The following is a 72,089-nucleotide window of genomic DNA, read 5'->3' as shown; positions in this document are numbered from 1 at the left end:
TAACAGCACCATTGATTGTTGTTGATATGGAAGACGATGCATTCCATGAATCTATTACAGACTGACCATTATTTGCACAGGCAAGAAAGACTGTTGTCCATGCTGAAATAAAATAAAACCATCAATAAAATGTGTCGACAACATTGCTATTCAGATATAGAAGCTCTTTCATAAATTAAGTTCAAAACGGAAAAAAAAAATGTAAAATGTGTTTTCCAATGGAAACATAATACAGAACAGAAAAGGTACCATGCACAATTAAGGCATTGTTATAACCAAGATTCCAGAGAAAATTATATTAGATGGAACAAATATGCGTTGGTTGCTAATGCCCTCTTACACTTAAATCATCCGTCGTATAAATATTTGCTATGATATAGTTATATATGGAATAGGTAAACTTAGCTGTATTGGCAAAACTTTCAGAATTTGGTTGGTTTTTATTATTCGAGCGTTGCACTGATGAGTCTTTTCTAGACGAAACGTGCGTCTGGCGCAAATACAAAATTTCAATCCTGGTATCTTTAATGAGTTTTTATTCATTTACAATCGTAAACTGATTCATAAAAATATTTTCTGGCACTATAGTAATTTAATTGATTTAATAGATGTGACACGTACAGGTTGTATCACCGCGTGAACTGTGATTGAGACGATTGGGCGTCCACTACCATGTTAAATCCTGCCATAGTATGCATAAAATTGAGAATGGAAATGGGGAATGTGCCAAAGAGACAACAACCCGACCATAGAAAAAAAAACAACAGCAGAAGGTCACCAACAGGTCTTCAATGTAGCGAGAAATTCCCGCACCCGGAGGCGTCCTTCAACTGGCCCCTAAACAAATATATACTAGTTCAGTGATAATGAACGCCATACTAATTTCCAAATTGTACACAAGAAACTAAAATTAAAATTATACAAGACTAACAAAGGCCAGAGGCTCCTGACTTGGGACAGGCGCAAAAATGCGGCGGGGTTAAACATGTTTGTGAGATCTCAACCATCCCCCTATACCTCTAGCCAATGTAGAAAAGTAAACGCATAACAATACGCACATTAAAATTCAGTTCAAGAGAAGTCCGAGTCTGATGTCATGCATGTGCCTGTCCCGAGTAAGAGGTCTGTAATTCAGTGGTTGTAGTTTACTACTGCATTATATATTTTCGTTTATTGTTTTGTGCATAAATTATATGGCTTTTGTTTTCTCATCTGAACTGTTTTGCATTTAGTTATAGGTCGCGTCTTTTACAGCTTGCAATGCGGTATAGATTTTGCTAGCTCATTGTTGGCGGTTTATTGTTACATCTACGTCATTATGATTCTGATAAATGATATATGATTCAATCTTTTTTATAGTCTCACCACATACAAATATATACTAGTAATAAGATTCAAAGGATAACAGATATATATATTGATGACTAAATATTCCTTAAAGTTTTGACAAGTCTTGTGTTAGTCATTTTTTTCTTTGGCCGGTGTCTTTATTTAATTAAAATAATATACACCTAGTGACTGGGTGTGAGGGTAATAGCAACTTGTTGTCCCTGCGATACCAACTATTGCCTCGAGATACCAACTATTGCTCGAGGCAATAGTTGGTATGCGAAGGGACTACCAACTTGTTATTACCCGCACAACCAGTCATTAGGTGTTTTATTATACTGAACAATACATAAATCATCTGAAAGAAAAGAAAAATGTTACATAAACATGCACATGATGAACTATATTTTTTTTTATAGTTTTAGTTTTAATCAAGGGTCAAGACTAGGAAAAACTCACATGCATAAAATAAATTCTACTAGACCAACTAAAGTACTGTACACAGACACATATAATACAATTTACTATATTTAGATCTTTTAATCTAAATATTGATGACCTCAAAGCTAAACCACCTGATTGTGCCTGTTCACTTTCCCATTTCGTGTATAATCCTGCTGACCATGTAAATCTGGAGACCTAAACGTAGTGAATAACTACAAGTTGAGACAACTTTTGTCCAAGGGTCCGAAATACAGAGCCACAGCCAATCAATTCGAAGCAGAACTTCGAACTACTAATGGATTCTGTTGAGGGTTATGCAAAAGACTGGGCAAAAAGAGAAAAGGTTGAGGTTGACACTCTTTCAGAGTGGGTTAAATCAGTAAGATCATTGATTCAGAAGGGGTAAGTAAGCTTAAAAGGTCGCACCAAAGCTCCTTCCATCTTTAAAGAACCTCATGTAATAGAGGAGTTATCTTGCCTCCATGACAAATATGTTGTCGTTCCAGCTGACAAAGCCTCGAACAATATTGTTTTTGTTTGCAAGAACACTACATTGACTGCCTGATTAAGGAACTGGGGATAACACACTTGGAAATCCTACAAATACACTAAGTACGCTTACGAAGCAGGAGATCCTGGAAATCCACAAATCGGTTATAATCTCCTTTGGTGTTAATCCAAAGGATGAAGACCAGGATCTACCATCCTTATATTGGATTCCTAAGCTTCACAAGAATCCTTATAAGGAAAGGTATATTGCAGGTTCTTCCAAGTGTTCCACTTAACCCCTTTCTAAAGTTCTTACTGCCATACTCACTGCAGTCAAAGAAGGACTTCAGAAATATTCCGAAATGGCATATTCAAGAAGTGGTGTTAATCAGATGTGGATACTGAAAAATTCAAAAGAGTTATTGGTGAATTTACAATCTCAATCATTAAAACATTGTACCAACATTTTAAAAAAACCTTTGATTTTTCAACTCTTTATACCACTATTCCACATACTAAACTTAAAGCTCGACTGAAAGAACTCGTCAGCTTATGTTTCTTTAACAAAAAGGGCACTAGACGTTTTAAATATCTGGTTTTGGGCTGGAATTCAGCTTACGTTGTGAAAAATTATACAGAATCAAGGAAAAAATATACCGACGAGGATATAACTGCCATGCTGGACTTTTTAATTGACAACATATTTGTTGAATTTGGAGGTTAAGTCTTCCAACAGACTATTAAAATCACAATTGGTACCAATTGCGCTCCTCTACTTGCAGATTTGCTTTTATATTCCTATGAAGCAGAATTTATCCAAGGGCTTGTACAGAAAGGAGAAAAGAAATTAGCCCAGTCTTTTAATTTAACCTTTCGGTATATTGATGATGTACTGTCTCTTAATAATAATAGATTCAGTGATCACTTACATTTAATATATCCAAGTGAACTTGAAATTAAAGATACTACTGACACAGATAAATCTGCTTCATATTTAGACCTTTTTCTCGAAATGACTACTGATGGTAGGTTGAATACCAAAATTTATGACAAGCGCGATGATTTTAATTTTCCTATAGTTAACTTTCCATTTCTGTGTAGCAACATCCCAGTGACACCAGCATATGGAGTATGTGTATCTCAATTGATACGTTACTCTATAGCTAGCTCAAAGTACGTTGATTTTGTTGAACGAGGAATACTGCTTTCTCAAAAGTTGCTAAGACAGGGCTATGAATCAATCAATCATCACTCAAGAAATTTACAGTCGCCATCATGAGCTGATTGGCCATTATGGCAAAAGTGTGTCAGAAATCATATCTGATATTCTTCCTCAGTCATAATAACCTTCCATCATTACCGAACTGAACAAAGAAATCACATGACGGGTGCCGTATACGGTGCAGGAAATGCTTACCCTTCCGGAGCACCTGATATCACTCCCGATTTTTAGTGGAGTTCGTGTTGTTTCTTAATTATTATTTATAACTGTTGATGTAAATGTCCTTTGGTTTTGTGAGTCTTTGTTTACTCCTTGGTTTTGATTTTTATTGTCTTCGTCCAAAGATTTTCTTATTCTTCTTTTTTTAATGTGTGTGTCTTTATTTGATTAAAATAAATTGTAACTATTTACTTTAGACTAATTCTAAAACAAAAGGCTGAGTCTAAATATGAATCACTTGATATTCATAATTCCAATTAGGAAAAGAAGAATACATATTGATAAATAGTATTTATTATGTAGTTCAATCCTGTAATAAAAATGTTAACTTTTTCAAATAACCTCTTTATATGGGCAAGATCACCTCTGTCTTTCTCTAATTGTCCTTTACATAATGTTGTTCCTTTTCAATCTGTTTACCTTATATCGACCAATAAGCTATGAAACTTAGTAAATTTCACTTACTTGAGGAGCTAATTTGGCATTTTGTGTCTTCCATATCTGAAAAGCAGATTGTATGTGGATAAAAAGTAATTATCTTATACGAAAGCAATGTTGATCTCATTGTTTTGCATGTTTCTAGAAGGCCACTTAATCAATAGTAGTAAAATTGTATTCGCTTCTTCGAAAACTCTACGTGTGTTACTGAATATCGGATATCAATATGTTCCGGTCCTTATGAGTAATTGGACCATATACGTTTATACTGGTATGGTATGACCATACACCAATGGTCCGGGTAATTAAAATGTTGAACAGTGAAACGTTGCTTATATCATTGTAAATTGCCTCAGGTATGAATGACCCTTGGACCCAAGAGACACTTTTGGAAAGGTCTCAATCCTGTTTCTTTTTCATCTTGATTCAAACGAATTAATGGAAACACAATAATATCTTTGATATTATTTAATTCGGCTCAAATGTCAGTGCCTAATCTCGAAACTTCGCATTTGTGTTCTATTGCAGATGGTTTAACTATTGAGCTGTGTCGGATAGATTGAGTTGATATATATAAGAACCCTGCAAAACAGACAAAAATCTAATCTTTTACTTCGTATTTGAATGTTTCATAATCAATCATTAAAGTCATACACATGTACAAGAATACGTGCACTTGCAAGAGGTCGATTTCTATCTGATACTGCTCGGATGTTGTTCTTCTCTAGTTAATCTACATTAATAGACATTAATCTTACCTGTAATTGACTGAGTCAATAATCCATCTATATTGTCTTGAATCGTTAATACATTATTTATTAGATATTGTGTTTCAATACAGCATTGGTTAGCATTGCTCTCGTCGGTCAACTTAGCCGAATTGCACCCCGACATATTTTTCCAATCTGAGAGTAAAAAGATTCGAACAATCACAAAAAGACTTAAAACAAATCCAAGAATATGGCATTCAAAGCTATAGAATCTATTTTTGGTAAAATAAAATGAATGATTTTTCCTTATAATGCCAGCATGATTATTCTTATCATTATTTTTGTTTCAAAAATTTATAAAGACTATGAAATTGTACAAAGTTGTCCAATGTCCAATCTGAAAAGAACATTACTGTCGTGCATATCAGATCAAGAGCAATTCAAAGATTTGATTTTAATTAGAGCTGCCTAAAGTAGTTCTATATATTATTTGAAGAAAATTGCATATGGCGCACATTTTCCAGTAATACATTTTAATTTCCTTTATAAGAAATATGTTTACCGGTCTGTAAAGCTTTCTTTAAACTCTGGTACTCTTTTGTAAGGTTCGATGCCATTTGTTTTGTCATAGATAATTCATGGTACAGTTCTGCTACATAGCTTTCTAAGCGTTGTCTAGATTGTCTCTCCTCCGTTAACAGTGCATTGATATCCCTTTGGGTCCCTCTGTTTCCTGTTGAATGACCATTATCCAAAAGAAATCCATTTGAAACTAAAATACTTAATAAGAATAAAAGCAGTGGTAACATGGTTTGAAATGATTGTTCTGACTTACTTTCTACTGATGATTATCAATATGTTTCCTTAGATAAGATAGCCCACACAGTTTTAATCTCTGTTCACGTCATGTGAATTTGAAACAATTCTCCGTCTCCTTGTACTCCAGATTTCATGACATAATTAGTTATCAAAGGTATCAGGCTTATATTATGTAATACGCCAGACGCGCGTCTCGTCTACATAAAACTCATCAGTAACGCTCAGATCAAAATAGGTATAAATTAAGTCAGACAAAGTACAATTAAAGTTGAAGAGCATTGAGGACCGAAAATTCCTAAAAAAAAATATACTAAATATGCTGAGGTTATCTATACCTGACAAGAAAATCCTTATTATTTCGAAAAATTCATAATTTTGTAAAAGGAAATTTATAAAATGACCATATGATTGATATTCATGTCAACACCGAAGTGCTGACTACTGAGCTGGTGATACCATCGGGGACGTAATGTTCCACTAACAGTGGCATCAACCCAGTGATGTAAATAGTTACCAAAGGTACCGGGCTTATAATATTATACGCTTGACGCAGACGGGATTTACACATATATGGTTAACTTATGTGAATAAAGTTTATATTAATAGAAATAATGAAGAAAATATTAAGTTAACAGACATTTTTATGTGAAATACTAGTATTCGTTAAGGTGAAAGTTGGAATGAAGTTCCTTTCAATTTAGCTTCCAGTTGCCTTAGTTATATTTGTTTGATTGTCAATCGATATTTTATAGTGTGTCTTTCTATATCAGATTAGAGTGAATGTTGGCGACTGTTAAAACGTTTAAACCAGCTGCATTGTCCTAATGCAGGAACATGATGTTTTGTGTTTGTCGTTTGTTGATATGATTTATAAGTGTTTCTCTTTTCTCGTTTTATATATATAAATTAGTTCGTTGGTTTTCCTGATCAAATTGTTTTACACTAGTCCTTTTCTGACATTCTACTACACTAACAGTGCATGCGTATTGAAGGCAGTACTTTGACCTATTATTGTTTACCCTTTTACACATTGTGACCTGGATGGAAAATTGTTAAATTGGCACTCATACCACATGCATCTTCTGATTATTTCTATATAAGAATGAAATTAGTAAAAATAAAAATTATTATCATGATCATGTAAGAATAAACGTTTACCCAGTGTATAAAAATTTTAATGACATTTTCCAAAGTCAATTTGTCAAGAATTTAGTTAAAGACCATGCGACTTTAAAAATGTCTTTTCAAAATAGGAAACATAGAATGAAGAAAACAGGAAATAACAGAACACTTTCTACTAAATTGTCCGAGATACCATCAGGAAAGAGAAGAAATGGAAAGACAGCTGCAGATTCAAAACATCCAAATAGACTGACTGCAATCCCATTAGCACCACCAAGTGAAGAGACATACAAAAGAAAAGCAGATAATTTATAAAGAGTTCGGGGCGATTTCAAGATTCATTTTAATAGCCCTGACGTGGCTCGATATGAGAAACCCGGGCTGAGTTCAATATCGTAACGGCTACGTAGTGTTACGTAGCTTTTGACTAATGAACGTGTAGCTATATATATATACACATGCAATAGTCAGAAGCTACGTAGCTGCTACGATATTGAACTCAGCCCTTATCATGGAGACCTGCGCCTAACAAATTAACATTAAACATATATAGTGTGACAATACTAAATCGAAATAGGGGAAATTCAAGTTGCCTTTAGACTGAATTGCTGATGGCGCCGATATGCGGACTGAAACCGCATATCTCACTTTTCAATAAAATTGTGAATAATTGAAACAAAATAGATCAAAATAGTTATATTTTAAAAGAAATAAGGTGTTTCGTTTTCTTTTTGAGTAAATTGCACAAAATATGTACAGATATAAAAATCCAAGCTCATATTTGTTCTGTATCTGTATCTGTATCTGTATAATACTGGAAATGAACTCAAAATACTGAGTAAAACTTATCCAGGAAGTGTACGCCACTGATGTAACTAAAAGCGCGATATAACTGCCTCAAAACTTTCCACAGTTTTACAGTTCACGGCAGTATTTGGTAGTAAGTTCCAGTCGATGATAGTTTGTGGAAAAAATGAATGTTTATATATGTCAGTATTTGCTGATAAGAGTTTTATTTGTTTGACGTTTGAAGTTCTGGCTGGTCTAGTATTAAATACTTAAATTTGAAATACTATATTTAAAACCAGGGACTTTCTATACTAATAGTTTAGTATCGAAAGTCCCTGTTTAAACTAATTTTAAGTTTATTGAATACATAAATAAAATTGAGAATGGAAATGGGGAATGTGCCAAAGAGACAACAACCCGACCATAGAAAAAAACAACAGCAGAAGGTCACCAACAGGTCTTCAATGTAGCGAGAAATTCCCGCACCCGGAGGCGTCCTTCAACTGGCCCCTAAACAAATACTAGTTCAGTGATAATGAACGCCATACTAATTTCCAAATTGTACACAAGAAACTAAAATTAAAATAATACAAGACTAACAAAGGCCAGAGGCTCCTGACTTGGGACAGGCGCAAAAATGCGGCGGGGTTAAACATGTTTGTGAGATCTCAACCCCCCCCCCCCCCCCCCCCCATACCTCTAGCCAATGTAGATCAATGTAGAAAAGTAAACGCATAACAATACGCACAAATGTGAGCCAAAATTTGTTCCTGTGAAAAAAGTTCCAGTGGAACTAATTTCACATGAAATTTGTTCTGGGCGAACTTTTTTCACAGACAATTTCCATATAATTTGTTCCATCTCTATGAAATAAGTTCCACAGTCTACCTGGTGGAATAAGTTCTGGGTTGGTGAAATTTGTTCCTTACCTAGTGAAATAAGTTCCATGTTTGTGAGATTTGTTCCTTACCTGGTGGAATAAGTTCTGGATTTGTGAAACTTGTTCCTTACCTGGTGAAATAAGTTCCTCGTCTATGTAATATGTTCCACTGGTTAAACAAGTTATCTTATATACTGAGCACTTGTCATCAGTGAGTCATTATAAAAACATGTATTATATTGATAATGTAATAAATAATAAGTGTAAACATTCAATTTGGATCCTGTTGAGTAAATCAAAAGTCTAATAACATTCTCAATTAATAATACTAAAAATGACACTTATGAACCAGGAAAGAGTAGAATAAGAAATAATAATAAAAGTAATTTTGAAAAAAAAGTATTATAGTTAAAGTTGAACATTTGTACTAATTTGAAAAGGACAATGTAACTGATCAATTATTTTAAAGGCATAAAGAAACAAAAGACACACTCTTTTAAAACTGTGCAATGACCACAGCTAGGTACATGTATGATTAGAACACCCATGACAGATCAACAGGAAACAAGGAGGTGGAATACTACATAAATGATAAAATATACATTGAAGATACACATAATGATACATTATCATCGCTTTTATTTCTTATCTTCATCCTACAGTCATGCCATAATTGCAACTGTACCCCCATGCAAGCATAGTCAAAATGATAGTACAGCATCCAGCTTGCATTTATATAATTTTTAAGTGTAACAAGAACATATTTCGCTGTGTAATAGGTTAAAGGTACTTATTTTCTGTGAAATAGTTTCCAGCAGAACATTTTCATTGATTCCTGAAAAATAATTTCATGAAATGCAAATATCACAGGAACTTTATATTTCACTTTTTTTCAAATTTTAATATTGGAACAAAACTCATGGAGCTGTGATTTTTGTTCCGGAACTTATTTTACATTAAGTTAAAAAATTAGTTCCGGAACAAATTTTATAGTGATGGAACAAATTTTCTGTGATATAAGTTCCGATGGAACATATTTCCTATGAAATTTGTTCCAACGGAACAAATGTCACGCCGGAACAATTTTTTTGTTACACATGCACATTAATATACCCCATCATGTGATGTGATATATATATATCTAACCTATGTTTATTATTCCTTAATCTGATAGTGAAGCTTTCAAGAATAAATTTTTGTTTAAACTTTGTCTAAACATGCTAAAGTTAATTTCTCGTATATATATATCTGAAAGAGACTTTCTTTTTTACCAAGTTCTTTATTTTCCCTTATGCAGTCTAAGGGAGATAAAAAAAATTAGCGCTGTTTGTGTACAAGGGGAAATAATCAGTTCCGCGCCTTTTAAATTAAAGTCATGAAGATTGAAGACAAAGTAGAGTAACAACAGAAAAACAGAATCAATAGAATATTAGCCCATAAGTCAAATAACATTACATCCCCAGGCATAAGGCATGACAGATTATCTACGTATTTAAAAAAAGAAAGAAATACATTGATTTTACACAAAATTGAAAAAAGATAAACAAATTTTTTTTTGGCAGACACATCTGCAAGACTGGTTTAATAAGTCCGGGATTTTTCTGACGTTCAACAGGTTGGACTACTCACCAAATGAGTAACAATCCCTCTATGGAGTAATTATTTGGTAGTGCTATAAACAACAAATTTCTTTAATAAATGGCACATGATTAAAAAAAATAAAGTGTTTAATATTTGGTCTGTCTCACTTCAGGCCTGTAGCCAGGAATTTCCAAGTGTGGGGTTATTTGGACCCACGAACTCGACTTTAACAGTCACAATTCGAACAGAACGTTGACTTTAACAGTGCTTATTAGTTTTCAAGGGGGGGGGGGGGTTTGTCCGAACCCCTCGAATCCCCCCTGGCTACGGGTATGCACTGTACTTGAAGTAGAGGCGAAAAGTACCCAACTGTTATCCTTGTGTCATTGGGGGTTCAGATCCTGGATCCTGCTTACTGTTTTGTCAGATTCCCATATCCGGCTTACACTATGTACGTAAGCAATTCTCATTTTTTTGAAGTTTCCTGTGTCTTGCTAGACTTCATTTCCCATTTTCACGTCACAATAATTAACTTTCACGTGTTGCGCTAACAAAAAAAACAACAAACCAGTGTCACCCTTAGACCCCAATGAGACCCACTTCAGTATCCTCGACAGGCTAGGGAAACCCCTTAGAACTACAGGGCAATTACACAACAAAATGCAGCAAATTTGTCAACATTTTATTTATCCCTTTAAACACAATTTTTATTTGATTTGGCCGATAAAATGAATACAAAAAAATAGGGTACTAAGGTAGGTAGGCAATATCATTTTGTTTGATGAACATTTTTTAGGTGATTAGTACTAGGGAATCTGTCTGACTTTAACTGTGCTTGTTCAATAATGGCATAAAAAGTGTTAAGGTATGCACTAAAAATAGGGTAGGTTAGCGGAAACACATGCATTTTTTGGTGGCATTTTTACTACATTTGCAATTTTATGGACACAAAAACTGGCCCTTTATCTTATCATCCTTCCTCAGTTTTGGATAAGATACCAGATTATAAAAGCTTTATTTTTATTTTTAGGCAAAGCTAATTAAAACGTAATATTTTTTACACCTGAATTCCATGTTCATGATGTTAGCAATGTAATTATATTTTGACGTTTTGCTCCACCCTATGTTGTCACTTGTCAACTGAGGATTTTTTCACCTGTAAACATGTCAATATATCACTTGCTGTCTACCTGCAATTAATTATGACACTTAATGTGTTTTTGACCAAAAATAGCATTAGAAATAAGAATGTAGTGTCATAACGACCAAGCATTTGGTTTTTTTTGGGCTTATTTTGAGATATGACCTTAAGTTGACCTGGCAATATTCTTCTGAAGTGAAACACCATGTACAGGGCATTAATCTTCAGGTCTGTTTACCAGTTATTAAATCATTTCAGGTTATTTCTGAATAGATTTATATGCTGAAATAGTGTATAACGTAAATGTAGGCTCAAAACATATTAACAAAATAAAAAAAGATGAACAGTTTTTATCTGTTTTGACAAGTGAAAGTTAAGTGTACTTTTCTCACATTTGCAAAATTTTTGAAAGATGTTTCCAGATCTAGTTTTGCAACTGCTGGAATTGAACCAGTGGTGCATCAAGAAATTTTCTTAAGGGGTTTTGGAAGGGGGAGGGCTCTCCAGTCATGCTTCAGTGATTCCCAATATAATCGAACCAAAATGACACCATCACCCTAAGGGAGGAAAACTGACAATCCTAGTCAATTAAGATTGGAGTTGACTGCACCAACCACATGCAGGTTTCAAAATCACAACCTCGGTGTTGACAGGCTGGTGATTCAGTGGTTCAACTTCTTATAGACCCCTCATATTGTAATGTTTTCACTTAAATTTTGCAATTATTAATATGAAAAATCAAGAGTGAAAAGTTAGTGCTAGGTTCAGAAAGCAGATTATAATGTCTAAATGTATCTGAAGCTTTTTGAAAAATTTCAAGAACACAACTTTTGTTCTTGCTTCAAGCTAATTTTTTGGGGTATATTGTAATCATATGTTTGTGTGCATAATTTGTAAGCTCAACTCCTCCTTACAGTCTGAAAGGATACATTTTAATTCTCAAAAAAGGAATAGAATTAATTTTTTTATAGGTCTCAGTCTGCACCAAAATCTTTTCCATCGACTAGTCCACAGACTGATATTTCACAATTTTCTTACCTCTCTAAACAAATATTTGGAAATAGTTACTAGTCTAGTCAGAAAAAAATGTTACTAATCTGAGGAATTGGACTAGTTGCTAAAGGTGCAGACTCAGCGATCTTCCTAATTTAATCACCTAACTCTAGTTACTTTATCCCTGAAAACATTTAATAAAAGGTGCAGAAAAGAGGAAGGTTAAAATGTCACTGAAACTTAATTTGGAAAGTTTAAAAGGACACTCTTTTTGAATTTATATATACCAATTTTATTGTACTTAGATGACCTTGATTGCACCATATCAAAAATAAAGTTTGCAAATTAAATTCAAGCTAAAACTTGATCGGTAATATAATCCTAAACACTTTCAATTGTGAACAAAAAGTAGTAATTTAAATGTATATTACACATCGAGTCCTATCAAACAGTGCTAAAATTGTCAATTAAATGTCAGTCAGACAGTTAAACGACTGTAATCAAGCTATTTTGTTTTACATGTATTGGTACAAGTTGTCATAATTGTCCAACCACAAAAATCTGACAATTAGATGTGGGCTGAAACCTGAATCATTATCTTGTACATCTTCTGTGTATTCAGTCGTGATTAAATTATCGGTTCACCTGGAATTTTATCTCAAAAACAAGACAAAATACTACAGGTGAGCCTTTTTAAATCTTGTTAAAAATAATAAGAAAATTTGTTTTTTTCTGTTTTTTTTTAATATTTTATAATGTTTTGCCATGTTCGTAATTTGTTTTTTGAAGGAATGATTAGAAAGAAAAAAGCCTATGTATTGCAATATTGCATTATTTTAATAAGTCGATTGAATGATTAATTGAATCTAAAGGAAGTCATTAAAATTTTGTCTTTGATGTCAAACGTTTGAAATCCGATAAAAGATTAACCTGATGTTATAATGATGAAGTTTTGGATATGTACATGTATACTATGTTTACTATACAGCAAGCAGGGTTTTGCTCACCATTGCTTACTGATACTGTTAAAAGATAAATGGTTGTGAAGCACTTTTCTAAAAAAAAAAAAAAAAAAAAAGAATACATTGCATTTGATTGTTAAAATATAGAACTTCAATTAGGCATTTGATAGGTAATAGTCATTTGAACTTATTTCCCTAGAACTTTAAAAATTGACAAAAACAGACAATAAAAAATGTATGCTTAACAGGAAGATACCATTGCCAGCTATAATTGTTATATTAATTCATGGCAAAGTACGAAGTAGTTTTAAGACAATATGATCATGATGATGATTTTTATAAAATTATTGCAAAAAGACGTGAAAGTTTAAGTGGATATATATGCTTTATCTAAAATGCTCAGTGTTATACAAGTTTTTGATGCCTCTTTAAATCAAAGCCTACACTATCACAATTACCCTGATATTCCTTTTGATTCAATCAAGTCTGGTATCGTTTCACAAAAAGTATTACAACTTATATATTAAAAAGAAGATGTGGTATGATTGCCAATATGACAACTCTCCACAAGAGACCAAAATGACACAGAAATTAACAACTATAGGTCACTGTACAGCCTTCAACAATGAGCAAAGCCCATACTGCATAGTCAGCTATAAAGGCCCCAAAATGACGATGTAAAACAATTCAAACAAGAAACCAACGGCCTTATTTTAAATGTTAACATCTTTCAATAATTTTTGTGGAAGCAGGCCTGGAAGAATTGTAAGTGCTATTTCTGTCTGTGGTGCACAAATTCACATGTTTGTGTTATCAATAAGGTTACACATGGTTAGACACTTTTAAAAAAAACTTGTTGGCTTAAATCTCTTAATTTGATTGGTCACAGTAAAGAAATCGAGGATGATGTTAAATCAGGACACTCCAGTATAATATAGTTGTAATTCTGGATCTTCATAGGGGACATGGGCTCATAATGTCAGTCAGTGGTCTCAGTTCTGTATCCCCTTTGCATAACAGTTCAGGAGATATAAAACATAAATGGGGTGAATATGAGCTCATATTTCCCTTGTGAAGATTTTCAATAACATATATTATTACCTACAATTAATATGTATGCACTTTTTTCTATATTGACCTTTAAAGTCCCATGTAACATCATGTTCTATTATTTTAGTTTTTGCTTGGACTACATGCTTTCCAAATTAGGTATAACAAGTGTAAAACATGTTACATAACAGTATGTAAACTTAATGGTGAAAGGTTTTAATGCATATAGACAATGATAGACTTGTTAGTAATACGTTTGTGTAGATCTCAAAGTGTCCTTTTTATTAGCCTGGATCTTCGAATGCACCAGCTAACTTTCTTTTAAATTTAAGTACGTAATTCATGTAATTATGATTTTAAGATTTTTGGTTACACAGTTTATAGTTATCAAAGGTACCAGGATTATAATTTAGTACGCCAGACACGCGTTTCCTCTACATTAGACTCATCAGTGACGCTCATATGCAGACGCGCGTTTCCTCTACATTAGACTCATCAGTGACGCTCATATCAAAATATTTATAAAGCCAAACAAGAACAAAGTTGAAATAGAGGGGCAAAAGATACCAGATGAAAATTAAAAATCACAGATCAAAAATAAACTGACAATGCCATGGCTAAAAAAGAAAAAGACAAACAGACAAACAATAGTACACAATTCATAACAGAAAAGTAAGACTAAGCAACAAGACCCCACCAAAAACTGGTAATGATCTCACATTTTTCTCATCTCTGATAAAGGGTAAATTATTGCAAGGTTTTTATTAATGCAAATAATGTGGCTTCTTGAGTGTCACAATAAAAAGAACTTGCATTCTGATATCAATTACATGTATAGATCTGTATGTTGCTTTTCTTAAAATTGCAACAATAAATACATGCAATGATTTCTGAAGATTACAGGAATTTTTGATAGTTTTAGGTATTCATAAGTATCTCTTATATAGCTTATTATGTCACAAAATAATCCTTTTCAGAAATTTGTGTATTAAGCTTTAAAGTTGAATTGAAGATTTGAAAAGAGCTCATCTTTAATATTTATCCTTGATCTGTGATAAAGTTAACTTCCTTTTGTAAGCAACTCTTTTCAAATGCACTCAAGTGTTGAGAAAAAAAGATGTAATTTTGAAGTATTTTGCAAAACAAGTTACATGTAGATAACTTTATGCAGAATGTTTAAAAAGCCTCAGGAAGAAATTTTGAAAAGAAGATTATTTTTTGTACATAAGTATTCATTATAATAACATGACAAGATAACACCTGATATGCACATATTTAGAATTTGACGGAGATTTCTGTAGACTGTACAGACTTCTTGACAAGGTGTACTTTATAGGAGATAAGTCACAAGCGTTTGTTGGTAATATACTAGCGTGTTTTATAAACAATCTAATCAGAGGATAATTGTTGGCTCTTGTCTGAAAATGTTTCCGTGTCCAAGCGATGTTAACATATTTCTAATGTTATAGGATTGTAGTAGGGATATTATCAATCCTAACAATAGTTCATTACATACTTACATGGTATCAACAAATCTTTTGACAATATTAGGAGAAAAAACTAAAAAAAACTGATAAAACTAGTTAGTCACCAGAAATGATTCACTTTTTTGTTTAATGAAAAGTAGTGTTGCATAGAATGGTAAGGAAACTTAGAACTTTTGAATTCTGATAAAATCCGATGTCAGCCAAAACAAGTTGTTTTATCATCTGGCCTGGGAAAAAAATACAACACTTTAATACAGATTATGCTAGATGAAAAAAATTGTTTCTATGTCAAATGCATGTGTAGCAAATCAATAAACAAAAAGCAAGTGAGAGGTCTGATTTTAATAAGCTATCATTTATAAGCAAGTTCCACACAAAAAAAAATCCTTGGTTAGTTTAAACATATTTAATTATAGTGGATTGGGAAACAAGTTTTGCAACTTATATTAATCCCTTTCCACTTTGCAGGTGCGAGTGCTGCCTTGTAGCGGCATTAGCCTGCTCTTTTTCGAAATCTACAAGGGTGTCTTTAACGTGCAAGAGATATGGCTCTCTCTTAACACGGGTCAGCCATTTATCTCCCCTACCGACGGACTATCATCCTTTCCTCAAGACCATACTCGCAAATGGTGTCAAGGTAGCGCTGAAAATTCAGTCCCTGAAATTTTCATCCCAGACAGGAATCGAACCAGAAACCTTTGTGTTAGTAGTCTCATGCACTAACCACTACACCACGGCGGCTCAAATCCTTGGTTGTCTTGAAAATGTTTGGCTCAGTAAAAGGTTGAACAGAAACTTAAGTTCTAACATTATCATGCTGGTTGCATTGGGTTGAGTTTTACCAGACGTACAAGGTAAAAGCTGCTTTTACTCTGCATGGGAGAAAAAAGCTGATGTTATTTGCTTCTCCCCAATTTTTAAAATATTTGCCTTTATACATGTTACATGTATTGATTAATAACATATTTTGACTAAGTAAACTTTTGGTCTCCACCATCATGATCCCACTTTAGATTATAAAGGTTATTCGAAAACTTTGGTTTTGAACACTGAAACTATTACCAATACCATATTGCCATACATTCATAAATATCAAACTTAATTTGCTTTGTGACTCATGGACTTTTGAAATATTGCTTTTTTTTTATTGTCATGGCAACATGACTAAGTAAACTCTAATAAAATGGTCAAATTTGCCCTTTGTTTTGAGCTTCCGGTAATTTATCAAAATTTGTTTAAGAAACCTAAAGCAAAAAATGTGTTAAAAATTTACAACTTTGCATTATTCTGTAAATTGCCTTCAGAAAGGAAAGTAAAAGGGATAGTATTAAAAAATCAATTTTATGTGTGTTTTATTGAAATGAACTGCTTAGATTTCATGACTTAAATATAAAACTTGACAATAAAATAATCTTTTACGTTCAATAAATTAACACTGAGACAGTACCTGTGAAACTGTTTAACAGTTCACTAAACCTTTTTGTTTTATATGTTAGTATTGTACATGCATAATTCATTTAAGATATTTAAATGTTAAAGTAAGAGTGAGCGATAGGACCAGTTTTTACACAAAATTATTAAATGATATTTTGAACAAGTAAGGGACCAAATTAATGCTTTTGTAACATATTTGTTGTATAAACTTAGGCCAAGAAAAAACACTATGTTTCTTAATATGAACTTAACATACAGGAGGCATGAGAAAAATCAGTTAAATTGGGTTGGGTTTTTTTTACAAATTATTATTTTTTATCTAACTCTAAGGGTAAGGCATCATAGGTATGTACTTACAAAACATTATCATACACCATTGAGTTTCGCTTGTTTTTCTGAAGGTTTTCTCTTTTTTTATTATAAATAAAAAGATGTATTATGACATTCTCCATCCAAGTCACAATGTATAAAAGTTAACGATTATAGGTCAAAGTACGGAACAGCAAGCTATTAAAGGGCTCAAAATGACTAGTGCTGTATTAAAAACCATTCATACAACACAACCAACATTCTAATCTTTATAAAAATGAGAAACTTCTAACTATGAGAAACACTTAGGAACCAACAAAAACCAACCAGAACAACATGCTCTTGATTTATTTGACTTTTTGATAAAATAGGTTTTGTAAGGGGACATATAAAACTTTTTAATTTCACCTTTATGGGGTGATCACATCTTAGTACAACTCAATGGATGATATTCACCAATTTCTTTAAGGGCATACGATACAGTTACAGGGGAGGTAATGACATTGCTAACATAAAATGTTATTTTCTCGACGTCAAACTATGATATATCTGGAAAAAACGATTTTTGACTGATTTTTATCATTCAAACTGATTTGATTTGAAAATGAGTGCATGGACCCCTATTTTTTAAAACTACATTTTGTTTCATTTTGCAGGGAGATTATGTGGACCAAATTTTATAAAACTGTAAATAGTGCAATTTTTTTAATTTTGATAAATATACAGCCAAAAATTACGTTTTTTTCTGTCAGAATAAAAAATGCATAAATTTTTAGGATACTTATAAAATACAGAAATTACAAATTATTTAATAAAAAAACAGTTTGTGTTTATCTTTTAAAACAAAAAAGTTAAAGTGTTCTTTTGAAAGGGAAAATACGGCCACAAATCAGAATTTTGAGCAAATATACAAAATTTTGACCTCATTTAAGTCAAAAAGTAGCACATGAAGGTACATTTTTTATTGCATATTTGATTTAATCAGGCAAAAAATAGCCTATATATATGGAAATTTTCATCAAACTGTAAATATGGGATCGTATGGTATGCCCTTAAAGACCTTGTACAGACCACAAATTTACAAAAACTTTATTTCAATCCGCCCTTTGAAAGTGCTGTCATATTCATAGGACAAAAGTGTGTTGGCGAACTATTTAGTAATTCAGACTTTAATGTAGGTGTCAAAATGTGGAATTTATCTCTATTAAAAAGAAAATTATTTATCTTTGTACTTCAAATTAATCTCTTTTGACTAGCAGTTATATCTTGATTTTTGTTTGTGTAGTTGTACAGTCTTCTACTTTTTCTTGTCCCTTTCTGAATAACTTGTTATTTTTAAATTTCTCATGGATTTATTGAAATAAATTTCTAACATAGCAACATTAGTAGTAAAAAAGAAGAAAGACAGCTTTAAGCTGTATATAAATACATGTATATGACAGATATTTATATATATTATGAATTGTCTGTGTTTGAGATATTAGATGATTTTGAAACTTTTAATTATGATAACAATTTATGTTTTGAAGCTCCTTAAGAAAAAGCTAAAATGGCCATTGATAAAAAGCATGAATGTCCATTAAAAAAACACAAAAGCACAAAAATCATGGGATGAGTTGATGTGACCGAATTTAAATGGTAGTTTTGAGGATATAGGGAAAAAAAATAATTATAAAACATTAACTTATTAATGAAGACAAACAAATTTAAGAAAAGATGATTTTGAATGTAGGAAGTAAAAGTATTGTGCTGTTAAGTTGCTGTGTTGTAAAAAAAAGAAATCAGAATGTTTAAGTGTGTATATTACATCATGATAAAAATTCAATACAGTAGATTTCCCTTTAAGCTGTATGATATTGCTACCGTGTGTACATAATGGTGTATACTTAATAACAAGGAAGTCTGCATGAAAAGAAAACGATAAAAAGGATAGAGGTTTTATTCAAAATCAGTCAAATGGTTCAAATGTGAAAATATTTTATTAATTTTAGAAATAAGCATTATTGTGATCACATAATTTTTCAGTACCAAGGTAAGGACTTGTAAAATTTTAAAGAATTGAAAGTTAGAATAGTTGTTTAAGTGATTAGCATTATGAATTTATAATAAATTTCATATTTGAATCTGCTTGAGGGAAAGATTTTGCAGATAGATCATGAATCAATCATGTCAGTTTTGGATGGAACAGTTATCTCAAGCAGGCATCAATGATACATTGTGGGTTTCATTTCACTTCTTTCAACTCATTTAGTGATCCTTTTAAAAAAGATAAATGAAATGAAATGCTACTATTTATGAGCATTAGTCAACAATAAAGTTATTTTAAAATCAACAAAAACAGGTTTTGTTTGAACTTTTTTAAATGCCACATTGTGAATTTAATCTTTCAAAGACGGAAATGAAATGTTTGTTTCCTCATTGTGTTAACTACTTTTATAGAAAGTTATTGAGGTGTCATAAGGTCAGTTGATAAATATTTGAAAATTTAATCCACAAACATGAACTACTTAAAAAGTTCTTTTTGTCACTTTATTTTAATTTTAATATATTTACTATGGTAGCTAGGTAAATGATTTTTTGCATGTAAGTTGTAACGTTGGCACATCTCATTGTTATATGGAGATTAATTATTAGATCCTGCCCCCCAGTCATGATCCATGGACTCAAACTTATGCATTGTAAAGTTTACATGTCACAATTTTTTTATCAGGCCAGTTAAAGGTGATCCATTAATGGTAAGGGACAACATCAAAAGATCGATGTAGGATAAAAAACTTAAATCAAATAGTTTGGGGGTGGGGGGTCAACATTGCTGTTTTGTTAATTTGAAATCGATTTTACATATATCCCATTGGTCAATCAATTTTTCCCAAATTAAGTTAAGAGGAGGGTTGTGGGGGTCAGTGAAAAAACTATGTGAATTAAGTTTTTTATCCTTCATTAAACTTTTGATGTCGGCCCTAAGTCAATGATATTTGGTATGCTGTATTAGCATTGACTCATCTCATTTCAATATGGAGATTATTTGGTCTTGCACCCTTGGACTGGTTCATTTGACTTTTGAATACTTGGCATGTTTTTGTGTTGACATTTTAACATGTTTTATTTCATGCAATAGAAGTTCCTTTATCACAATAGTTTCAACATGTTCAAGTAGCAAATGAAATAAAGAAATATTTGTTCCAACAGAAACAGATATTAAGGCATTGTTTATAACAAAGTTTCCAGGAGAATTTCTGTTAGATAGAACACATTTACATTGACAATTATTATATCAAAATTGCATACTGGTGATACACAATTCTGTGTCAACAGGTTCTGTTTCTTTTCCTGTCAAATTCCCTCTTGTCTGGCTTTTCAGATATGCATGTATATTTTTCTATAGGTCAACACTGAATCCACTTGAAGTCAATATAACAATACTTTAAGATCTACTTAATATGGTTACATAATTTGTATTTGACCTTAATGATAAGTATCTGTATGTAGAAAAATGTTAAAACATAAGCACCCTTGACAGCAAATGTGAATTTGTAATAATTGATGAAGAGTTTATTTCCCAAACAATATAGTGGCTTGCAAAAGGCAGCTGGTTAAATCAAATTGAAAATCGGACTGATATTCAATCTTTTGTAATTTCCTGCACATGATTGGACTTGAGCCCATTTCTATCACATATATGTCAGATTTGAGAAAGGGATCCTTGGTTGTCTGCAAATTGAAAATAAAAAGGAGGAGATCCATGCATGGTGAAAAAATCATTGTAATTACCTATGCATCCCATAGTTTGATGTAATTATTACATGGTTTCATGCATATCATGATCGAACGTTATCTACCATTCAGTACATGAAGTACATGTATTTCAATCACACATAAATGGAAACTTCTGAAATGTTTATCTCAATGGAAATGTATTTAATTTTGAAGATTAAATAATGAATTGATGAGTTTAATGATTAATTTAGTCTTTGATAGTGAATTTTAATTAAGTAGATAATACAGGTGTTTTATTGTAAAGTGGGAAAAAAAGTGAATATTACATAATTATATTCTATTTAAAGTTTATTGTTGATTGATGGTATTGAAAATTATAGTTCACTTTTGGAGCATTGATGAAGGATTTTGACTTAAGTAATTTGAAAATAATGTTGCTATTTTTGTAAGCTTAGTCATTAAAGAAGTTAAAATGCTTGAGTTGAAGTATTGTGGACTGTCTAAGCTTTATGTTTTGAAAAAAAAATATGCAGTTTCAACTCTGACTGCTTCAATTTTGACTTCTACATTATGCTTTCTGTTCTGGAGAAAGAAAAAACAATCTTTTGAAATTGAATTTGTTTGCTCTTTGTATTTCGCCTGAATTCAATTTGTTGGCAATCTTAAAAACATTTATATTATCAGAACTGAGTGTACTTCAGTATCAACTTATCTCTAATAACTTAAGTTTGAATTAACACTTAGATGAAGACGGATATTTCAATAAGTAGGTGTCATGGCTGAGAATAATACAGATTCAGTTACTATTGACTTGTTTAGAGTTTCTCCAGCTCAGTTTGTCAGTAATTTGACAAGTTTTAATTGTATGCATTGTGTTCTGTGACATTCTTACCTTTCATGTCTATATATGAATTGTTGTGAAAAATGGTTCATGTAACATTTAACTTCCTCAAACAATTTGTTCTGCAAACATTTTGTAAATTCAGTTTACAATATGTAATAGAAAAAAACAGGTTATGGGTTCCATTAATGACATAAAATTAGTGCATGCACAGCAACAAAAAGTACACAAAATGCGAAGGAACTTGTGATTTTATCACTAAAATCTGATTAATTGAAATCATAAACTCAATTTAGGTATTAGAGCACCTTATAAATATGTGTGATAATTTATAAAATGCTTACTAGTATATATATGGCCTAAGCATTTTTGAAGGTAAAAATTAAACATTTTCAAAATTTCTAATTCAACTGTTCAAATCTTTTTAATCATAATGCAACATTGGTTTGTGCAACTCCTGTATACATGTACATAATTTGAATGTCATCTGCATAAAAAAACATCAAGATTAAAATTATTGTAATTGAGCATCATGTTAAATTAACCTGAATATAAAAAGATTACAAATTTAGCACTGTATCTGGTTGTACATTAAATATAAGATTTTAGTGATATATTTCTCATAATTTGTACATCTGTTTACCTGAGGTAGTCCTACTTAAAGGATCAATTAGATTTTACACTCATAACAAGGAAATTGTCCCACAGGTCTTTGATTACATCACTCGGTAATTATGTATATTCATTTTAATGTACATGTAACCCATAAATTATACTTTTCGCAAGGTCATTACAAGTATTGTTAGTGGTAGTTATGTTATGAACAGTAAAACTTCATTATTTGTGAATTTTACCGATCTGTTTTTCAGGATATATGTCTCATGACCACAAGGTATTATTGTAATTGGAAAAGGATGTTACAATAGTTGTAGACAAGGGAGAGAACTTATACAAGAAGCATCATGGGGAAAGGACAGTCAAAGTCATATGATATTAGTAAGTACATGTATGCTTCATGTCCGACAGGCAGTACAAAATAGTCTCATGATGTTGTTGAATTCAACAAAAAGGTTTTAGGGACTACTGTAGTTCTGAATTTACCACTAATATAATCATATAACATGTCGAATTAAAAAACAGCAATATCATTTTAAATTATTGTACTACATGCAATATATATCATTTTCAGCTTATAAAAAAATATATAAATTTTGTAATTGGTGATCACTTATAACCGTCTTGTTAAGACATGTAAGAGGAAGCAGTCCTTAATATGTAGCAAGGTTATTTTAAGAGGAGACCATATTTTATATAAATAGATAGAATATTTAAGAGTTAACATTTTATCTTATAAATAGCTAGGTTATTTAAAAGATAATTCAGGAGACATTTTTTTTATGATGTACCGGTATTAAATCTGTCAAGTAACTAAAATGACAGTAAAATTGAGTTTTTATGACTTAAAAGATGCTAGAATTCCTCTCCCCCTCCTGAACCTTGACCTTTGTACAAAATAAATTAAATGGATCTGAAGGGTAGAGAAGATGTTCTTCCATGAGACTCCTGAGGTGCTCAGTAGATATAATATATTTTAAAAAATGGCCTTGTTAGCGCTCTCTAAAGAGTACAATTCTTGCCAGATTATATAAAACTTACCCTATATATCATATTTTAATATCAACCATATCTCAGACAAGTTTAATAATAGTGGACTATCAATTTTTTATGCCCAACGTAGGGATATGAGTTTTTCAGTCTCTGCTTCTGTTTGTATTCACCCCCTATGCTACACATGGCGCTGATGTGAGTTTTTATGAAACTTAGTACACAAGTTTCCTATGATAAGATATTTCCAATTTGAATGCAAAATGAAGAGTTATTAGTTTATTACCCCAATTTCTCGGTCCACTCAACAAAAAATGATAGTGGGAATGGGGCATCAATGTACTAGGGACACATTCTTGTTGTAAAAGAGTTATACCCTTTGAAATGATTGAGTTTATGAAAAATGACCTTGTTAGTGTTCTCACAGGTACAATAATTCGAAGATTTTATAAAACTTATAATATATAGGTTAATGATATTAGTAATATATCAGACAAGTTTTATAGTGATGAACTATTGACTTGTTTTTTAAAAGTTATGCCCCTTGGAGACATTGGAGCTCTGTCTTTTTATTACCGGTAATCAAATTTTAATCATAAATTGTTAAACAGAATGACTTAATATTGTTCAGCAGCCGGACAGTGAATATTTGTACCCAGTAAGGCCTAAAAAATATATATCAGTCAAAGTGACATATATATACATATATATAGGATGTTTTGCAGGTTATTTCATAAAATCATAATGATTTTCTAGTGGATAATTATTATTTCACAACTGCTTCTTCAATAACCTGATTATTATCAGGAACTTTGTTTTGAGATTTAACAATAACGGATGCAATCAGATTCCATTTTGAATTGCATACAATAAATAGAGCATTAAAAACATATTGAGAAATTAAAATATGATTTTTGATGGATAAGTTTGCCAGAGGATATGGTTTGGTAGCAGATGTGGAAGAACTAATCTGTTATGTAAATGTCTCTGTGAAATAAAAAATTTACCCACAGGCTGAAAGTTACTGGATGTTTTCCAGGTTATTTATGTGTATTGCTGTGATATTACAGTAGAATAAATTTTATTTAATCTTTTATGTTTTAAAAGGAATAGTGACAACTATTCTTTTTTTTTTTTTTTTTTTTTTGGGGTGGGGGGGGGGGGGGGTATTAGACCTAGTTTACCCCCCTTTGCATGGTTTTATAAGAAAATTTAAAATAAATAGAAAATATATTTAAGGCAATTTTTTAATCAAAGTAGAAGAATTCCAAGATTTCTCAAAATATTTTTTCCAAGGTGGTCCTTGAACATGTTGAAGAAAATCTAGTCTGCTGGTCTTCACTAATTTCTTATATTCTATTGCAAAATACCAAAATTGTGTGTTACTGTTGCAAAATTTTTGTGGTCAAAACTGGAGCCAACTAATTTTTGAGAACTTGAGTCCAAGTAGATTTTTCCACAAACTATTTCAGTTTGAAGTTCATTGCACAGAACTTTAAATGTGAGCAACCTGTAATATAAAAATAAGAAGATGTCTGATGATTGCCAATGAGACCTATTGAACGAACATGAGACTTAAGGAGGCTTGAGGGTATAAAAATTTCGGAAAAAAATTTAAGCTATTTTTCATTACAAATTTTATTTATTACCTTTATTAATTGTTTCTTTATCATATGGTACAAAAATCAATTAAAAAAAACAATGTGTGTTGGCCCCAGATGACTTTTAAAATGTATATATAAAGCTCCAAATTATCTGCCTTTGGTGCATAAATGCCATTTTTTTGCATTAAAATTGAAATATCTTTTTTAACTCATCGGTGACCTATATTTTTTTATTATTATTTTCAAACAAGCTGTACTTAAACTAAACTTTTGTAAAATTTAAGCGATTTCTGTAATTAAGTTCTTTTTTTATTTAGATATTACCTTTTTTTCTCCTATTGTTTCAACAGAAAAAAAGAAACTACAAAAATGTATGCTTCTTTCGAAGACAGATTGTGAGCGTAAATGAACGGTGACCCCATTTTTTAATTTTATTTTTCTATTAAGTATAAGATAAAGTTCATTTGTAGAAAAATATAGCGAAATCCTACATGTATATTAAAATAAAATTGTGATTTAGACCCGCAAGCCACCTTAACTATATATGAATGATAGAGGAAAGTGTTCAGTGGTTCCAGAATTAATTTTCAGTGGTTAAAGATATTCTGGGTTCCATAATTTACTGATATAAAATCAATTTGCATTATCTCATGAGCAATATCCAATCATCTTTCATTTAAATATTCATTGAAGTGATTATTTAACTGTTTATAAATCAATTGTTTACAGAACAGGTTTAATTACGACATGTGATGGATGAGTCAAGCACGTGATAAAATGTTTGGATTTTATTAGAAAGAAAAAAATTCTTAATGTACATATTTTTTTGTCTATATGGTCTATATCATGTTAGAAGAAATCTTGTTTATTGCTATTTTTTGCACTAACCAATATTTCTCATTAATTTGTGGGAATATATCAATTATAGTCATCCTACATTGTAATACATAAATGCATAATGTGTCACTGAGTTTGTCATAGTTTTGTCATAAATTTGTGGGCAGACCAAAAAAAAAAAATATACATGGACAGAATAGTATTTATTATTAGTGTTTATTTGATAAACATGTTTGTCAGTCACATGAAAGAATTGCTATATGTTAGGTCCTTAAACAGTAACCCATATGATATTTATGTTGCTGGTCTTGTTAGATTGTGTGACAAGTTGATGTAACTATTATTTTGTGGCTTTATGCCCATAATGACGAATTATTACAATCTACTTTGTCTATAAAGACAAAAAAAAAAGTTAACTGCTTGAATGACTACAGATTTTTTTCATGCCAATTGAAAATTGAAAATGGCCAGCAATTCTAAGTAATCTGTTAATGTTTTTTTTATCTTTACCTTTGGCAATGGTCCAGTGACAGAGACTTTTTTCATTTAGATATTTAAATGTTGCTTTTTAAATTCAAGATTTGCACTTTCAAAAATACAGACAAGACATGTCTGTGTCAATAGTTTATTTGACAAGAAAGAACTGATGAACTCTGATGGTAATTGAGATAGAGACATAGATTATAAATGTTGTGTAAGTTACAGATATTAAGTAAGGTTGAAAAATTCCTAAAGTGTAACAATGGTGTATTCTGGTTTGTTACGAATTATATGACCTTCTTAAACTTGTTTAAAAAAAATTCAGATATAAATTTAAAAGTCAAGATCACTATATATTCTTTTAAATAAGAAAATTTGATAATGCAGACTCATATTTATCCTGCTGGCAGCTACAACAAAGAACCATTTGATATACCTTCAGACATAAATAAATTTCCTGTGCATTGTAATTGTATTTCAAACTTAATGTGAACTGCTTTTCAAGGGGGATTTTTTTTTCTGAACCATTATACATTTTGTAATACTGTATGGTATACAATTTTAAAGGGGAAGTTTTAAATATAAGTGCATAAAAATATAGTATCTGCTATAACACATAACAACACCCGGGTATATTTTATAGCCTGACCGGTTTCTGTCCATAGCAGACCTTCATCAGAGCCAGAATGATGAATAAACTAAGTCTTTAAGATAAAATGTTTATGTACAAAGTTCTAAGAAAGACAACTCTATGTTTTATACATGTAAATGAATTTTAATGTAGGTAAACAAACATGCATATAAGTGAGTCCTTTTATTGTTCATGTTCTAAAGGTATTATAAACTGTTATAAAAATAGAAGCTTACTTTCATTACTATAATATTTAAAGAAGGACCAAAGTTAGCTGTAGTCTATATGCCAATTTTTTATTGTCAGGTTTCCCTATCACAATTGCCAAAAGTATAACTTAGAGATGTCCCATGACCGAAGAATAAAATGGTTTATTAAGTCTTGTTAATCTCTAGAAGAAAAAAAAAACCAAGTTAAAAACAAATAAGATGTAGCAAATATCAAGTTTCAAAATTATTTTTTTTTTTTAAATATTTCATATCCTGAAAAGGAAAAGGCAAATATCATGAATATGTATTGAAACAGGTCAAGTAAGGAAAAGGGAAATGGCCCCTCATGGAGGCTCCCAAGTGGAAATTTTGTAAGAGCAAATTTGTCCACTATTTTAAAGAAAACAATTAATTTAACAATGGCTATGAGCTTGTTAAAGCACGAAGAAACCAAAAAACCACATTTGAATATATTTCAAGGCCCCCTTGAAGGTTTTGTAGGACTATAAGAACCATCTTTCACGTAAAACCCCCATGGGCATTTTGAAAAGTTGGCTGAGGTATGGGCTACACAACCAATAGAACACCCCAGGATCTGAATGGAGTCAAATTATGACCATACTTTGTTATTCTTGTCAACCTTTGGTAGCATATTAATCTATTGCAATAAAAAATCATAATATCTAATAAAATTTGTAGATTTAGCTAACAAAGTCCTTATATTTGTATAAAGTAACATTCGTTTATAGTGGAAAATTGAATAAGCTACAATTAAAAACTGGTCCCTCTCTGTGATTACCATTATGTTACGCTGGTTCATTTCCCAATCAATCTATCACCAAGGGAAGATAAAAAAAGTCGATTCTTGTTCATAGTCTTTTTCAAAAATGATGAACGGTTCTTTATATTGGTATGTAATCATTTTCAACGTTTCAAATTTATGAAATTATATTCGTACATCAATGTTTTTGATACACCAATAACAAAAACTGAAATATATTGAATTGATACATTTTGTAATTATTCAAAATTATATCAGAAACCTAAACTTAATTTTAAAATAATGAACCTGTTAAGGGGAGAGAATACTCGCATAACTTTTTCGAATTGGCACATAATACAACGGAATGTCACTCTTGCATACAAATGCCACATCAATATAATTAATTATCTGCGAAATCGTCCCCCACCTTCAATGATGATTCTAAATTATAAACATAACCAAAAGTTGTTAATCTATAGATAGTTAAGACTAATGAAAGCTAACCCACTGTAAAAATATTTCTTTGCAATGTTCTAAAACTTCCTCAGAAAAATGCTCGAGCCACTTGACTTTCATAGCTCAAAATTAACGTTTTTACACAATATTTGAATAAAGTAGTTGAAGATTATTCGCTTCTCAAAGTGTAAGACGCAATAAAAATCGTATGCTTGCACTATCCTACCGAAATACGGATTTAATTAAGTCCTGAGCATTTCGACATTTCTTCGTATATTTTGATCAAAACCGGTTTTAACCAAATCACAAGTACGTGTTAAGATCCGACTAAATACCTATTTTCCGATATGGTCAGGTAAAGTTGCTATCTTTGGGGTTCTAAATCAAATCAGATTTGAAGAAGAAATTCTCTGTAGCTACCAATTTTTGTTATATATATATATATATATATATATATCTGTTTTATCGAAAATAATTCTGCCTAACCTTTTGAAAATTTTGATTGATGTAAAAGTTGTCCAGTCATATAATTTTCACTGTGTATCATCGTACAGCAGATATAGGTACTAACCAAGAGAGCATGATCTTTGTTTTGTTTTATCACCATTCTGTGTACATTTCTCAACATCTGAAATTCCTACTCCAAAATAATTTTCACATCTATTTTCCTATGTATAAGACAACTTTTACATTCTAATAAGAACAATTAAATTGTAAATGCGCAAATAGTTGTGAATGTCAAAACCAACTTTCAATTTCGATACAATTGTCGAGACATTTACATGTTTTACCTGAAAGAAAGCTAATACAGGGCAAAAGTAATAGTTACCAATCATAAAACTATCTGTGATTTCTTATTCCTTGGAACTGTTTGGGTAATAAATGAGTATGAACATTTTGATTTTGTGTACTGTGTACAGCAACTTAACTATGAACCGTACTGAAGAATTTATATGGTCAGCTAAAGAATAAAGAATAAGATATCGAAAAAAAATATATGCATGAAAGATTTCAATGCCTATTATTGATACAACTATACTTATTACACACGCACAGTGGCCTTCTATCAGAAAAAGAGTTGCAATGAATATAGAATTATATATCGGATGAAACGAGTGCAAACCTCTTTGACAAGTATTTGCACATGTTTTTAGTAATCGTTCTTGTTTTGGGAAAATAATGAGACATCTCTAATCATCAACCTCCGACCAAATCATTTCTTTAAACAACAAATATGTTTAAATTGAGTTACACATTGCTATTATGTGAACAAAACAAAGATTTTCGTTACCGTGTGAGTTCAAAATCGATCACGCCCGCTTCGTTAGTACCTATATCCGTTGTACTGATGATACATGGTGATTATATAACATTTGAATATACAATGCAAATGATATCAAATATCAGTCAGAATGTGAGGGACAGCACCATATACCAAATAAACAGAGTTTCACAAATCAAATACTTCAGAAATATTTCCTTATGAAGTCCAGGTCTTCCGATATATACCTTACAAGTGTCTTCTTTTACTTTGTTTTTGTTAAGGAGATAAAGTCGGTTGAGAATCATACCTACCAAGTTTAAATGTCATTGTCAAATTTTATCATAATGAAAATTTAAAAAAACGGTCACAGCTTCCTTATACCATATTTCTAATGCAAAACATAAATAAATATGAATAATAGTAGATAAAATCATACTTGGTTTTCTGATAACCGGGATGTTTCACATGACCAAGATTATACATGTGATTATATCTTTTTGTCAGTAAGTCACATTCGTGTTGACATAATCTGATTATTATAGATAATAATCATTAAAGTCATTTAAATACTATGATATGATTACAAGTGACCTCTCTAAATAGCTGAGTTGTTAATCTACTGATTACAGTACTTACAAATATCCCCATTTTACATTTATGTTTATTTGTATGTAAAGGTGTAAATTTTGCAGGTAAATTACTTTCTTCCTTGTAAATCCTTGTACAATTGAATACCAGGTACTAACAGTTTAAATTGAATTTGCATTTAAATGTATGTTGCATGTAACATTTTTTTTCAAGATTTGTGTTGAATTTTGCATTTTTACTTCTTGTCATGATATTTAATCATAGAATAGACCAGAAGCATGCATATGGCATGAAAATGAACAATACCTCTTTTATAATTGAAAAAAGGGATTGAAAAAGGGACTATATTATCTACCCTTTAAACCTTGAAGTTGATGCGTCTTGTGATATGAACCTGAACCCTGTTTTGTACTAAACCAACAGGTTGATAGGAATTTTTAAAGAGCTAGTTCACAAGGTAACAGTCTGCAGGAAGATATGTAACCCTAACTTTTTGACTGGGTCCGCTGTTTCTCCTCTTACTGTTTTATATCATATGCTTAAGAGAATCAACGTTTAAAGTCTTCAGTTTAACATCACCAGGGATAGAACCCAATACCTCCTGAACTTGAGAAGAGCAGGCTACCACGAGACCACCTAGCCTGTTTTTTAAATTTTTATTGCAAAACATATATTTATTACATTTGGTGGTATTCATGGTGTTTGGCCCAAACATATTTAAAACTATCCTAGCTGTATTTATTTTAAAATATGAAGATAGAATAGTGTCCAATAATTAAGTAAACAAAAGTCGAAGGAATAATACTCGTTAATGAGTGATTTAAAGTTGTCTTATCAGCACAAAGCCATCCAACTGTATTTATTGTACCCTAAAATATGGTAGTTTATCTCCAGAATCTTGTAAATATACGGGTAAATACTATCTCAGCAAATATACCATTTACAACTTTATATTTACTATACTATATATAATTACCATGGAAAAATAAATAATGATTTATAACATATTCCTCTGTGGAAGATTTGAAGCCATAGTAATGGGAGCAGTTTGTAAGTTTTCAAAAATTATTTTTTGTCAGATAACTTATTTAGAACTTTTCAAATTTCATGATTAATATTTAAAGCAAAACAAATTTGAAATTGTCTGTTTTTGTATAATTTATTTCAAAATTTATTCATTTTTTCAACTAATGAGTTTGTAGTTAGTTGTGTTGTATTTCAATACTTTTGTTAACATTTTTATGCCTTATTGTAAAAACTCTTACTATCCCACAATGCACAGTTCTTACACCATATATTGTAAATTCAGAAATTTTTATTATTTTTTTCTGTGCTTATTCAATAGGCTTTGGTGTATCACATTATTAATGGCTAAAACAGTTTACCAAATTGCAGTTTGAATTCTTTCAAACTGAAAATATTTTCCCAGTTGATTTGTTTGTGGGAGAAGAATTCACACTGCAATTTGGTAAACTGTTTTAGCCACTGCTATTATTATAGTAATACCCTAAAGCCTACTAAATCAGCATATTTAAGATTGAAAATATTGTGACATTTGAGGTTTTGCAAAAATAATCTGTTGAATTTAAATTTTGAAAGCACTATCCTATAGAAATTGTATGTCACATATGTCAGAAATTAGTAAGAATTAATCTGACTTTTTGTTTTGTCCATTGTTCAATAGGTCCGAGACCACAATTGTCGTCCCTTGATTTTCGTTGTTCACGAATATAGTCCCTAGTGTTAACAGTGGGTTACTTGCCAATAATTTTTATACCCCTTCCAAATTTATTTCTCCAAGTTTAATGCCTCAAATTGTAAGTAAGGGGGTGAAATTACACTGTAAAAAAATTTGGGTCCAGAATTTTACAGGAAAGTAGTGATTTGGTCCAGCTGAAAAAGGTTAAAAATTAGCACTTCGGAAGCTGTCAAAAGATTTCAAGACACCCTAAACACAAAATTGTCCATATTTTGAGTTAGAGGCGATGAAGTTTTCTATAATTTTGATATAATTTGTCCCAAAAGTAGTACAACACACTGTAAAAGTTTCATTGGGAAAGCGCAGGTGGGATTTTTTTTATTTTCATTTATGTTCTAAAAGAAATGCACTACGAATTAATTGTGTTCTCGGACCTAAGAGGTGAAGTCTGTAAATATAGAATCTGAACTTTGGCAACTTCCCTAAATGATTTGGTGGTGTCACTTTGTCAAATAGCATGAAACTAAAGGATTTAAACTTTTATTTTATAGAATTTCTGCAAAAATGACCAATTTTGGCATTTTATGGTCAAAATAGGCATTTCAAGGCTTTTTCAATATTGATGCATTCATGGCATCCTGACTTTCTATCTGACAGGTTTTCATGTGTGAATACTTGTGTTTATGTGCCTTCATCTAGTACTTTTACTTGTTTATGAACTCAGAATCTACAGAAAAGAAGGTTATTTCAGATAATATGTACAAAATGTGTTGTATAAATGACCCTTGTCTAACGCCCTGTTTGGATGAAGTCAAAAGTGGGGTTCTTGGTATATAAAATTTGAAGTCTACAATAAAGACCTCACTAAATTTGTATCAAAAGCACTTTACAATGTCTAATGTACCTGTTCCATTTCACATAATATCTTTCTTTTCTTCTGTAGGATAGCAAGTGGTTTAAATATAAGCCTGTTGAGACTAAAATTGCATTCAAGTTTTTATTAAAAAGGCAAAAATCTTTGTATCAGACCATACTGTCTGTAAGAAAAGTTAATTGCAAGAGCCTTTTTGTGCTCAGATTTGTTGTATCATGTCACATGAGTATAGAAATGATAAAAAGGACACAATTTTTTATTTCTTATAGCCTCAATATGCATTTTTTAATGTAAATATGTGGCACGGCTTAAATTGACCCTTATTTTTTTCCAGTCTTGCTTGGCTTAAGACCCTTTTAAAGTAATATGATATGCTATTTGTAACTTTTCTTTCTATTTAAAGTACATTCAATACATATGTAAGGATTATTTATAACCAAAAAGCTTCACAAATTTAAAATTGCTGGAATATATTACATCTTCATGTAAGGCCCCCTTTCATTGAAAAACCTCAATTTTTAGGCCCAGGCTGATATAAATTTGACTTTTGAATAATTATGCTAAGTCTGATAAATCAAATGAGTACTCTATTGCTTTTAGTACATAATAAATGATATATTAGGGCATTTGAAAAGTATTTTTTTGCAACATTTTAATTTTCAAAGCCCAAAATGTTGATAGTTGAAATTTTTCAATTTTAACGTCAAAATTTAACACGCAAAGATGAGTATAGAATTTAACATAGTGTCTATAATATATATCCTATTGTTATGAAACTTTGCAAGCAGTGTTATAATTTATTAAGCTTTGGTCATACCAAGTTTTTTTAAGATTTGTCAACTCTTTCTATCCTAAGAGGTGAAGTCTGTAAATATAGAATCTGAACTTTGGCAACTTCCCTAAATGATTTGGTGGTGTCACTTTGTCAAATAGCATGAAACTAAAGGATTTAAACTTTTATTTTATAGAATTTCTGCAAAAATGACCAATTTTGGCATTTTATGGTCAAAATAGGCATTTCAAGGCTTTTTCAATATTGATGCATTCATGGCATCCTGACTTTCTATCTGACAGGTTTTCATGTGTGAATACTTGTGTTTATGTGCCTTCATCTAGTACTTTTACTTGTTTATGAACTCAGAATCTACAGAAAAGAAGGTTATTTCAGATAATATGTACAAAATGTGTTGTATAAATGACCCTTGTCTAACGCCCTGTTTGGATGAAGTCAAAAGTGGGGTTCTTGGTATATAAAATTTGAAGTCTACAATAAAGACCTCACTAAATTTGTATCAAAAGCACTTTACAATGTCTAATGTACCTGTTCCATTTCACATAATATCTTTCTTTTCTTCTGTAGGATAGCAAGTGGTTTAAATATAAGCCTGTTGAGACTAAAATTGCATTCAAGTTTTTATTAAAAAGGCAAAAATCTTTGTATCAGACCATACTGTCTGTAAGAAAAGTTAATTGCAAGAGCCTTTTTGTGCTCAGATTTGTTGTATCATGTCACATGAGTATAGAAATGATAAAAAGGACACAATTTTTTATTTCTTATAGCCTCAATATGCATTTTTTAATGTAAATATGTGGCACGGCTTAAATTGACCCTTATTTTTTTCCAGTCTTGCTTGGCTTAAGACCCTTTTAAAGTAATATGATATGCTATTTGTAACTTTTCTTTCTATTTAAAGTACATTCAATACATATGTAAGGATTATTTATAACCAAAAAGCTTCACAAATTTAAAATTGCTGGAATATATTACATCTTCATGTAAGGCCCCCTTTCATTGAAAAACCTCAATTTTTAGGCCCAGGCTGATATAAATTTGACTTTTGAATAATTATGCTAAGTCTGATAAATCAAATGAGTACTCTATTGCTTTTAGTACATAATAAATGATATATTAGGGCATTTGAAAAGTATTTTTTTGCAACATTTTAATTTTCAAAGCCCAAAATGTTGATAGTTGAAATTTTTCAATTTTAACGTCAAAATTTAACACGCAAAGATGAGTATAGAATTTAACATAGTGTCTATAATATATATCCTATTGTTATGAAACTTTGCAAGCAGTGTTATAATTTATTAAGCTTTGGTCATACCAAGTTTTTTTAAGATTTGTCAACTCTTTCTATCCTATTAGGTCCGAGACCACAATTGTCGTCCCTTGATTTTCGTTGTTCACGAATATAGTCCCTAGTGTTAACAGTGGGTTACTTGCCAATAATTTTTATACCCCTTCCAAATTTATTTCTCCAAGTTTAATGCCTCAAATTGTAAGTAAGGGGGTGAAATTACACTGTAAAAAAATTTGGGTCCAGAATTTTACAGGAAAGTAGTGATTTGGTCCAGCTGAAAAAGGTTAAAAATTAGCACTTCGGAAGCTGTCAAAAGATTTCAAGACACCCTAAACACAAAATTGTCCATATTTTGAGTTAGAGGCGATGAAGTTTTCTATAATTTTGATATAATTTGTCCCAAAAGTAGTACAACACACTGTAAAAGTTTCATTGGGAAAGCGCAGGTGGGATTTTTTTTATTTTCATTTATGTTCTAAAAGAAATGCACTACGAATTAATTGTGTTCTCGGACCAATAGTTACAGTGATGGACAGTCACTTTTATCACAATTCTGATGCTTATTTTAGTATAACTTTGGAGTATTTTTATTCATAAGATTTTGTGTGAAAAGAGATTCTGACTATTTGACCAAAACCAAAAAAAGATAAAGAATCCTAGGCTAATTTTAGACCTAAAAAATAGGGTCTTTGCTGTGAAATCACATTTGTACATGGGCCTATTTATTTATCTATAAATCAATACTGAAGACTCATCATGTCGAACCTGTCCGAATATTGAAAGTTGTGTACACTGCTATTTAAATTTGTCAGGTTTGAAGAGGTATTGTTCAATTCTTCATTAACATTGATGTATTTATAAAAATACTTGAGATTCATTATACATATATATATAGAACAGATTTTGATCTCAAAATTGACAAAACTCTTGAGTTATGTGGATGTCTTTTACAGGACTTTAAGAAATCAGTATATATAGGGTAAGAAAAGGTCCCATCAAGTTAATTTGTTTTGTTTTTTTCACTTCTTAATTCCTTCCATACTCTTTTTTAAAAGGGTGTGTTTGTCCTATAAAACTTTATATTTATATTTAAGCTATAAAAGTAGTTTTTACAAGTTCTTGATACTTTTAATAATTGAAAACATTACATTTTTTATTCCCTGGAACCTGAATGTCAACAAAGCAACAAAGGTTCTTCCTGGAATAAAGGCAAAAAAATCCAATTTTCCCATTTCTTGCTGGGGGAGGGTTTTGCTGATTTTGGAACACCCCTTTTTTTTGACAATTAATGCATTTGAATGAGGACATATCCTTGGTTGGGAACCCCTATTTTCAAACTGACTGGACCCCCCTATCTTATGTAGGATAAATATATATTTAGATTCACTTGATGTGAACCTATGTTGAATTGTGTTCAAAATCAATTTTTAGTTTTCTTTCATTGAATTTCAGCAGTTTTAGCTGACTCCTATTGTAGTTTTATTGTTTATCACTTTAATTGTTGCTATTCCTTAGCATTTTAGATGTTAGTCTGAATTGAAACATGCAATCCATTTGTGACTTTGATTAAACTTATAATTATGTTTCAAAGTCATCTTATATTGGTAAGTGATTATTTATGAAAACAGATCCTAAGATTAGAAAACCTGCCAACAGAAATCTGCATTTTTGTGGGTATTTTATTTTGTGGTTTTGTTAAAATCTATACAAGCCTATAGAAAATTTGTAATTTATGGTTTAGCTGTACCCACAACATATGACAAAATAGGTTTGGTGAATACAAATGAATACACAATATTGCAAAATTGTGATCTGTAAAATAATTTTAATTTTTATCCTTATTTTGGGCACCAATCATCAGTCAAAAATCTGTTGAATATTTCTTCAACTCTTTCTATCTTTTTTATCTTCTATTTCTTACTGTATTGAGTTTTAATTTTTTACTGAAATCGCAGCGACCTTGATCAGTTGAAAAACATCCTTATATTATCTCAAGGGCAGTAAGGTTAAGAAACCTCAATTCATACCCATAGGCCTTGTGTTGTGCATACCATACTTGATATGAAACAACTTGATTACTTTATGCATATGATTGACAGTTATAGGTCATTGATGTATATTGACGGGCTGTTATATATGTTTTTATATATTATAGTATTATTTATTAGATAATATATATATTTCTGTCTTAAAGGTCACCTTTGTAAGTTTTGCTTCTGTAAAAAGACATATTTAAATGATTAAATTACAAAAAGTGCAGACTCGGAACAATAGAAGGTAACAATGTATTACATGCACCAAGGTTATCTTTTCCGCCAGTATGAATGCATGATACTTGAAATTGACAAATATGTTGAAATAAAATTTATTTTATTATAATTCGAAAATTCACTTTTGTTTATTTTAAAAATAATCTACGTATTAGGCTCAATATTGGTATACTAATAAATAAAATTTAAAAAGTCAAAATGAATTATTTTGAACATCATTAACATGTAAAAGTTTGTACAAATTCAAGTTTAGGCTGTCTAGGACTGAGAGAAGAAAATTGAAACCTGATACATGTATATATAGTACTAGTGTTTTAAGTGAGTGACAGATAACAACATATATGTCATGTGTCTGTGGTCTGTCTGCCATTGTTCTTAAAGAAAGACTTTAAAATTGTACTAAGATCTTATCATTTATTTTATTATGTAGATATAGTCATAAACCAACTATGCATAGACATGCAAGCAACATTTTGTTTCAGTATTTATGTGACAGAAAATTGCAGAATTGTGCTATTCCTATTTTTTGTCTCTCCTGCAAAGAAAGTCCTGGAAAGCAACACATAGGTGACAAGGTGTTGCTTTTCTGGCAGCAATGGAGGATGTGTCAACAATTGTTATGTTTTTTGCTTAAAGTCATTTTGATAGGAATAACTTATGATAGATCTAGGTAAATGCTATTTCTATAAGGTTGCATTATCATGATTATTATCAGTTCATATTAGTTTGAATACTATTTTAAGGCCTTAAGGTCCGACAACTTTGAATTGAATAGAAAAGTTGGTGCCCATCAGATTGTCCTTTTGAGAATTTTCTGTCGACAGGGGAGACATATCTCTGTTTGGACAGTTTGTTATGTATTGATCACCTCCAGACAGTTGTCTTGTTTTAGTGTAATAAAGATTATGGATGGATGTCAATATTCATAATGATATCTCTATCAAAAACATTATTTAGATATATTTGAGGTGTGTATGAACATGTATTTTATACCAAAACATTTTAAACTTTTGATTTTTTTTCTCAAATATTTGCTTTTTATCATAGTTTTTAGCCTATAAACAGAATGATGTATTGCTAAGTGTAATAGGTGTTTAAGTACTGTCTTTTTTGAGTGATTGTATGAATAGTTCATCCTTAAAGGTAAGAAAAAGGTTAAGCTGTGAATTTACTTGGAAGTAAAAAGATTTTGGACTTTTTTTTTAGAATCGGAAAAGAATTTTTGAATTTAAATGTAATTGAGTAAAATATTTGTTTTAACTTATTGTTAAAGGTTTTAATTTTTGGCAGGTACCAATCCACAGAAGGCATCTCACAAAAGACCAAAGTCTTCAAATCAGCGTGAGTCACTGCTTCTGTCAAGGAATAGTACAAATATTGACGATAATACTCAGCTTAATAACCAACCAAACGGAGAGAAATCACCAACTGAGCACAAACCAGATAATAGAGGAGATAATTCAGTGGAAAATAAGAAATCTGACATTAATGGAATTGCAGATAACAATTCAAATTTAGAATCTCACGAAAAACAAAAAGATCCAGAACCACCTGTTGTGATTGAAAATGGTAAAAAGGAAGTAGAAACTTTAGATTCCAAGGTAGAACTTTCTGAAGAGGTTAAAGTTGATAGTGCTAAAGACAGCTCCGAGTCAAACGACTATAATCCTAAAGAGGAGAGTGATCAAATTGATAAAGCCTTAGAGGACTATATTGAGTCACAAAAAGGGGAGGAAAATAAAGAAAAGGAGGATATTATTAGAGAGGAATCTGAAGTAAAGGAGGAGGTAACTGAGGAGAGTGAGCAAACTGTGACAGTAGAATTTATTGAATCAAAAGAGGAGGTTCTGAAAGAGGACACTGAATCAAAAGAGGATAATCAGATTAGAGAGGAGGCGCAAAAGGAAGATAGTGAAACTAAGTCGGAAGTGAGAGAGGATAGTGATAAGGAGGTAGACATAGTTAAAACTGAAACTGAAGACGTAATTCAAACTGAGACTGAATTTCAGGAGGTAGAAGTAATCAAAACTGAGACTGAATTTCAGAAGGACGTACAGGCCATTGTTGTTACTTCAGATCAACAAGTAGAAAGTGAGGTAAAGGAAACTGTTGAGGAAGAAGAGGAGAAACAAGAAGCTGAAACTGAGGTAAAACAAGTCAAAATGTTTGTTGACACTCAAGACATTTATAATTCTTACATTTTAAGATTTCTCAATGAAAAAGAGATGCATGTAAAGACACTAATATAAAAATTGCTGAAGAGACTATCCACCAGAGTTCAAATGAAGTTAAAGTAAGCAACTAGAGGCAAACATATGGCCATCAACAATGAGAAAAGCCATGTATAGTCTGTAGATACTATGCATGTTTTATAAAATTGATTTTCAGATATTTTTATTTTATAATTGCCAGTATACATTAATATTGTGCATACATAGTAACCAAACATAAAACTACATGATATACCCTAAGAAAAAATGCTATAACCATACCTATCCTAAGAAAAAATGCTATAACCATACCTACCCTAAGAAAAAATGGCTATAACCATACCTATCTCACAACAATAAATATATAAATGTACTTATTATGTTTATTCGTTTTGCTTAAAGTAAAATATTGACATGATTGTATTTACTTTGAAAATGTCTTGGGGGAAATAATATGGTAAATGAGAACTTGATGTATTTATTGTCAAATAATGTTCAACTGCAGGTAAAAACAAGATTTCAGATATAAAAATAAAATGGAAAAATTGCATATAAATTATACTGCTTCAATTTTAAATGTGTATCTAAATATATGCAAAGATCAGCTGATCATATTATCATGATTATTTACATTAATAAAAACAGTGAAATAATTTTTGGAAATGGAAATCGCAACAAGGAGTATGGATAACATTTTTTTCATGTTATAAGATGCACTTTTTATAGACATGTACATGTAATTGAATAGAGGAGTTTAGTAGAAGCTAATATGAACATGCATTATAAAGATTATTCTTGAATGTGTAATTTTCCCTTTTACCATGCTTACATTATAACTTATCAATCAAGTTGCACGACCTTTAGGAATTAATCAGACTGTTTTAAAATCAATGATGTTGACATTTGTTTAAAAGATTTCACTGAATACATTGAAGAACAGGTTCAAATAAATTGATTATAAATTGTGAAATAACATTTAAATCCTCGTGGTAATGTAAGTTTGAATTTAAGTTTGTTATTGTCACGATTATTGATGTTTATATACAAAAAAGAACAGTCAGTATTTTATAAATAGATGAATACTTTTTTATAAAAATTGTCATGCATTGCAAGTCTTACTATTAGATATTTTTCTATAGACTATTCAGGATACATCTGAGAACACAGAGGATAAGCCTGTCGTAGAATCAGAAACCGTTCAGTTTAACACTGTTATCAGCCTAGAAACCACACCACCAGGATCTGACAGATCCCCTCAGGAGGCAGACACAAGAGAGGGGGCAGTAGATTTTATAGAACCCCAAGTGGATATTGTACCCCCTTCAGACCCAGCTGTTCCTGTAGAGGAACCTACATTACCAGAGTCTGCATCATTAGTGTCATCAGAGATTGTAGTCCAAGTGTCGTCAGAAGCTGATATAGACATGTCATCTGTTGAAGCTGTTGTGTGTGGGGTGGATGACCTCAAGGATGGAGAGTAAGTTACAGTGCATTGTGGGTAGGAAATCATTAATGGGGGACTTTTGAAAATTAGGACTTTGTTTTGAAGTGGTAAATACAGTTACATAAACAAATGTCAGCTTATTATGCATATACAGTCAAACCTGATTAAACCGGACCCTGAATAAACCGGCTTCCTGTCCATTCCGGCCGAAAATGAAAGTCCCATATTTTTCCATTCAAAGTCTTTGTTAAAATACCCTTTGTAAACCGGACCCTGTGTATTCCGAATTCCGGTCTAATTAGGAAGTCCTAATACTCTTAATTACATTAATTATTACCTGTCAAAACCGGTTTGTCTAACTAATTTCAATGATCGATATGCAATCAAAACATATTTGTTTATACAATATGGCTTTTCGTGATAATCACTTATTCAGGTGTCAAACTGTGAACCTACAATCGTACAGTAGTGAGCTGTATTATTTATTAAAACATTATAAACGTGTCAATTAAACGAAAAGACACACCGAATATATCTCGGATTCAACTTACGTTTTAACTTGAATAAACAAATTAAAATCGCGGAGTTAGAAATGCACATCGTGATTTCGAAATCCTGGGTTCTCTGTTGTGAACCCTTAACAAATGACCTTGATAATGAAAAACACCCGGATGACAACAATCAATGGATATTGTACACTGTACGAAAACGTTTCGAAAGTGATGAAATAACGTTTGATAATATTCTGGCTTTATAATCGGCCATTCCAACATTTCAAATTATTGATCATGGGAGTAAATCGAAACTCTCGTCTTACAATCCAAACAATGCGAGCATTATGATGCAAATGCAAACAATGAAAAACGAAGTGAAATTATTTTAATTTATTAGATATAATTTACAATCAGAGAGAACTTTTACATGCAAAATGTCGGACGTCACAAGTCATTAACTTCCGGTCAAAACGGAAACCTGAATAAACCGGCTCACTGTCCAAACCGGCCCTTTTTCATAGTCCCGTAGCCGGCCGGTTTATACAGGTTTTACTGTATGTTAAATATGCATTATGGACAAAAATTGATTCCTTTGTGATTGTTTCAATTTGGACATAATTGTGGTTACACAATGCAAAGTGACTAAGTCCTGGTTAACAGTTTTTTTTAGTTCAAGAATGATTATATAACAAGATATGTAAAAGTTATACAAATATAAAAAAAAGTTTACCCTTAGATTTCCTTATTGATTTATGACCTCTTTAATTATTTTTCACCTAATTCATCTGAATGGGCACATCCATCTTAATGTGTCAACATTTCAAAAGAAAAGAATTTGGAGAAATTTAAATACCAATTTATTTCCCTTGTTTTACTGACTTATTTAAATTTTGTTGTGTATAAAAGTGGAGGATTTTTCCTGTTTCAGATTTCAGTAATGGTATTCCATACACTAATTACCATATATTTGAATGAATAATAACTTTCGCTAAAGGAAAAATGAAAATTCTCTTTAGAAGAAGATTTTATTGTTTATCATCCATCAACATGATAAATTATCTCTCAAGTTTTTAAGTTTTCACTTATTATTCCTAAATTTTATACTGAATATGATCCCAAGATTTTCATTGTCAGAATACATAGGACTGGAGTTAGAAAAAAAACCATGATCTACTTAAAATAATGTTATAAACATGATAAAAGGCAAATGCAAAAAAGTCTTGAAAATTTTGAAAATGCTTTTACTAGAAAAGGCTTTTCTATAGTGTGAAAGAATATGATATTAAACCTTTTTCTTGTGCTGAAGAATTTCCTATTTAACATGTTGAAATCACAAATATAGCCATACCCGTAGCAAGAAGGGTTCGAGGGGTTCGTCTGAACCCCCCTTGAAACCAAATAAGCACTGTTAAAGTCAACGTTCTGTTCAAATTGTGACTGTTAAAGTCGAGTTCATGAGTCCAAACAACCCCCCCTTGGAAATTCCTGGCTACGGGCCTGATAGCAAATAAACCTAATAAACTTTTAAATGAGCATAACTTTATTTATAGGCCACACACAAATGGTTACATGTTTTCTACTGCAACAGGCTTATATAAGGAATAAATGTTGGTTTTTTTTTTAAATATTTTTTTTCTATAATCTCAACTTAATTTTAATATGCAAATTTAGATTTTTTATCTCTATTAAATTTATGTACAACTTGTTTTAGACTTGAGGCTTAAGATCTTTGCATATTTTTGAGACACTTCCTGTCTATATTCGATGAACATATGTTGACCTACTAACACACGTGCTTTGTTTAGTATGATACGCATGCCTGAAATTCTCTTCCGCAGATTTGACACTAAATCGTAAATTTAAAATGATTTCTTGCTAAATAAAGCAAGTGCAACTATTTTCATTAATATTCTTACACTATTAAAGGTAAAATATTAAAAAAACGATGTTTTCCTGTGAATTTGATAAACAAAACTAATCCCGGAAATAAGTCCGGAATTGTTCGTTTTAGTATTGTCGCATTACATCCGGTTTGAATTTCGACTTCAGAATTGAAAGAAACGTAAGCGATGACTGAGAAAATTACGATTTTGAGTCATTAAAATCATTTTATTCTTAAACCGTTGCCTTCCCTTAATTGCTTTTGATCGATTTTAGGAAAATGGTAGGATAAATCATGAAGTAAACGCGATGCAACAGTGAAACAAGTTCGTTGATGCTACGAGTATGAGCATACTCATGCAGTAATGAGATTTTGACAATCTGTTTTTGAAAAGGGGCACCAACTTTTATGTTATATGAAAATGACCGAAATTAGGTGAAAAAATTTCCGGATCCTTGGTTATGGCATATGGCATGCTATTTGATGCATACCCCACATGCCTTGTTTTCATATTTTAACAGAAAAATTGGCTTATACAGTGCTTATTATTGATCTATATCCATGTCCCTCTATGACTATGTACAACATTTCGAAATATTAAGGAATTTTTGTACAAGAGGAAAATGCGTACATTTTTTTTATTTGGCCTATATGCACCTGAGCTCTTTTTGTTTCACTTTTTTACCTAAACAAACATCTATGTACAAACATACGTAATTTCTTGATTTATTTAGAATTACTCAGATGATTTAATACATTACACAAATTAAGAGACATTTAGAAACAAAAACATAGCTAAAACTTCCTGGAGAATTCTTAGTTGTCAAGTACAAACTAGTATTTAACATATTTGTCATGTTCTGTGTTAAAACAAACATTTTAGTTTTAAAATAATTAACTGATAAAAGAATATTATTGTCTGAGATTCTTCTGTTTAAAACTATATTGGTCTTTTATCTCTATATTATCTTTTAATTTGTCTTTTTTTGCAGAAAGAAAACTTATCAAATTATATGACATAGTCAGCATTTTATTGCCACAAACACATATGACATAGTCAGCATTTTATTGCCACAAACACATGTTTTTGAGAAACCACAATGAACACAAAATCCATATCTGAACAAAATGAGACTAGACTTAGGGTTAAGACCTTTTACTAGAGGTAGAAACATGTTAAATATAAAATAAGAAGATATGGTATGATTACCAATTAGACAACTCTCCTGAAGAGACCAAATGACAGAAATTAACAACTTTGATCGCTGTATGACCTTCAACAATGAACAAAGCCTATACCACATAATCAGATATACAAGGCCCCAAAATTACAAATGTATAACAATTCAAATACTTACTGCATGACCTGGAAACAGAGATTGAAGTTTCAATTATAAGGAACAATAAATCATAAGTTGAATAAAAACAATTAATACAAAGGTCAAAATGAAAATAAGAAAATTTAAAGACAAAAAAACAGTCAACAAACCACAGCAAACATGAGTAAAGACTGTAAAACAAGATCTACACATGATATAGGGGTAGTGTCTAATGCAGGTCAAAATCTCAAAGACTTCCATTTGATGTCTTCCTCCCTTTCACTTGGACACAAGGTTAGTTTTGCAATGTAAATGTTAATTTTTCTATACTTATTTTACAGAATGAGAGAAGTAGATGTTGGAGAGGGAAAAGCTTTACTGGTTAAAGAGAATGGCCAATTCTATGCTATAGGCAATAAATGTACTCACTATGGTGCTCCACTAGCTAAAGGTTTGTATCTATGAGAGAAAGAGAATGTCCGATTCTATGCTATAGGCAATAAATGTACTCACTGGTGCTCCACTAGCTAAAGGTTTGTGTCAATCAGAGCAAAGAAAATGGCCAATTCTATGCTATAGGCAATAAATGTACTCACTATGGTGCTCCCCTAGCTAAGGTATGTATTACTGAGCAAAAAAAGGGCAAATTCCATGCTATAGGCAAGAAATGTTCTCACTATGGTGCTCCACTAGCTAAAGGTTTGTATTACTGAGATCAAAGAGAATGGTCAATTCTATGCTTTAGGCAATAAATGTACTCACTATGGTCAATTCTATGCTATAGGCAATAAATGTATTCACTATGGTGCTCCACTAGCTAAAGGTTTGTATTACTGAGATCAAAGAGAATGGTCAATTCTATGCATTAGGCAATAAATGTACTCACTATGGTCAATTCTATGCTATAGGCAATAAATGTACTCACTATGGTGCTCCACTAGCTAAAGGTTTGTATTGTTGAGAGAAAAGGAAATGGTCAATTATGTGCTTTAGGCAATAAATTTACTCACTAAGATGCTATAGAAAATATATAGATAATAAATAATTACATTGGTGTCCCTTCAGCTTTCAATTTTTATCAGTGAATATTGCATTAATCATGTTAATGGAGAGGTTTAACAAAAATAAACTTGTGTTTTAGATTTTGATAGCATTATTTGTTATCATCAATTCTGGAAATTGCTATTGTAAATTCTAGTCCATTGTTCGACCATTGCAATAATTAATGAATTTTTAAAATTTGTAATTACATACCTGCCAACTTTTCAAAGTGCAAATGGGGGTTTTACATGCAAGATCGCACTCATAGTCCTATAAAACCTTAAAGTTTGCCTTTTAATATATTTGTTGGTTTTTTTTGGCTTCTTTATACTCTCATAAGCCTAAAGCCATTGTAAAATTCATTATTTTGTTTAAAATTGTGTACAAAATTGCTCTTTCAAAATTTCCATTTGGGAGTCTCAATGGGGGAAATCCCCCTCAAATAGTGATTGTTGGCAGGTATGTAATTAAAGGTGATAACTGTTTATTTCAGGTGCTTTAAACAATGGAAGAGTTCGTTGCCCTTGGCATGGTGCTTGTTTTAATGTAAAGACTGGTGATATTGAAGATTTCCCTGGATTAGACAGTCTTCCAAAATTTGATGTAAGCTTTATATTCTAACTTTTTCTTGTCTTAACTGAAATTAACAGTTTCATAGGCTGTGGATTCATTTACTTTCTTGGGTATCATATAAAATTGAGAAGGGAAATGGGGAATGTGTCAAAGAGACAACAACTCAACCATAGAACAGACAACAGCAGAAGGTCACAAGCAGGTCTTCAATACAGGGAGAAATTCCCTCACCTGGAGGCGTCCTTCAGCTGGCCTTTAAACAAATATATATGCTAGTTCAGTGATAATGAACTCCATACTAAAGTTCAAATTGTACACAAGAAACTAAATCAGTTTTCATAGATTATTGAGAAATAACATATTTGCATGGACATTTGATTTTGTGGTTATGCCACAGTTTGCACATAAGCTTATAGAAAATAGGCATGTTGTTGAACTTTTTTTTTTTGTTTACCTATACATACCTACAAAATCCCCCCAAAAATCATAGGCTTCTAATGTAATAATGAATTTACAGTAGTCCATCATGAGTAGGAATTTCCTTTTCTCTAATTTTGTGTTTCTATTTTCACATTTCTTGATCAGTGTGAGAAAAATATTTCTCCTCAATAGTGAAAAACATCATGAAAGAAGGTGGCTATGCCTGATGATGTCGCATATAAAGAACACAACTTTCAGCAAATCTTTGAAAAGGAAAGATAAAAATCATCAGAGAAACAAATTCAACCCCTATACTCTATGTATTAAGATATTTCCCCACTCTCAATAGTTAAATTTTCATATTTCAAACAGCTTGGCAAGCCTCACGCTTTAAATATTAGAATTTAAATGTCTCAAGTGGAGAAATATTGTAACACGTGTTGCAGTGGTGAAATATATATATTATAAATAGACATGTAGAATAAAGTAAAATCAAAAGATTTGGTCAAAAATGTTCAATGAGACATCATTCCAACTCAAAAATAAAACCAAATACATATCTAAGACATGAGAGCAATTTTTGACAAAAATGGAAAAATAGTATTTGTTAAATTTGAATGTCATTGCCTGTAACCTTAATGGTGGTTGTTAAAACTCTTTAAAAAGTTTTCTTGGCTTCAATGTACTATACTTTAAATAGTGTTAAAATTTGACTGCCCAAGAAATTGATATATGGAATAAAATTGAAATAATTTCTTTTCTGTTTTAGGTAACAGTTGCTGATGGCAAAGTTAAGGTTAAAGGTGACAAGGCACTTCTGACTTCAAGCAAAGTTCAAAAGTCAATGTGCAAGCATTCAGCAGACAACCAGAAATCAGTTCTAATAATTGGTGGAGGTTAGTAATATAACAAATCATATATATACTGATGAAAATATTTGTAGAACGGCACATTCTCAGATTACAATAAGATGTCTACTTACAATGAGATGTGTCCTTCCCTTCTCTCCATGACAGACTCTAACATATACATTGCAACATTGTCACATTTGTAATCTTCTTATAATTTGGTAAAGCAATAAAAAAGTTAACAGATATCTGGGTCAGAAAAGACTTCTATATAGATAGAATGTTTATTCACCATCATATGAAGAGTATTAATACTACATTTCATTTCTTAGTAAGAAATTTAAAACTAAGAAGAAAGCACAGTGCTTTAGTTCTTTCAATTATATGGAGGATATTTAAAGTTTCAGTTATTTCTTTCAATTATATGGAGGATATTTAAAGTTTCAGTTATTTCTTTCAATTATATGGAGGATATTTAAAGTTTCAGTTATTTCTTTCAATTATATGGAGGATATTTAAATTTTCAGTTATTTCTTTAAATTATATGCAGGATATTTAAAGTTTCAGTTATATAAGTTGATGAAACTTTTCAATGATGTATGATTGTAGGCCCAGCATCTGTTATGTGTGCTGAAACATTAAGGAAGGAAGGATTTACTGGTAAAATCACCATAGCAACACAAGAAAGACATTTACCATATGACAGAATTAAACTAAGCAAAGTTTGTACATTATTGCTATTATTAGTCATAAAGGACATTTTCATTTGTACACCTTATGGTTGAATTTATATATGGAGGGAATATTGAATGAATAAATATTGAAGTTAACTTATCAATATCTACAGGGAATCAAAGTAAATTGTTTTAAGGGGACATATGCAGTGGGCATTTCTTCACAATGCTCAAGAAGAATACAAGGAAAATGTGTTTACTGGTCATTATCCATTTTAAATCTGCAATAAAACATTTAAAGAAAAAAAAATCCTACTCTGCTGCAAGTTATGTGGTCCAGGTTAAATTTTGATATGCACTAAGTATAATTTTGGTACCAATAGGTCATAATCTGTATTATAAATTTACTTTTGTTATTAATAAAAACCATTTGAATGATTTCCTTGTTGTGACAGTTGACTCTTAGAAGGAAGGCCATTAATCTACTCTATACCTACAGAGCAAAAATTAAAAAATTCTAGACTAAATACCTTGTTTGGGACATTGTCAGAATACAACAAACAGCTCTATGAAATCTGAAAAAATAGAAAATTAGTTGTGATTTAATAATAAATTGAGTCACAGTCTAAGGGAGATAACTGTCTATTTTTTTGGAATAATTTCTAGTAGATGTTTTTCTTTACCAAAGATTATTATTTTTCAGGCCATGGATTCTTCAGCAGATACTATTGCACTCAGAAATGCTGACTTCTACAAAACAAATGGTATAGATATCCTTAATAATAAAAAGGTAAATATGCTATATCTCTTCTAACATATTTTTAAAAGTCTGTTTTAGATAGATTTGTTAGTTGTAGACTGGGAACAAGAGTTTTAAGTTAATATACTTCAATGCAATGATGGTAAAATATCCTCATTTTGACTCTGGTATAGACTGTTTGATAAAGGAACAAAAATATTACATTTATTATGGGAATGTGTATTCGGATGAAAATCATGCACATTTATATTTTATCGGATAATGCATTGTCAATGGTAAATATTGTTAAACCTGTAAGGCCAGAAAAAAATGTGTGTGAGGGGGGGGGGGGGGGTTAAAAATATAGGGGTTCAGTTGGAAGTAATATTTGAATATTTGAGTGTAACTTAAGGTACATTATGTATTTACAGGCAACTTCAGTAGACAGTCAGGCTAAGATAGTTAAGTTCGAGGATGAATCATCTCTCAATTATACATCACTAGTCATCGCCACTGGAGGAAAGTAAGTATATATAATCAATTCTAATATGACAGTCTCCTTTTGCTTTGAAAACAAAGCCATGTTCTAATTTCAACATCATTTATGTTTTGAACAATGCCAGAGACCAAAATGGAAAGAGATGAGGTGGGGGTTAGCAATTTAACGAACATAGAAAATTGTCATAAGACAAAAGTCATGATTATTTCACACAGAATACAATTTTTTGGGTCGGCCATTCTGTTTAGACCTAAATAGACTTGTTCGGCATGCATCAATGTTAATAACTTAAAGCCTGTTAAATATTACAGAATTTTAATCAGATTTGTTTATTTTTAATAGACCCAGACAGTTACCAATTAATGGTGCTGATTTTGAGAATGTCTGCATTCTGAGGACACCTGATGATGCAAATAAAATAGCTGAAGCTGCAAAAGGCAAGAAAGTGGTTATTATTGGTTCCTCTTTCATTGGTAGGTATTAACTTTGTATGGGAAATATTAACACGACTATGAAAATATTTCTTCAAACATACAAAAATCACAAAAACAAAAAAATAAAAACAAATTCAGCTAACCTGTGAAAAAAGAAAATAATTTTGTATTTTTTTGGAAAAATATTTATAGAAACAGAACAGACTAGTCTTTCATAGCTTTACCTTAATTCATATAAATCAACCCAAAATATGAATTTAAAATTAAAATTTGTTTCCAAGAATTTATAATCTTTTATTATCTTTGTTATATTACTTTTAATCTATATTTATACTTCAGGAGACTTACATATGTGTTGAAAGTAATAGTAATTTATTGAGTGTAATAATTTCTGAATCAGTTATTATTTATATCATGTTTTATAAAGTTTATTGAGCACCTTCCATGCTTTGTAGACAATAAAAATTGTTAGAAATAGATTTTTTTATAAAAAAAAAAAGATAATAAGAAATTACCTTTATAGAATTAGAAATAAGTTTTCGATACTGTAGTTTTTGCATGAACAGCTTAAAACTGAATGTTTGCTTATTACTGCACTAAAAGTTCTCTATGTTTCATGTGAACATGGTAAAGTTATTCCATCATGAAAAGGTCTTTTATGTTTGTCATGAATTTTTCCTGAGAAATTTGGAAAATTGCTGTTCAAAATCTTAGAGAATATCTCTCTGTATTCTAAGTGAAATCCTACCTGATAAAATCCCTCCCTACTACAAAAATAAATAAGATGGGAGATAAATTCACTACGACAGCAACCCTAAATCAAAATTTTAATTACCTTTATCTTGTCTTCAATCCCTTTGTTCATTTCAAATATAGTAAAAAAAAACTCGCAATATTTTTATTTATTTTATTTAGTATATATTGGACATGCATTCTTTTTACAATGTGTAGATTTTCAAACCTAGATTAGTAAAAAAAAATTTAATGATTGGTTAACCTGTATTTAAGTGTCATTGTGACTATTACTATATAAACAGAAGTGCTACATGTTTTCTTGTCCAAAAAAAAAAGAATTAAGTACAGTTTGTTTTAGCAACTATATTTTTTCACTGAAATCATCATAATTGACAAAAGTTTCATAATTTTTTGGAGAAAATTGGAATTCAAAAATTAAAGAAACCTGAGAATAAAGTGCGGTGTCTGATATTTAAGGTATGGAAGTAGCAGCATCTTTGGCTGACAAAGCAGAGAGTGTTTCTGTAGTAGACATTATTAAAGTACCATTCCAATTGGTCCTTGGTGATAAAGTAGGATCAGTCTTACAAAAGGTACAATGTTACCCTCACTTAACCATTGCTTGGTGGCTTGCTTCTGGATTCTTTGGTATATAATTTGTTGGTAATTTTGATGAAAGTCTGAGACGAGAATTTGCTATCAGCAGATTTTTTGTCAATATTTTGGCATAACATTATAACCTTATTTGAAAGTGTACAAAAAACAATTAAGTTAAGTTTGCTAGGTGACCCATGCAATTATTATTCTTGCATTTTTTAAAATGTATGAAAGTGTAGACAATTGATATTACTAATTTAAGTTCAATACTATTGGAGGGGTATCAATTTTCAATGATTTCATGTGTATACAATGGTATAAGAAAACCAACTTTAAATGTTTTGCAGTTTAACAAAATATAAATTTTCTATATGATTGTATCCTAACTTTTGCAATACCAAGAAATAAGTTATATACAATTTTCATCTAGCCATGAACATAGAAACTAAATTAATCCACAGTGAATAATCAGATCTTCAGGGTATTGAAAATTGTATTTAACCATTGAGTTTCTATTAATACCATTTTTAATTTAGAATTCATGGTTCACCTACCAAAAAGATCAAACTTAACTTGTTGACATGATGTACACACTTGTTAACCGTTTTCAACTTTAAATACTGATAATTGTGATGTAAGGGGATCCGGAGATAACTTGCATATCTGATTAATTTCTCTTTGATGGAAGATAAGTAAAAACTATTATTTTGCATTAGTTAAACAATATCTATACAAATTGTTCAAAATTTTAAAAAGGATGGTGAAATGGGCTAAATTATGTACGGTACCAAAGATTTCAATTTGTTTTTGTTTGTCTTGTCTCGTCTTTTTCCTGATTGACTCATAATTTTGTCTTGTCTCTTTCCTGATTGATGTATTATATTGTCTCGTCTTTTCCCAGGAAGATAATAGCATTGCATGTAGATTGTAACTTACTTGAACTTGTGCTGCTAGTTTAGAAATCTCACAAAATCACTGGCATTAGATTTATTTTTTGCACATGCTGGTAGACAGCAGTTTAAACTTAGTGTATATCTTTTATATTTTTTGAATGTTTAGTTTAGATACCCATCAGTAGTTGCCCATTCCAAATAGTATCGTGTTAATAGACACCATGGACAGTTACTAAAACATCTTTTATTTAAACTAACCATATTAGTTCTGTTTCAGCGAAGCATGCAAAACAATAGTTGCCTAACTACCAGTCTTTGCACATGTACCAATAAAAAGTTAAGGAACATTTCATGATGATATGCTAAAATGCTATTAGGACATTAAAGATCCTGTAAAAATTGACAGATAATTTATATGTCTCTTTCTGTTTTGGGGAAAATCCCAAAGACAAAGTAAATACACAGGGATTATTAATTATCACCAGATACCTGTTAAATACTCACAAACTCTTCTAAAATTGAAAACAACAATTGTTTTTGATATAGTGGGTTGAATCTGGATTTTCACATAGTTTGACAAATATTCAGTGTGATTCTGAGATGGGTTATGCATCTTTTGATCAAGAGATGCACTTTAATCACTGATTGGAAAATGGATAAGATGTTAAAGATAACCTTTGAATTACTGCCTTTCATATGAATTCTTATGAAATTAATTTCTCAAGTGACATATGATTTCCTCAGAAGACACAGGACATACTTGAACATTTTAGCATATCATCTTAAAAATGTTCAGTTTTTATCTGCATCTTTCTTCTATTAGAATTTGGAAATTAAAGCATAGACTTGAGAATGGAAATTGGGACGTTTTTAAAATGTACATATTTGATGAAAATGTTCTGTCAATTTGAAACTGTTTAAAATTTTCAAGCATGTACAGTTGAACCTGCTATTAAGGCCACCTTTTTTTAAAAGAAAGGTTTCTTGTCAGGTCACTCTCTCCCTGTCACACTTTGATGTATTTTGTCTTGTGAACTTCAATTCAAAGGTCATTTTAATCTGGTCTAGAGGGGGACCATTATATTCAAGTTTTACTGTACATTCCAAAAAGCAAGGGCTAGTAAACTAATATAAAAAGGAGAAAGATGCAGATGTTTACAGGAATTGGTAATCATTTATAATTAATCAAGAACATTATACAGATGGTTATTTACTTCCTATTAGGGATGGAGGTTGCAGCATATATGACATCCGTAGCTAAATCTGTCTCTGTTCTCGTCAGAGGGAAAGCCCCATTTGAAAATATCCTAGGGATAAAAATAGGGAATATGATTACAAAGGTATTATATATGTAAAAAATAGTAACATCAGTTCATACCTGTTTCAATACTAATGTCTAATAATATCAATGCTTTATAAGAATGTTTCAATTGTTGTATATTTTACATATTTACAGCTTTTAATGTCTATGTATGCATAGTAATATAAATTGTATACCAGTTTGTTTTCCATTTTGAAGTTTTTGGTTATTTTTTTAGTTTTTATGTAATGCAATTTTCATTTTAAATAAGAGAAATTTTATTTCAAATAACTATTTATGTTTAGTTGTATTTATTAATTGTAATTACTGTTTAAGTGAAAGCTCAGATTAACCATCAAATATTTATAAATGCATAAATAGTCATTTTTGATAAGATACAGATTCAAACTGTATTTAAAAAAATACATATATTTTGTTTAGTTACATGAGGACCAAGGTGTGAAGTTTTATTTTGAGAAAGGGATCAAAGAATTTACTGGAAATGACAACAGAGCAACAGAAGCTGTATTGTCAGATGACACAAAACTGCCATGTGATCTTGCCATATTAGGTGTAGGTAGGTACCAGTGTACTAAACAGTAATGTGATCTTGCCATATGAGGTGTAGGTAGGTACCAGTGTTCTAATCAGTCATGTGATCTTGCCGTATTAGGTGTAGGTAGGTACCAATGTACTAAACAGTAATGTGACCTTGCCATATTAGGTGTAGGTAGGTACCAGTGTACTAAAAAGCTATGTGATCTTGCGTATTAGGTGTAGGTAGGTACCAATGTCCTGAACAGTCATGTGATCTTGCCATTATTAGGTGTAGGTAGGTACAGATGTACTAAACTGCCATGTGATCTTGCCATATTAGGTGTAGGTAGGTACCAGTGTACTAAAAAGCTATGTGATCTTGCCGTATTAGGTGTAGGTAGGTACCAATGTACTAAACAGTCATGTGATCTTGCCATATTAGGTGTAGGTAGGTACCAGTGTACTAAACAGCCATGTGATCTTGCCATATTAGGCGTAGATAGGTACCAGTGTACTAAAAAGTCATGTGATCTTGCCGTATTAGGTGTAGGTAGGTACCAATGTACTAAACAGTCATGTGATCTTGCCGTATTAGGTGTCGGTAGGTACCAATGTACTAAAAAGTCATGTGACCTTGCCATATTATGTGTAGGTAGGTACCAATGTACAAAACTGCCATGTGATCTTATCAAGACATATGATGAAATCATAATCTTTCAATCAGTTTAATTGAAGTCTGGAGCTGGCATGTCAGTTAACTGCTAGTAGTCTGTTGTTATTTATGTATTATTGTCATTTTGTTTATTTTCTTTGGTTAGGCCGTTTTTATTTAATAAGTTGGTTTACGGACATCAGCCCAAAAAACTTAGGGTAGGAGGAGGGAAAAAAAATAAATTTAAACTAGATCTTTCCAGTTTTTTTTTTTTTACTTGGTTTACGGATATCAGCAGGGCTCACACTTTTTCAGAATTATAGGGAGAAGTGACTTTTCTTTTTGAAACTGATAGGGAGAAGTGGTGAGATTTGAAAGAGAAGTGCTCATTCGCTTGGTGCCCTACAATGTTTGGATTTTACTATAGTATAAAGGGTCATATGTTAAATAATGTTCTTTTTATATTGTTCAATTCATATCTGAGTATACAATTAAAGTAACATTTCAAATTAAAAGTTTTGCTTAGGTTCTTGTGAGAAACTTCCAACTAAATATTTAATATCTAGCACTAAAAAAAAAATTTTTTTATTTTGAAAAATGTAAAGAAATTATAATATATTAATTACAATTTAATTCAAAACTATCTTAAGTATGAAATTCAGTGTCTCTCATCAAAAAATATATAATTCAAGCTGGGCCATAATATATTGATATTAGCTAGTGTAATAGTCTCAGAGTTAAGCAACTTTAATAAAGTTTGAAACAAATTCAATACATAAAAAATATAGGGAATTATATACACCAATCAATTAGATGTAACTAAAAGTCTCTTAATGCATGTGAAATACGTAATTTTTTCCTTTTCGGTCAATATTCGTCTGTCAGCTGTTCCATCCGTGCGTCCGTAATAATTATTGTAAAAGTACGGATTTCGGTTTAGCTGGTCCGGTTCAGATCCGTAGTTTAGGAATCGGTAAATGGCGGACGAATGCAAGAAAATTTACAAAAATAAACGATGTTTGACAAGTTATTTGGAAAGGAACATGACGTTTTTAATTCAATAAATGGATTAAACATTTACTAGAGGCAACTTTTATCACGTTTAAATGAAGTAACAAACTTATTTTACCGCCGAAATTTAGGTTGATGTACGTTTTCGAGTAACAAGCACCGGAACTTGCAAAAATGTTCGAGGTGATAAAAAGTTGTATTTTTTATCAAATAAACTGCTACACACTGCAAATACAATGCTTCAGCCTCTTTTCTTAAGATAATGAACCGTTTATGTCTTAATTTCTTTAATTATCAATAAAAAAAATGATGTTTCATCAACTTGGTAAAAATTGAAAATGTCCGATGACGGAAGCGACTGAAAGCGAGTATCGTCAAGAAGAGGGCGACTTGTTTTCGCTTTTGGGTGTCGGGGAAAGCTTACCAGTCACGTTTCCGGTGCACTGGTTAACGATTTTTTAATGCAGTAATAGGAACCAGAATACGAAACGTAAACACAAAAATTCTGTTTAAAATTTTCTTAGTAAATCGAGAAATATGAGGTCGGCGGAAATAATTTTTAAGGACAAATGTGCGTTTATTTTTATTTGAATTAGCGAAAATTCGGGTCGGCGGATCCGTAAACCAACTTATTTAATAAAAACGGCCTTACATCTTCTGACATCAGACTCAGACTTCTCTTGAACTGAATTGTAATGTGCGTATTGTTATGCGTTTACTTTTCATCATTGGCTAGAGGTATAGGGGGAGGGTTGAGATCTCATAAACATGTTTAACCCCGCCACAATTTTGTGCCTGTCCTAAGTAAGGAGCCTCTGGCCTTTGTTAGTCTTGTATGATTTTTATGCCCCACCTACCATAGTAGAGGGGCATTATGTTTTCTGGTCTATGCGTCCGTTTGTCCGTCCGTTCGTTCGTCCGTCTGTCCCGCTACAGGTTAAAGTTTTTGGTCAAGGTAGTTTTTGATGAAGTTGAAGTCCAATCAACTTGAAACTTAGTACACATGTTCCCTATGGTGTGATCTTTCTAATTTTATGCCAAATTAGATTTTTTACCCAATTTCACGGTCCATTGAACATGTAAAATAATAGTGAGAGTGGGGCATCCGTGTACTTTGGACACATTCTTGTTAATTTTAGTTTCTTTATGTATAATTTGGAGTTTAGTATGGCGTTCATTATCACTGAACTAGTATATATTTGTTTAGGGGCCAGCTGAAGGAAGCCTCCGGGTGTGGGAATTTCTCGCTACATTGAAGACTTGTTGGTGACCTTCTGCTGTTGTCTTTTCTATGGTCAGGTTGTTGTCTCTTTGACACATTCCCCATTTCCATTCTCAATTTTAGGTGTAGGTAGGTACCAATGTACAAAACTGCCATATGATCTTGCCATATTAGGTGTAGGTAGGTACCAACGTACACAACTGCCATGTGATCTTATCAAGGCATATATTGGTAGGTACCAATGTCCTAAACTAAAAAGTTATCTTGCCTTGTAAAAAGAGCCACAGGTGCTAAGCTTAGAAGCAGCATATACTAATTTTGAAGTCTGTTTTGACCTAAACAGGGTTCAAACCCATGACCTCTCGAACAAGAGGCCAACATAGGGCTATTGAGGCAGAGCCATGTCATAATAAACAATGGTGGACGCTCATGTTATCTTTTGTGATAATAATTCAATTTATAGGGTGTTATAATTCACAACCATTTAGGTGTACATTGTAAAGCTATCATGATTTAAAGCTTGGCCAAAATTAATAACCTACCCTAATAAACATTACAGAATTCTTTCTAGAAGTTCACATAATAATACTTTTCTTTTATTACACAGGTGTTGTACCAGCCACAGACTTTTTGAAAGATTCTGATATTACAATGACAAACAGAGGATTCATTCCAGTGGATAAGGTAAAGAGTTGTCTGCCCTTTTTTAAAACTTTAGAGAATAGAAAAATTAACTGTATGGGTGAGACATTTATCCTGTGAAGTATAAATAGCACATGGAATAAACTAGATAGGTAATGATAAGAGATATGTGTTGCTCATCCTGATGGTTGCTTAAAGTTCCTGTATGAAAAGTAACCTGTCCTTACATCAAGATCAAAAAGGACAAATGTACATAATACTTTCATAATCATCATTAAAATTTATTGGTTCTTCAAGATGACTTTTTTGTAAGAATTGAATAATTTATATAAAATAACATGAAGAGATATTTATTTCATGTATGTTTTATTTGTACTTTTTACACAATAGTTCTATTCTTATAAAGAACATGAGTTCCGATATAAAAAAAAATCATTCCATTTTTGGGTTAAAACGTTCACATTTGACACTTTACACCTGCCTTATGCCAAATCCAATACCACAATCCCAACAACCTAGTATCACAATAAAATTGTGTTTATGAAACAATTTTGTTAGTCAAAATCAATATACAAATTACAGGAAAATTGTCATAATCAAAGTTTTACATATTTTAAGATATTGGAAAATTTATTTTAGAACATGAAAACCAATGTTGAAGGTATCTATGCAGCAGGAGATATTGTAGAATTTCCCTTATTCACAGCAGGAGACCAGCAAGTTAATGTACAACATTGGCAGATGGCTCATGCACATGGTGAGGAAATATATATTACATCTGGCTCATTAATTGACATGTATGGTTCATAAAATGGTCAACATTATTATTTTTAACTTCCTCTTTGTGACAACAGCAAATATTTTAGATTTTTGAATTTGAGCAGAAAAGTTGTTAATAATCTTACAAAGATCTGACAAGTTTTGTGCTGTCCAGGACTTTAGTCCTGGCCTGTTCTCTTTCCATAGACACACATTAGATTTGAAATAACATACTGCTGGCAAAAATTTTATATCTTATAAATATGCATTTTAAGTTATAATTCAGAGTATGATACTTCGTTATGTTACTAAGTTCCAAGTGTTGGCCTTTTAAGATCTATTTGAAAACTCGATAACACATTGTTTTACCATGATCATATGGTAAAAATAACAAACAAACATCTGTCCTTCACTGCTGAGAAGAGTAAAGTTTAAGCAACAAAATTTACATGTGAACTTGAGTGCTTTAGAATTTAGAGTCTGTGACATTTAAATATTCTACACTTTTTTATCTGTATTGGTTAGATTGTCGTCAATGGGTTGTAACAACTATCCTATTATATTTTGTTTTTCCAAACAAAAAATACTTAAGTTGTAAGTCTGTACCATATTGTTGTCTTTTGTTTGTTAAAGGGAAGGCAGCTGCATTAGGAATATTGGAGAAAAATGAAGATGTAAAGAGTGTGCCATTTTTCTGGACTATGATGTACAAAAAGAGCATTAGATACACAGGTAATTGATAAGGATATAAGCATATAGAGCATAAGATACATATTTAACTAATAAGTATGTACAAATAACCTATTTTCTGGTTCAGGATGTGAAAAAGAGGACTAGATGCAAATGTAATTTTACATAAAGTAGGACTTTGCTCTACTGGTTTTTTAAAGAGTAATTGGCATTAAGATAGTTTTCACAACAAGCAAAACTATGAATTTCGGAAGAGTGAAAACCTAGATATGCCCTGATTTTTTTCAGTAATCAGGCTTTTACAATCCCTGTAAACTGCAATTTGAATTTTTTGCAACTTCTTCAAACTATTGAAGTTAATGAGAACAAACTTGGCAGAAAAATTCTTTCATATGATTCAAGTTTGCACATAAAAGCCTCATAGTAGCTATAGACTATTAATATCTTGACAAATTGTACAAACAACTGCTAAAAAGTGTCATTTTAAAAGGTTTTTTTCTTGTCTATATACTTTCTCATTTATGTATATACCCTTTAACTTGTATTTATGTAAATATTACTGTTAATTGGGACTAACACATGTTGAATGTAACCCCAGCACCAGTAAATGTCTGCTGAGTAGTCAGTGATTTTGCTAGCGCTCGTCACTTTCGTATTTTACGAAAGGGTTTTCTCATTGACGAAAGTTTTTCAAATCAATTTCGTCACTTTAATTTTGAAAGTGTAAAAAGAATTTCGCAATAAAAACTATAAATCTACCTGTCTTCATGTTTTTGACAAGTTTATGACCTCCAGGTAATTAACATTTTCAACAGGTGTTTCAAGTTGTGATTACAACTAATCCGCTTATCGCCATCAGATGGGTCACTTATCCGTTATTTATTAATTAACCCCATAATTGAATGACCATCATTATTATTTCCCCAGGAAAATCAGTCAGTCGGCATTTCAACAACCAGGAGTATAATTTCGTCATTTAATCAAAAATGTAACAACCCGGACAGTTCGCATTTGAATTTCAATATTTCCCAAACGATCACAATCTGAAGATAGTTTGTCGTAGATTCGTCATTCGAAGGCATTTTCGTCATATTTGATTTAAATTTTCCTAAAAAACTTTCTAAAATAAAGAACTTTAATGTTTTTATTCAAAAAGTTCACGAGAAAATGTTTTAAACAGGTGCTTCCTGTATTGTGTTCTACGCATGCGTGAAAGTATTCCTTTGACTATTTATAGACATTAAAAACGTAAAATACGAAATCATTTAGAATCAATTAAACGAGAGAGACAAATATATATCTCTTACTAAAGGAATTTAAATCGAAAAATGATAATTTCCTGATGAATCCGGACTCGTTTTGAATTTATTATCCACGTGTCACTTCCCGTTTTCGTTTCATTTTAAAACCGAAAGTAGTAAACGTGATCTAGTGTTGATTTGTTTACAACCTCCTTTCAGTCATTATAATCGATCCAGAAAGGATTTTTATACATTTCCAACTTGATAGAAATGATTTCCAAATATCGACTTAGACGTTTTATAAGGATAATAATTATGCAGTGAAATAATCATTGCAAATTAATTTCTGCTGTGATTCCTTGTTTAAAAAAAAAATAGAATCCAACTTTTGTTGATCAGGAATGACCCCTGGAACAAACTGAAGAGAAATTGTGAACTAAATTTCTGGATTCCATGTCAGAATCTTTCATAATAATGGCCAATACAGTCAAATCATACATTAACTGCCAATCAAGCTGGTGCCTCAATCCCTTAAAATCTGACTAAGTCAAAAGATGAAGCTAGTATTAATATACATCATTGTTCCATTGCTTTTACACAAAATAAGGTTGATTTTAATAGCGCGCAAAAGTGACTAAAGCCCTCAAAATCCTAGCTTAAACCCTGTGAGTAGTACAATGTTAGTGCTAAGCTACCTCATCACCTAAGTCTCTTTCCATATAAAATATTAAAATATATAAATATTTGTATTTACAGGATATGGTTTTGGTTATGATGACATTGTAGTTCATGGTGATCTGGATGCACCTAACTTTACAGCATTCTATACAAAGTAAGCACTTTATTACTAACTGGTTTTTGTGGACTATAATCTTATTGCATTATCTATTAAGTGTTAGGTATTCCACAAAAATTAATTTAAGAGAGCAATTTGTTGATGCAACCACCACCTGCAATCTCACAAACACCACCTAGCTGCTCTAGTTTATAGTGTTTATCTAAAATATCTGGATTACTTCCCTTTACTACTGTACATATTAAGCTGACTGAATGAAATACTTTTACAGAGTTGCTGTGATATGTCTTTAAATATCTAGTTATACCCCCGCTTTAAAATATACCCCCGCTTTAAAAAAGGGGGGTATACTGTTTTACCTCTGTCTGTCAGTCTGTCCGTCCATCAGTCCGTCAGTCAGTCCGTCCCATGAAACTTTCGTCACATTTTTCTCAGGAACTACACATCCACCCTTTCTGTAATTTGGTATCAACATTTATATAAGTCAGCCATACCGTGTGATGCGTTTTCAGATTCATCACTGACAACTTCCTGTTTACCGAACACTTGTCTGATTTTACACATGATAGCCAAGTTGAAAATTTTCGTCACATTTTTCTCAGGAACTACAATACAAGGATTTCTGAAATTTGGTTTCAGGATTTATATAAGTCAGCTATACCGTGTGATGCGTTTTCAGATTCATCACTCGACAACTTCCTGTTTACCGAACACTATGATTTTACACATGATAGCCAAGTTGAAAATTTTCGTCACATTTTTCTCAGGAACTACAATACAAGGATTTCTGAAATTTGGTTTCAGGATTTATATAAGTCAGCTATACCGTGTGATGCGTTTTCAGATTCATCACTCGACTACTTCCTGTTTACCGAACACTTGTATGATTTTACACATAATAACCAAGTTAAAAATTTTCGTCACATTTTTCTCAGGAACTACAATACAAGGAATTCTGAAATTTGGTTTCAGGATTTATATAAGTCAGCTATACCGTGTGATGCGTTTTCAGATTCATCACTCGACAACTTCCTGTTTACCGAACACTTGTATGATTTTACACATGATAGCCAAGTTGAAAATTTTCATCACATTTTTCTCAGGAACTACAATACAAGGATTTCTGAAATTTGGTTTCAGGATTTATATAAGCGAGCTATACTGTGTGATGCGTTTTCAGATTCATCACTCAACTACTTCCTGTTTATCGAACACTTGTATGATTTTACACATAATAACCAAGTTAAAAATTTTTGTCACATTTTTCTCAGGAACTACAATACAAGGATTTCTGAAATTTGGTTTCAGGATTTTTATAAGTCAGCTATACAGTGTGATGCGTTTTCAGATTCATCACTCGACAACTTCCTGTTTACCGAACACTTGCATATTTTTACACTATTAATATTATCCACTTGCGGTGGGGGTATCATCAGTGAGCAGTAGCTCGCAGTTTCACTTGTTTTATTTGCAGCAGTTATAACATGCTACAAGAATATTCTCAGTATTTTGAACAGTTAAAAAATAAGATCTGTCCTTTCCAATAAAATTATTTAAATCTTATTTTAAAAAGTACTTTTCCATATTTCAGAAGACATCATAAACTAATGTTCCCTTGCCCCAACTTAATTTTGAATGCAATTGATTGAAACGAAAATGTCTTCACTCATTTGAAACTGGCCAAATCACAACAATTATCATAACAAAAATCTTTAAATGTCATTCAACAATTTCTTACAATATTTTTCTACAGTTATCTCCCTTTGACTAAAATTTTCATAATTTGCTTTATCATTTCAAAAATTATGCAAAGTTATTGAGAAGGTGTTGAAGGTCAGATGAATTACTTGCATTAAAATTTAGGTGTATAGTTAATACTAGTATATAGAGGATAACATTTTCAGTACATCTGAAGACTGAGTGAGACTTCAGAGAACTTCAATGTCTGAATTTGAAATACATAACAAAGAGGAAAAAATACAACCTTTGTTAAGATGAAAAATAAAACAGGAAAGACATCTTGTCAGAGGTTAAATGCTAAAGAATATATGTGGGGTTAACATATAGAACAATCTTTTAAAAGTTAATATTTGGGACCCTTTATAGCTTGCTGTGCAGTGTTAGCCAAGGCTCCGTGTTGAAGACCACTACTTTGACCTATATTGGTTTACTTTTATAAGTTCTGAGTATATCTATTTGTACAATTTAACCTATTCCTACAGTGTAACCAATCAATAATAGCTATGTTAAAACATTTCAGAGGTGATGAGGTTGTAGCTGTAGCCACTCTAGGAACAGACCCAGTGGCAGCACAAGTGGCAGAGATCATGTATGCAGGACAGAAAATTCTTAAGGCAGAAATACAGTTAGTTTAGACTTGAAGCTTTTTATTTTTTCCACTATTACTTCCAAATGAATGATTAATGAATTGCAATTGGTATTATTGTTTCTTCTAGAATCCATTTAGGGCAATTAAAAGCAATTAAAAATTTGGTTTAGAAATATAACAGAAGAACTAAAGAAAATAATAATGGTAAAAAAAAATGTTTGGCAGAGTAACTAAAATAAAGTCTTTCTTCCACCCCAACCCCAGTTATTTTATGACTTTGAAAAATTTCTGATTGCTTTGGAGAAGTAAAAGTTAAGGCAACTTATTTTTATGCCCCACCTATGATAGTAGAGGGGCATTATGTTTTCTGATCTGTGCGTCCATTAGTCCTGTTTCAGGTTAAAGTTTTTGGTCAAGGTAGTTTTTGATGAAGTTAAAAGTCCAATCAACTTGAAACTTATTACACAAGTTCCCTGTGATAAGATCTTTCTAAATTGTAATGCCAAATTACACGGTTCACTAAACATAAAAAATGATGGTGTGAGTGGGGCATCCATGTTCTGTGGACACATTCTTGTTATTGTTAATTTTCTGCTGACATATGTTTAAAATTTTCCTACATTTTTTTTATAAAAAAGGAATAAAATGTGGAACAATTTATCAGACCACATCTAGCTCATCACTTATTTTATTTTCTTATCAGATTTTTTTTAACTTTTAATGTTCCTCAAAGCAAAACATGGATTTACTCATTTCTACGTGTAAGGAAGTATCTGTGAAATGTAACTTGAACTGAAAATTTTAATTAGGACTGTTTCATGAAATGTGCAATTGTGCATTAACTTATGTTTTTTTATGAAGAAAAAAACTTATTGTTGCTTCATTTAAAAATATTCCAGTTAAAAGTACAAAATAGAAGGTAATGTAAATACCAACTCCTCTTATGTTCATTTATAGTTCTCTTTAAAGTGATGTTATCTATCTTTCAGGGATTCAGTAGACGCAGTAGTGGAAAAGTTTGCCAAACTGTGAAAGAAGATGAATATCATATCATAATTAAGTGCTCTGTATATAAATTAAAAACTGAAATGCAATAAATTAGTTAATATTTAACATTTTTATGGAATTAAGTTATTTGATTGTTGAATTAATTTTTTATTGTTAGTTTATGAACATTTAATGTTCAGCAGAACATGAAAAAGTTAATTGCTTCTTGTACAAAGTGCTTTATAATGATAGAGTTTCTAACTATTGTCAAAAATTATGGAATGTGCAATAATCCATTGATAGAAAGACAAGTTCAAGAAAAATAGCTTTATCAAGGTAGTAAAGTAATTGCCTGTATAAACAATTTATAACAGATAAAGCTGTAGTTCTCAAATTATGTAATATATTGTTAAAGCTCTAAATTGATTAACGTTGACAGCTTATAATAGACAAATAAAGCAATGAAGCTGAAAATGTTTGAGTTCTTTTTTTCTGCAAATAATCAAATTGTGTGGACCTTCAAATGTATTTAATGTTGTTTTTTGGCCTCTTCATACTTTTTTTAAAGCCTTTAGCCTTTGTGAAATTAACTATTGTGTCCTAAATTGCTCTTTCAAAATTTCCATTTGGGAGCTTCCATTGAAGAAACCCCCTGCAAAACGTGACAGTTTCAGGTATGCTTATCATGCAAGTATGAGTATTAGTCTATTGGACTACATGGAATTTAATTCTGTAGAATGTTTGCAAGGCATATTAAAAGGATTTTAAATTCAACAGCTAAGCTTGCCATGTTGTTGTCAATAAATTATAGTTTTGCATGAATCACTCAGTTCCGCAGTTGTCGCATGTTATGATACTGACCTTAAATGCTAGAAAAATTGTTTGATACAAGGCTAAGTCAAACCAAAAACTTCCAAATGATTGTTTGCTTGCTTTTCTAGTCTTTCAATGATACACCATAAAGGAGAATGAATAAACCATGTCTACTAATAAAAATAAGAAAGTGTTGTCAAGTAGAGTAACATGTCCTCCTGCTGACTTAAATTGTGAGCTAGTATTTTAGTGGTCTAGTACAAACAACATATTTACTGGATGTTATCTAAAGAATGCATACATTATTTGTAAATGAATGTAAAATTAAGAAGATATGACTGCCAAAAGACAACTGATGCAGACAGTTAGCAACTTTACAATACTGTATTGCCGTCAGTAGTGAGCAAAACACATACCACAAAGCAACCTTTATAACGCACCATAATGACAAATGTAAAACAATTGAAAAGAAAAACTTTCTAACTAATTAAGAAGGTAAGACCTGGTTGCTTCATATCTTATATGCAGATACCTTATGTTACAAAGTTTCCATATGTCCATTGTCCTTGACCTCATTTTTATGGTTAAGCAACTGCTTGAAAAAAAATTGCCATGTGCATTCCTCATTGTTATGAGTACCAGTAGTAGGATAACTATATTTGGTATACAGGTTCCTTGCAATGCCTTCATGTCCGATTGGTAGGGTTCACCTAAACTACCTCATTGCATGGCTCAGTGATCAAAGTTATAGTTGCATGATCGGGTCCGTTTCTCAGAGATAATAAGCTGTAGGTCAACTTTATGAGGTGTATGGAATGATTGTAAGGTGTTCATTTCAGTCGAGCAGGTTTCATTTGACCTTGACCATTACCATGATTACCTAATTATCACTGGTTCATTAGTCAATGTGAAGTTTTTGTATTTTGGTCTGTTTTTAAGTACTATAGGCATTAGGTCAACTGTATGTTTGTTGTATGCAACGTTTGTAAGGTGTTTAAGACGGTATCATCTGACCTTGACCTCATTTTCATGGTTAATTGACCAATGATAAGTTTTAGTAATTTTGTCAGTATATGAGATACTATAAGCAACAGGTGAACTAAATTTGGTGTAAGTTGTACATTTCTGTATGGCCTGATTCATCTGATAATGTTAAGTCTATGCGATAATTGTAGTAGAACCTTCATGTTACAGACTTTCAGTGTAAATTCAATTTACTGAATTTAGACAGGCGAGAAATTTCAGCGTGTGCATTCTTGTAATGCCTTATAGGATAAGAAAGACCTTATTTTTATTGGAGTCAATAGTCAAGGTCACACCAGTTATTGATGGACTAAGATTTGGCAAGGCTTGGGTTTCTGGATTTTATTTATAAAACATATGGCAAACTTATACTTAACTTGCAGGGAATGAAAGAGACCTCTCTCAATTGATCTTTGGTCAACAACAAGGTCACAGTAGCTATTGGTACACTGAAATTCGTTTAAAATGTAGGTTTCTCTATGTATTTTTTACATTTACCAAACTGTGTTTGATAATGCCTCACAGAACAAAAACTCTTTAACTAAAGGTCCAATGTCAAGTTTTCCATAGCTTTTGATAGACAGAAATGAGGGGGTACCTTTTGATCATATTTCCAGCCACATATCTTTGCTGTAAAACGCACCGGTAGGTCTAAAATCAAAATTACAGTACTTTTGGGAAATTTACCGAAAATTTGTATTATCAGCATTTTTTAACCAAATTTTTGAACCTTTACCAATTTGTGTCGGTTAATGTGCTTTGTAGTGAAAAAATACTACTAATTGTGAAAGTACTTGGTCAAGGTCGTAGGAGTGACTGATAGACTTAGTTGATCAAGATCAAAGTGACTATAATAAGAATGACATTCTGGGGGAAATTTGGTGTTTGGATAATATCTTTAGCCATCTATCAGATCAGGGCATATGTAATTGGTCTTACAGCAAAATTAGGTCAAACGGTCAAGATTACAGCAGAAATGAATTTTTGTTGTCCATTATTTGACATAAATTGTCAGTCAACTTGATCAACAGACACACAACTCGGGGTTGTTTTTAACTACAAAATATTACAACTTGACTTATGCACTAATGCTGTTCTTCAAGTATATCTATATCAAACTTGGTCACAATCAATCATAATTAGTGCGTGAAAGATAACTGGCTGTTGGGAAAGTTACCGTTACCAGGTATAGGATTCAGGCTCTAACACATTGGGAAATATGCTGGGTATAATGTTATATAATTATTACTTTGTATTTTTTATCCACATTCTTTAACTTTAACTTAATCTCAACTGGCATCACTTTGCGTCTGCTATCCGAAATCTTATACTAGTATATAGATACTTGACATTTTAAAACAGAACTACAGCGGTTATAATTTGTTCAATTTTGTGTTGATCCATTACCAAACAAGGCACTCATGGCAAAAATAATTTCAAATTATCAAGTTGTCGTCAATTTTCAAGTTTTTATACATTAACGGGAAAACTATTATACTATACAGACACAAACTGATATAACTAAAATGTATAGCACCACAGATTGCACAAAAATGCCAACACCTTCAAACCATTGGTTTTCTATTCATTATCATTCTTTGTTGTAAACGATCATTTTTTTTACAGCCGATTGCATGGAATGTGTAGCTAAAAGTAATATCTTTGGTTAGCTTGCTTGATAGCTGAACCGTGAAGTCATTATTAGGTATGGTATACTACCCTCCTTTCGAAGTAGCATAGTCATACAGACGGATAGATTGGTTATCTGTCGGACTAGTCTACTCTTAAAGGATGATAATTTACCTTACGTAATAATGACTATAGGTTTCAGCATAAAGCAAACTAACCAAAGAAATATCATTTAGCTACAAACTCAATGCAATCGGCTGTAATGGCAATTTGATGGAACCATGATCAATTGACTCCCTGTAGAACTGGGTTGACACTGCTGCAGCTGGAATTGGCCCTCAGGTGCCAAAGTTACTCAGCTCTGTAGTAGGTTCTTAACTGAAATTCCCCCTTTTTAATTTGTTCACTTTGCGTTAGAGACCAATTCGGACAATTGAATTATTTTACAATTTAATTCCTCTTGATTACATACTTTATACTGAACACAATAACAAAATATTTTACAGCAAGATAACAACATAACACTACTGTTACAATAAGTATTAATCGGGCCCGGGTTTGTCTTGATAAGTAGCGTGAAATGTTTAGTTCAACTAGCTAAGTTTTTATTTATCACGCATAGCAGTATTTCGCCTCATCCTAATGTGCGCCATTGTAGTTGTCTTGACAATATCTAATGCATCTTTGTCGGATGAGCAAATAAATCCATGACACTCTAATGTCTTCCCGTTGGTATGCCTGGTTATTGCAGTAAAAATTGCTGGATTTTTTGTATTCTGTGATGTCAGTTCTGAATTTAAAGAAACAAATTTTGTCATTACCTCACCTGAAGGGGCATTCACTTCTGTAACCGGTCTGACCGCCGCGCAAAATTTTAATGAAGAAAACGGGAAAAAGACAACTGCACCAGGTTCCTCGACAAACTGAATTTGAAAACCAGTATTCAGAACAATAAGATTAGTTTCTATAGCCTGGACAACTAGCTGATCATTTTCACCTACCGGGTACCGATCACACAATGGTTTCTGTACTGCTTCCAGTCCATCTGATGTTTCTAAGGAAACCGAAGTTCCAATATACAAAACTCGACGTTTAACTAAAGCCATAACAGGTTCTTCCATGTTGTTCGCAGTTTTACTAATTGCAAACTAAGTAAGCGTATTATTCTGTAATGGCGCCGTCAATTATATATATCCTGTCAGAAAAGTTTACTGTTTGCACGAAATTATGCGTTTCGAATCCACCATATTTTCGCTGTTAAAGCACTTAAGTATTTCACGTACAACCTTGTGTTTACATTCTTGTGTAATTATTTCCGTTTAATTATATTATTAAAATCAACATGAACAACTACCATGCCACAAAAAAGTATCTACATGTACCCTTTTAAATCGCAAGTTATTTATATGCATTCAATTGCTATATATATGAAAAAAAGACTGAACCGTAGATGAAATATAAATTATTCAAAACCGGTTGAATATTCTGTTCAATGGGTGTAAATATAAATTTCACTAGACCGAAACTCAAGTAAACATTAAAAAAATTAAATCCGCCTATTATCTAAAGGTTGAACTTAATAAACATTCGAAGTGTTAATCAAGATTTAAAAAAGAAAAGTCATGCAATAGCCTACTCTCAATATTCGAATATGTTTGGAAATTTAATAAAATTTTAGTATTATTTTTTTTTTTTGAATTAGTTTGTTTTCCGTTTTGTAAAAAGTGCTGCACACAACAATTCGGTTAGAAAGTAATGTGACACTAAACATTTAAAAACAAAATTAATGACGTCGCTACTGTTAGTTTGAAACACAAAATTCCAAAATGAAACTGGTCTATAATTAATAGCGTTATGCTTGTCACCTTTTTAGCTCACCTGGACCAAAGGGCCAAGTGAGCTTTTCCCATCACTTGGCATCCGGCGTCCGTCATCGTCCGTCGTCGTTAACTTTTATAAAAAATCTTCTCCTCTGAAACTACTGGGCCAAATTAAACCAAACTTGGCCACAATCATCATTGGGGTATCTAGTTTAAAAAATGTGTGGCGTGACCCCGCCAACTACCAAGTTGGCCTTCGCTAAAAAAAGAACATAGGGGTAAAATGCAGTTTTTGGCTTATACCTCAAAAATCAAAGCATTTAGAGCAAATCTGACATGGGATAAAAATTGTTTATCAGGTCAAGATCTATCTGCCCTGAAATTTTCAGATGAATCGAACAACCCGTTGTTGGGTTGCTGCCCCTGAATTGGTAATTTTAAGGAAATTTTGCTGTTTTTGGTTTTTATCTTGAATATTATTATAGATAGAGATAAACTGAAAACAGCAATAATGTTCAGCAAAGTAATATTTACAAATAAGTCAACATGACCGAAATTGTCAATTGACCCCTTAAGGAGTAATTGTCCTTTATAGTAAATATTTAACCATTTTTCGTAAATCTTAGTAATCTATTAGGAAATCTTCTCCTCTGAAACAACTTGGCCAACTTAATCCAAACTTGACCACAATCATCTTTGGGGTATCTAGTTTAAAAATCTATCTGCCCTGAAATTTTCAGACAAATCGGACAACCTGTTGTTGGGTTGCTGCCCCCGAATTAGTAATTTTAAGGAAATTTTGCAGATTTTGGTTATTATCTTGAATATTATTATAGATAGAGATAAACTGTAAAAGCAATAATGTTCAGCAAAATAAAATCTACAAATAAGTCAACATGACCAAAATTGTCAATTGACCCCTTAAGGAGTTATTGTTCTTTATAGTCAATTGTTAACAATTTTAATAAATTTTTGTTATTTTTTGTAAATTTTTAGGAAATATTTTCAACTGTAATTACTGGGCCAAGTTCATTATAGATAAATATAATTGTAGCAACACGAATGTTCAGTAAAAAAAGATCTACAAACACATCACCACCACCAAAACACAATTTTGTCATGAATTTATCTGTGTCCATTGTTAATATGCACATAAACCAAGGTGAGCGACACAGGCTCTTGAGAGCCTCTAGTTTAAATATGGGTACAACCTTTAAAAGCATGCTTCCAATCAGTTGGAATTTTACCTTTATCAATTGATTTTTGGAATTTTAGTTATTCTATTAAGGGTTCAGATAAATGAACCGTATAAAATTTATAAGATCAATTTATTTGATAAAATATTAAATGTATCTGACGAGTTTATATTGATACGTATTCATTTGACGAAATGCGAAAATGAACTGGAGGCTCCAAAGGGCGTGTCGCTCACCTTGGTCTATGTGCATATTCAACATCGGACACTCTTCAACATTGTAGACGAGAAAAGGATTCATGACAAATATCTCTGTTTTGTTGATCTTGTATTGAGGATCGTTTAGTCTGTTTAATTTCTCTCTATTTTCTTTAGATTTTCCTCAAAACACGTAAGTCTCCTACAAAGAGTGACAGTCTACTAAGTATATCGGCAACATTTGACTTGTTAATAGATCTTGCCTTGCTGATCATGATTGTGATTTAAAATGTGTTTTATGAATTAATTTCAATCTTAACCATCAATTTCTTCGTCTGTTCCGTTTTCTCAGTACCGTTTTGTTTTTATAAATGGACGTAACACCACCACTTACCGGGTATGAAATAAGCCCCGCCTCCCTACTACCTTATAATGGAATATAAAGGGACGTAACCGTCCACTACTTACCGTGTATGAGGTAAGCCCCGCCTCTCTACTAACCTAATATCAAATATACAAGGTCTCCACGAGGGCGCTTTTAACCAATCACATTCCTAGAAATGTAGGTACGATAAATATTGTATTATATGTCTCTGATATATATGAACATAGAACTGACATGGTGAACTACAGTCCCAACTTTGAACAAATCTACCATTGTTTCTAACTTAACAGTGCTGATTTTGCTTTTATGTCAAGTCGCATTTACACGCTCAGGAATTTTGTCGGTGTAAAAAAGCCATACTTAAAATGTTGCATCCGACGGCGTTAACAATGTATAACATGTATAGTTTGTGATTATTTTAGATTATTTGGAGCCATGCGTGGTAGGTCAATGGTATCTGGTAGAATATGCAGTTGTAATAGCATTGGCACATCACACATTTCCATGGCAACTGTTTAACTCAGCCCCCTAAGTCAATAACACAAATCACACAAAGAATACCTTTGACACATTCCCCATTTCTATTCTCACTAATTCTATGAGGAACCCATTCCTAATTCTTTAAATATTTAATTTCCTTTGGGTCAGTGATCATGACTTCTTTCCGTACTCATTCCTCGGTTTAAATTACGATCGTTTTTAATATAATACGACGTTT

General features: G+C 31.6%; 2 protein-coding genes across 5 annotated transcripts in view; one reads left to right on the top strand and one right to left on the bottom strand.

Moving 5' to 3' along the window:
* Positions 1 to 5,713, bottom strand: part of LOC143076118 (uncharacterized) — an 8,376-nt gene extending 2,663 nt beyond the window's left edge. The window contains exons 1-4 of the mRNA XM_076251773.1: positions 5,414 to 5,713; positions 4,900 to 5,046; positions 4,169 to 4,204; positions 1 to 102 (exon numbers count right to left, since the gene is read on the bottom strand). The exon at positions 1 to 102 is cut by the window's left edge and continues 80 nt beyond it. Coding sequence (XP_076107888.1) covers positions 1 to 102; positions 4,169 to 4,204; positions 4,900 to 5,046; positions 5,414 to 5,660 — 532 coding nt within the window. The 5' untranslated portion in view covers positions 5,661 to 5,713. The remainder of the gene's footprint in view (positions 103 to 4,168; positions 4,205 to 4,899; positions 5,047 to 5,413) is intronic.
* A 6,994-nt stretch (positions 5,714 to 12,707) lies between these two features.
* On the top strand, positions 12,708 to 64,782 carry LOC143076117 (apoptosis-inducing factor 3-like). Of its 4 annotated transcripts, none has more exons than XM_076251771.1 (19): positions 12,708 to 12,859; positions 22,846 to 22,972; positions 38,631 to 39,487; positions 40,690 to 41,027; positions 45,031 to 45,140; positions 46,224 to 46,333; positions 47,493 to 47,619; positions 48,181 to 48,293; positions 48,949 to 49,035; positions 49,416 to 49,507; positions 49,826 to 49,956; positions 53,367 to 53,482; positions 53,884 to 54,019; positions 57,472 to 57,548; positions 58,146 to 58,263; positions 58,899 to 58,997; positions 60,953 to 61,028; positions 63,253 to 63,357; positions 64,311 to 64,782. In XM_076251771.1, exons 2-19 carry the CDS (start codon positions 22,939 to 22,941, stop codon positions 64,351 to 64,353), a joined length of 2,769 nt encoding a protein of 922 aa, XP_076107886.1. In that variant the 5' UTR covers positions 12,708 to 12,859; positions 22,846 to 22,938; the 3' UTR covers positions 64,354 to 64,782. The 4 variants fall into 4 exon arrangements, with proteins under 4 accessions (XP_076107886.1, XP_076107884.1, XP_076107885.1 ...); XM_076251769.1 differs by lacking the exon at positions 53,367 to 53,482 and adding an exon at positions 51,130 to 51,245; XM_076251770.1 differs by lacking the exons at positions 12,708 to 12,859; positions 53,367 to 53,482 and adding exons at positions 19,431 to 19,450; positions 51,130 to 51,245.
* Positions 64,783 to 72,089: the final 7,307 nt, after the last annotated feature.

The sequence above is a fragment of the Mytilus galloprovincialis genome, chromosome 5 (assembly GCF_965363235.1).
Source record: "Mytilus galloprovincialis chromosome 5, xbMytGall1.hap1.1, whole genome shotgun sequence".
NCBI classification, from domain to species: Eukaryota; Metazoa; Mollusca; class Bivalvia; order Mytilida; family Mytilidae; genus Mytilus; species Mytilus galloprovincialis.
This window is presented reverse-complemented; position numbering and strand designations above follow the sequence as displayed.

Excerpts from the sequence above, each read along its gene's own strand:
- LOC143076117 (XM_076251771.1), top strand. The coding sequence starts at position 22,939 with ATGGGGAAAGGACAGTCAAAGTCATATGATATTA. Across the intron at positions 45,141-46,223 it reads TGGTGCTCCACTAGCTAAAG|GTGCTTTAAACAATGGAAGA; the intron begins GTTTGTATCTAT and ends TGTTTATTTCAG. Across the intron at positions 48,294-48,948 it reads ACAGAATTAAACTAAGCAAA|GCCATGGATTCTTCAGCAGA; the intron begins GTTTGTACATTA and ends ATTATTTTTCAG.